The sequence below is a fragment of the Procambarus clarkii genome, chromosome 86 (genome assembly GCF_040958095.1).
Source record: "Procambarus clarkii isolate CNS0578487 chromosome 86, FALCON_Pclarkii_2.0, whole genome shotgun sequence".
NCBI classification, from domain to species: Eukaryota; Metazoa; Arthropoda; class Malacostraca; order Decapoda; family Cambaridae; genus Procambarus; species Procambarus clarkii.
Window position 1 is genome coordinate 14,940,326 of NC_091235.1, and position 56,957 is coordinate 14,997,282.

General features: G+C 39.5%; 2 protein-coding genes across 4 annotated transcripts; one reads left to right on the forward strand and one right to left on the reverse strand.

Annotated features, from left to right (window-relative positions):
- The first annotated feature begins 9,439 nt into the window (after window positions 1-9,439).
- Window positions 9,440-26,985, forward strand: RhoGDI (rho GDP-dissociation inhibitor). The gene is made up of 5 exons (XM_045758936.2): window positions 9,440-9,576; window positions 11,775-11,967; window positions 14,970-15,094; window positions 15,415-15,514; window positions 24,123-26,985. Exons 2-5 carry the CDS (start codon window positions 11,787-11,789, stop codon window positions 24,317-24,319), a joined length of 603 nt encoding a protein of 200 aa, XP_045614892.1. The 5' UTR covers window positions 9,440-9,576; window positions 11,775-11,786; the 3' UTR covers window positions 24,320-26,985.
- Window positions 26,986-30,172: 3,187 nt separating this feature from the next.
- Fs(2)Ket (Importin subunit beta Fs(2)Ket) lies at window positions 30,173-56,661 on the reverse strand. 3 transcript variants are annotated; one of them, XM_045758904.2, is made up of 12 exons: window positions 56,505-56,661; window positions 45,337-45,395; window positions 43,857-44,039; window positions 43,075-43,269; window positions 42,636-42,818; window positions 41,290-41,415; window positions 40,751-40,924; window positions 40,380-40,590; window positions 37,759-39,058; window positions 35,625-35,786; window positions 32,777-32,851; window positions 30,173-32,688 (listed from the first exon to the last, which is right to left on the reverse strand). In XM_045758904.2, the coding sequence occupies exons 1-11, from the start codon at window positions 56,545-56,547 to the stop codon at window positions 32,797-32,799; spliced, it is 2,691 nt and encodes an 896-aa protein (XP_045614860.1). In that variant the 5' UTR covers window positions 56,548-56,661; the 3' UTR covers window positions 30,173-32,688; window positions 32,777-32,796. The 3 variants fall into 3 exon arrangements, with proteins under 3 accessions (XP_045614860.1, XP_045614877.1, XP_045614868.1); XM_045758921.2 differs by lacking the exon at window positions 32,777-32,851; XM_045758912.2 differs by lacking the exon at window positions 32,777-32,851 and having other exon boundaries at window positions 30,173-32,708.
- Between the last annotated feature and the right edge of the window lie 296 nt (window positions 56,662-56,957).

Consider the following 56,957-nt stretch of genomic DNA (forward strand, 5'->3'; position numbering starts at 1 on the left):
TTGTGACGGAGATAGGGGGAACAAGTTAGGGGTATGCTATCCGGGGGATTGGTGACATTGTTAACAACATGAATGATTGTTGGAAGCACGTGGTCACACATGTGGTGACCTCATTCATCGACTGCATATTGCCAGCACTCAACTCAGCTGGAGTTGTCAACACTGCGTGCAGATGGGCATCTTCATCCAAGTGTGACTTCACTCCTACAGCCAGACCATCTCGAGCAGCAGCGCTGCACACACACACACTATAGCTAGTATGTGGCCCAGTAGAGAATATATAAGTTTTATAATAAAGAAGAAAAAGCCACAGGCGTTTGTACTTCGTTCCTTCCCGCTACCAAGAAAGCTAGAACCACAACCAAAACAGCTGTAATTACTGTTGGCAGCTTAAGTGGGATTCACCTGATGTACTCCAGCTCCTGGCCCAGCTATCTGGTACAACCACAACAGCTGCAACACAGCATCCAGCAACAAAACAGCTCGCCGTGTGACATCAGCGTGTCGTGAGTGACATCACTACTCACTGCCTGTGCCTGGGTCTAACCTAGCGTGCCTGCCCTGCTTGCCAGCCTCGCGCCTTGTGTCCAGCTTCCCTGCCTGCCTCACTAAGAGCTAGGCGCGCTCCAGGCTGACTCACCGTGATTCACCGTGCCTCATCGCCTCGCCCGGCCTGACGCCTCCCAACGCCGTCTCCTGACGTCTCCTGCCGCCACCTGACGCCGACGACACCACAGTACGACGCCGGACCTGCGACGACCTGATCATCTGTACCTCGTTGAATGGATTGCAGCCCCAGCGCCCTTCAGCTCTAGTTAAGTACCCATTGTTATTTGTGTAGTAAGAGTTAAACCGTAGACTATTATGGGCACGATATAAACTTTGTGGACTTATGGACAACCGATATCGCCCTAGATCACTTAGGCCTCGCTTGCATAGTTGCCCCTACAGTCTCCGGTCTTGCTCACAGTCTGAGAGTGACTTAGTGTTAGCCCCAGTGAACTACATGAGAATACTCGCTTTCCATCATCTCACGGTATCTTAGATTCTGTTTCCTCTTCAACCAGCAGGTACTCAGTACCAAACATGGTTCACCTCCTAAATGGGTACTCAGTACCAAACATGGTTCACCTCCTAAATGCAGCGGGTCCTAACTCGAGCACCATTACAGTTCTTACCCAGTCTGTTGACATACACCCATTTAGTGGAAGGGATCCAGCCCTCTTGGAATCTTGATTCTCTAGTGTAGAAGCTAGATTACAGGGCAAGGGTACTGCTGTAGTACATGCACTCTCTCATACGACAAATCGAAATCAGTTAGCGATCTCACCTGAGCATCTTAGTCCCACTGACTTCCCAGACGCCCAAGCTCAGTTGCTGACAATCCTCAACAAACATCTCACTGTTGTTGCACTGACAGGAGAACAACTTGGACTGACACACCTCATCACAAAATTCCTCTTGAATCAGGTACTCGACCAATTTATGTACTCACATACAGATTGCCTCATTCTCAACGAGCTGTTGCAGACCGACTTATTAACGAGATGCTACACGGAGGCGTTATTGAAGAAAGTACCTCTCCATGGAATGCTCCATTGATCTTAGTACCCAAGAAGGATGGCTCTTGGCGTCCCGTCGCTGATTTCAGAAAACTTAACCAAGTGACGATACCTGATAGGTTTCCACTTCCCATGCTCACTGACTTATTGCAGAACATAGGCCAGAATAGTTTTTTCTACTCCTAATCTATTGCAAGGTTTTTGGCAAATACCGCTTGATCCAGAAAGCCGAGAACTGACAGCGTTTTCAGTCCCTAACGGTCATTACCAGTACACCCGAATGCCTTTTGGCTTACGCAGCAGCCCTATTACCTTCCTAAGGCTTACCTTGAGGTTACCTTGAGGTGCTTCCGGGGCTTAGCGTCCCCGCGGCCCGGTCGTCGACCAGGCCTCCTGGTTGCTGGACTGATCAACCAGGCTGTTGGACGCGGCTGCTCGCAGCCTGACGTATGAGTCACAGCCTGGTTGATCAGGTATCCTTTGGAGTTGCTTATCCAGTTCTCTCTTGAACACTGTGAGGGGATTGCCAGTTATATAATACCCACTGTCCTATGCTTACAAAACAAGTCACAACCAAAAGGCTTAACAATCCCTGGCTTACAAAGGGAATACTTAAATCTATTAATAAAAAACATGACCTTGAGAAGAAGTATAGGTTAGGAATTGTCTCCAAAGAATTCTCAAAGAATTACTCATTATTGCTGTCTAAGATAATTAGACGAGCCAAAACTAAATACTACGAAGATAAATTTACCCAAATAAAGAGCAACATTAAACAAACTTGGAGAACAATTTCTCAAATATTGGGATCAAAGAAGTCTTTAAATAACAAACCGACTCTCCTGTCTAATAACGATGGTCAGCTTTCAGCCTCTGATTCTGCTACTGAGTTCAATAGGTTCTTCTCTTCCATTGGTTCATCCCTTGCAAATGATATTCCATCTTCCAGTACAGACATTAATGACTATCTTTCAGGTAACTATCCACAGTCTCTGTACCTAAAGCCTATTAATTCCACTGACGTCAATGAGATAATCCTTTCCCTTAAAACCAAGTCTGGTGCCCTTGAGGAGATACCAACTTTAATTTACAAAAAAGCCTCCAGATCTTTAGCCCCTGCTATTGCTTTGCTCTTCAACAAGTCACTTGAACTCCAAACCTTCCCAGATATTCTAAAAAAAGCGAGAGTAACGCCTGTCCACAAATGTGGTAATCTCACAGATGTTAACAACTACAGACCTATATCTATCCTGCCAAACTTGTCAAAATTTTTTGAAAAACTAATCTATAAGCAGCTTTACTCATATCTAGCCAAACTCAATATACTTAGCCCTTGCCAATATGGCTTCAGACCCAAAAAAAGCACTAACGATGCACTTATTAGTATGCTTAACTCGATTCATACAGCTCTTGATAAAAATGAGTTCTCTGTTGGGTTGTTTGTGGACCTGCGTAAAGCTTTTGACACTGTCAACCACCAAAACCTTCTTCTTAAATTACATCATTATGGAGTCAGAGGACACTCCCTACAATACCTCAAATCCTACCTTACTGACAGGCTCCAATATGTTTCTGTGAATAATACAATTTCTCCCACCCTACCCATCAACATTGGTGTTCCCCAGGGCAGCATACTTGGCCCTCTCCTCTTTCTCATCTACATTAATGACCTTCCAAATGCCTCCCAACACCTCAAACCAATTCTATTTGCTGACGACACAACCTTCATTTACTCCAGTCCTGATCCCCTTGCTCTAAATGCCACAGTAAATACTGAGCTAAATAAAGTCCATCTGTGGCTAACTGCCAACAAACTCACCCTTAATATTGACAAAACCTTTTATATTCTGTTTGGCAATAAATCCTCTAATCAAATAAATCTCAAAATAAACAATACCCAAATTTGTAACAAATTAGATGGCAAATTCCTTGGCATTCTCATTGACCACAAGCTTAATTTCCAGGGACACATTCTAAACATATCAAAAAAAGTTTCAAAAAATGTGGGCATTCTTTCTAAGATCAGATATTATGTACCACGCCCTGCCCTGGTGACTCTCTATTACTCCCTTATCTCTCCATATCTCAACTATGGTATTTGTGCTTGGGGCTCTACTACCCAAAATCACTTACGTCCTCTAATTACTCAACACAAAGCTGCTATTAGGACAATATCCAATTCTGGCCCCAGACACCACTCGGTACCCCTACTTAAATCTCTGAATATGTTAGACATTAAGTCACTGCACATTCTCTCATGTGTATTATACATATATAAAACGCTAAACTATAATGCCAATCCTGATCTCAAAAGCTTCATAGAAGGTTGTATCAGAACCCATGAGCATCACACCAGAAATAAATACAGTTTTGATATTCCAAGAGTACGACTTAATCAAACTAGAAATGCTCTACAAATCAAGGGGCCCAGAATGTGGAATGACCTTCCCAACCATGTTAAAGACTGTACCTCTCTCAACCAGTTTAAGTTAAAAGCGAAGCTATACCTAATAAATTCCCTGTAACCTACCTTACCCTTCTATTGTCAACCAATGTCTGTTTTTTTCTTTAAAGAGCGCTGTTTGTCGACATAATTGTATTTGTGCTGCTTTTTCATCTATGTTTTCATTTCTTGTTTTCATTCTACTCATTATGCTCAATTAGTATTAAGCTTGTCATTTAAGTTTATCATGCCCGAAACGCTTTGCGTAATAGTGGCTTTAGGCATTGTATGTACTAGCTATACCTATAAGTTAAACAATCCTTGTAAATATTTATTGTATGTATGTACCTTACCTAAATAAAATTGTATTGTTGTATTATATTGTATTGTTATGCCCCTTATGTGTAGCGGAAGCGTGTTGAACAGTCTCGGGCCTCTGATGTTGATAGAGTTCTCTCACAGAGTACCTGTTGCACCTCCGCTTTTCAACGGGGGTATTCTGCACATCCTGCAAAGATTGATAACCCAAATGAATTTTTCATGGATATGATACCAACATCAAATCATATATCAGACGTCACCCTATCCCCACTAGATTTTGAAGAAGCCATAAACAGTATGCCTATGCACTCTGCACCAGGCCCGGATTCTTGGAACTCCATATTCATCAAGAACTGTAAAAAACCACTATCGCAGGCCCTCCACATTCTGTGGAGACAAAGCCTAGATACTGGCGTTATTCCTGATATACTAAAAACAGCAGAGATAGCACCACTTCATAAAGGAGGAAATAAGGCAGAGGCAAAAAATTACAGACCGATAGCACTATCATCGCACATTATAACAATTTTTGAGAGTGCTAAGAAGTAAGATCACAAAATACATGGAATCACAGCATCTCCATAACCCCGGACAACACGGTTTCAGAACAGGGCGCTCTTGCCTGTCGCAGTTGCTGGACCACTATGATATGGCATTAGATGCTATGGAAGACAAACAAAACGCTGATGTAATTTACACAGATTTCGCAAAAGCTTTTGATAAATGTGATCATGGCGTTATTGCACATAAAATGCGTTCAAAAGGAATTACCGGAAAAATAGGCAGATGGATCTACAATTTCCTGACCAACAGAACCCAATGTGTAATAGTCAACAAAATAAAATCCAGCCCATCAACCGTGAAGAGCTCAGTCCCCCAGGGTACTGTGCTTGCTCCAGTACTTTTTCTCATCCTCATATCGGACATAGACAAGAACACAACCTATAGCACTGTATCATCCTTTGCAGATGACACTAGGATCTTCATGAGAGTAGGCAACATAGAGGACACGGCAAACCTCCAGTCAGATGTAGATCAGGTCTTTCTATGGGCTACAGAAAATAATATGGTGTTTAACGAAGATAAGTTCCAGCTCATGCGCTATGGAAAAAAATGAAAATATAAAAACTGATCAATTATTAATATACCAAACTGATCAATTTTAATATAAAAACTGTAAATTATTATGTATCTCTCCCGCCTGCGCTCAAGGGAGTACAGATTTAGGCTCTTTAGTCGGTCCCAATAGTTTAGATGTTTTACTGAGTGGATTCTAGCAGTAAAGGATCTCTGCACGCTCTCCAGGTCAGCAATTTCTCCAGCTTTGAAAGGGGCTGCCATTGTGCAGCAGTACTCCATTCTAGAGAGCACAAGCGTTTTGAAAAGTGTCATCATCGGTACAGCATCTCTAGTGTGAAAAGTTCTTGTTATCCAACCTGTAATTTTTCTTGCAGTTGTGACGGGTACTTTATTGTGTTCTTGAAAGGTAAGGTCTTCCGACATGAGTACACCAAGATCCTTTACATTGCCTTTTCGTTCTATGTTATGATTTGCCTGAGTTTTGTTTTGGCTCGATCATAGAAACTGAGTAAATTCGATACACAGGATCTTCCAGGTCGAAAACCATATTGACTGTGTGATATTATATCGTTTCTCTCCAGGTGTTCTACCCATTTAGTTTTTATTATTTTTTCCAATATTTTGACTAATACACTTGTCAATGATACAGGTCTATAACTGAGGGTGTCTTCCCTGTTGCCACTTTTGTAGATTGGAACTTTGTTAGCCTTTTTCCACGCATCAGCTACAACTCCTGTAAACAGGGATGCCTGAAAAATCAGCTGAAATGGAATGCTGAGCTCAGGTGCACATTCTCTTAGAACACATGGTGAAACTCCATCCGGGCCAACTGCTTTGTTCTTAGCTCCAAGAGCATTAGTTTCACTTCGTCTCTAGACACCTATATGTGCTCTATGCTGTTCTCTGGTATTCTTATTGTGTCTGGTTCTCTGAAGATCTCATTTTGTACAAACACACTTTGGAACTTTTCATTTAATGTTTCACACATTTCTTTTTCATTTTCCGTGTATCTGTCTCCCATTTTCAACCTCTGAATATTATCCTATACTTGCTGCTTGCTTTTAATGAATTTATAGAAAAGGCCTGGATCTGATTTACAGTTGTCTGCTATACCGTTCTCAAAGTTCCTCTCTGCCTATCTCCTTACTGACGTGTAGTTGTTTATTGAATCTTTGTATCGCTGGTATGTTTGGGGGTTTGGCCTCTTTCTATAATGATTCCATGCTTGTGTCTTTTGATCTCTGACCCTCTCGTAATTTCTGTTGAACCAACCCTGCTTCTTAGGTCTGTTTTGGTATGAATATTTGTGTGCCTTCATCGTATATTTTGCAAAATTTGGCATACTTCTCATTTACTTACTTGCCTACCAACACATCTGTCCAATTAAACCCATGAAAAAAAAATTAAAGTTCCCCATAGCGTCCTCTCTTGAAATCGAGTTTAACAACTGTTTCACTGTCCCCATTCTCTACTAGATTATATCGCATAGCGTATTTAATGTCCAAGAGGACGTGATCACTCTTTCCCAAGGGAGGAATCGAAGGTACTGGATGTCAAATACCTCTTCTTCTTTCTTGGTAAATACTAGATCCAGTACTGACGGAACATCCCCTTCCCTCATTCTTGTGGCCTGCTTGACGTGTTGATACATGAATGTCTCCAAGATGAGGTTTACAAATCTCCCTGCATGACTGTGTGTATGTGTGTGTGTTTGTGTATGTATGTGAGCGTGTGTGTGTGAGCGGTTGCGCGTGTGTACTCACCTAATTGTGCTTGCGGGGGTTGAGCTCTGGCTCTTTGGTCCCGCCTCTCAACTGTCAATCAACAGGTGTACAGGTTATTGAGCCTATTGGACTCTGTCATATCTACATTTGAAACTGTGTATGGAGTCAGCCTCCACCACATCACTTCCTAGTGCATTCCATTTATTAACTATTCTGACACTCAAAAAAATCTTTCTAACGTCTCTGTGGCTCATCTGGGTACTAAGTTTCACCTGTGTCCCCTTGGTCGTGTCCCACCCGTGCTGAAGAGTTTGTCATTGTCCACCCTGTCAATTCCCCTGAGAATTTTGTAGGTGGTTATCATGTCTCCCCTTACTCTTCTGTTTTCCAGGGACATCTCTGGAATGTGAGCTCACACACACACACACATCACATCAAGATGTGTGTGAGTGTGTGTGTGAGCGTGTGCCTGTGAGCGTGTGTGTGTATGAGTGTGTTGGATGTGTGTGTGCGTGTGAGCATGTGCAGGCGAGCGTGTGTGAATGAGTGTGTTGGATGTGTGTGTGTGTGTGCGTGTGAGCGTGTGCAGGCGAGCGTGTGTGAATGAGTGTTGGAGATGTGTGTGGGCGTGTGAGCGTGTGCGTGTCCATGTACTCACTTAGTTGTGCTTGCGGGGGGTTAAGCTCTGTCTCTTTCCGCTTCTCAACCGTCAATCAACTGGTGTATAGATTCCTGAGCCTACTGGGTTCTATCCAATCTACATTTGCAACTGTGTATGGAGTCAGCCTCCACCACATCACTGCCTAATGCATTCCACCTGTTAACTACTCTGACACTGAAAAAGTTATTTCTAATGTCCCCTGTAGCTCATTTGGGTACTCAGTTTCCACCTGTGTCCCCTTGTTTGCGTACCACCCGTGTTAAACAGTTTATCTTTATCTAACCTGTCAATTCCTCTGAGAATTTTGTAGGTAGTGATCGTGTCTTCCCTTACTCTTCTGTCTTCTAGTGTCTTGAGGTGCATTTCTCGCAGCCTTTGTGACACATGCCTCTTAGTTCTGGGACTAGCCTAGTGGCATATCTCTGAACTTTTTCAAGCTTCGCTTTGTGCTTAACAAGGTACGGACTCCATGCTGGGGCCGCATACTCCAGGATTGGTCTTACATATGTGGTATACAAGGTTCTGAATGATTCCTTGCACAGGTTCCTGAAGGCAGTTCTGATGTTAGCCAGCCTAGCATACGCCGCAGATGTTATTCTTTTGATGTGGGCTTCAAGAGACAGGGTTGGTGTCTCCAACATCATTTAGCTAAGCAAGTTACAATCTTGGTGAGCTAGTTACAAAATTCAGTATAAGTCGTCACATCATCAATGGGTTCGAGATCGACCACAAGTACAGTTTCTAAATTTAGCAACTGACATATATGGAGAGCTAGTGTCACAATTGATATGTTTGTCCTGCACACCGCCCCCAATCCAGTGGGCAGCGGTGGATAGGTTACAATCACTTATAGTTACTATCTACAGTTAGCAAACTGGGGATATTTGGCCAAAATTACTGGTAGCAGATCATTTTGTATTAAATATTTACACATTGTTGGAACATTGGTTATAGAATTGTCTCTGAATTCACGTATCTTTTTTCGCACACCATCACATAGTGACGGAGGGTGTGCGAATAATTTTGTTGACACAGTTTACATTTGGTCAGATCTACATCAGCAGATAATGAGAATTCCCAGAGATTCAGAGACTTGAAGTTTTACATTCTTGTAAAGCCACTAGCACGCATAGCGTTTTGGCAGTCCCGTTAACGGCCGCTGGTGGGGGTTGATGGGTGGATTAATGTGGGATTGATGGGTGTGATAAACGTGGGGTTGACGGATGTGATTAACGTGGGGGTTGACGGATGTGATTAACGTGTTTTTTTCAGGGATATTTCTGCGTGGGCGTGATTAACATGGGGTTGATGGATGTGATTAACGTAGCTGTCGCTAGTGGGGTTGATGGATGTGATTAACGTGGTCACCGCTGGTGGGGTTGATGGATGTGATTAACATGGGGTTGATGGAATGTGATTAACGTGAGGTTGATGGATGTGATTAACGTGGGGTTGATGGATGTGATTAACGTGGGGTTGATGGTTGTGATTAAGGTGACTGCCCCTGGTGGGGTTGATGGATGTGATTAAGGTGGTGTTGATGGATGTGATTAAGGTGGGGTTGATGGATGTGAACAACGTGGGGTTGATGGATGCAATTAACGTGGTGTTGATGGATGCAATTAACGTGGTGTTGATGGATGTGATTAAGGTGGCCGGGGCTGGTAAACACAGGCGCACTTGCCGCCTCGCCCGCCAGAGGGACCAGTCTCGCCGCCGCCAACGTGCACCTTCGCCGCCTCCACACACATATACGCCTAGTATCTCCCTCTCCTTCGTGTGTAGGTATGTATATATACAACAGGCAAGTGGAGAGGCATGCACATATCCCCCGGGTATGTCTGCGTGGGTGAGAATTGCGCCAATGTGAGGTAAATGTGGATGTGTGTACAGAAGCCCCACCCATTAATGTCGAGGGAAAATCGTTGTGGGAGCGAGGTGATAAGGGAGTGAGGCGGGGGGCTGGTGGTGTCTGCCAGGGCCTCCTGCACCTCGCCTTCACCGCCCTCGCCTCCTCTAGTGGGGCTGGGCATGGTTATGGTGGTGGCTCTGGCTGCATGCGGCCCCTGCACCCTCAGAAAGGTCTCGCGCAACTTCTTACTGGAGGCTGTGCATTATGCTTGTAGCCCTCGTCTCTCTCTCATGCAGCCCCCTCGTGTCTCTCTTGCAGCTCTCATCTCTCTCGTACAGCTCTCGTGTCTCTTGCAGCTCTCATCTCTCTCGTGCAGCTCTCGTGTCTCTTTTGCAGCTCTCATCTCTCTCGTGCAGCTCTCGTGTCTCTTGCAGCTCTCATCTCTCTCGTGCAGCTCTCGTGTCTCTCTTGCAGCTCTCATCTCTCTCGTGCAGCCCTCATCCCTCTCTCATGCAGCCCTCATCTTTCTCGTGCTGCTCTGATCTCTCTCTCATGTAGCCCTCATCTCTCTCATGCAGCCCTCATCTTTCTCGTGCAGCCCTCATCTTTCTCGTGCAGCTCTGATCTCTCATGCAGCCCTCGTCTCTCGTGCAGCCCTCATCTCTCGCAGCCCTCATATCTCATGCAGCCCTTATCTCTCATGCAGCCCTCATCTTTCTCGTGCAGCTCTGATCTCTCATGCAGCCCTCGTCTCGTGCAGCCCTCATCTCTCTCATGCAGCCCTCATCTCTCATGCTGCCCTCGTGTCTCTCTTGCAGCTCTCATCTCTCGTGCAGCTCTCATCTCTCGTGCAGCTCTCATCTCTCGTGCAGCTCTCATCTCTCGTGCAGCTCTCATCTCTCGTGCAGCTCTCATCTCTCGTGCAGCTCTCATCTCTCATGCAGCCCTCATTTCTTTTGCACAGCCCCTCATTTCTCTCGTGCAGCCCCTCATCTCTCTCGTGCAGCCCCTCATCTCTCTCGTGCAGCCCCTCATCTCTCTCGTGCAGCCCCTCATCTCTCTCGTGCAGCCCCTCATCTCTCTCGTGCAGCCCCTCATCTCTCTCGTGCAGCCCCTCATCTCTCTCGTGCAGCCCCTCATCTCTCGTGCAGCCCTCGTCTCTCTCGTGCAGCCCTCGTCTCTCTCGTGCAGCCCTCGTCTCTCTCGTGCAGCCCTCGTCTCTCGTGCAGCCCTCGTCTCTCGTGCAGCCCTCGTCTCTCGTGCAGCCCTCGTCTCTCGTGCAGCCCTCTTCTCTCTCGTGCAGCCCTCTTCTCTCGCGTGCAGCCCTCATCTCTCTCTCTCTCTCAATGCTCAACATCAGCTGCCTGTATGGGAGTTGCGACAATTCTATTACAGCCTAGAAAAAGGGAAACCGGACAAATGTTGTACTAGTAGTAAGAAATAAAGTACTGTAGAGGGGTTCTGGAATAGACTGAATGTGTGACGCCACATTACAATAAAAAGTTATTGTCCTGGGGGGGAATTATCAGGGGAAAGTGCCAAGCCATTACAAAAATATAACACTGCGAAGGGACCAGGATAATTATTTGGGTTGGGACGGAGAGGAATGAATGGTGCCCAACCACTTGGACGGTCGGGGATTGAACGCCGACCTGCATGAAGCGAGACCATCACTCTACCATCCAGCCGTAGAGCGACGATCTCGATTCATGAAGGTCGGCATTTAATCCCCGCCTGTCCAAGTGGTTGGGCACCATTCCTTCACCCTATCCCAAATCTTTATCCTGAGTCCTTCCCAGTGTTATAGTCATAATGGCTTTGTGCTTTCCCCTGATAATTCCCTTCCCTTCTACCATCCAGCCCAAGTGGGACGGTAGACCATAATGTTGGAAAGTTGGGTGTGCCACATGTGAATGTGGCACTCCCAACTTTCATCATTCATCCATCATTCCCTTGATGGATGAGTGTTTGGAGAGGAGGTTGTCAAATACTTCTTTCGAGAAGAGGTGCCACATGAAGGCAAAGGGAAGGGGACGATATGGAGCAAAATATTTTGATTGGTAGTGGGGAGGAGAGTAAGGGTTCATCTTTATATAACTACATTATATTTAGTGCAATATTTATACTGCAGACTTAACAAAAAATGGCTGAAGATGAAAATGTGGGAATTGAACCTGTGCCAGAGGAAGAGGAACCCACCAACTATAAACCTCCGCCAGAGAAGACGCTGGAGGAGATGCTCAGCAAGGATGCACATGATGAGAGTCTCCGCAAATACAAGGAGACATTGCTTGGCAGTTCAGCAGCCGGAGCAACAGTAATTGGTAAGTTAAATATATATTGCAACCCCAAATAATTGGACCATTGTATACTGCCTGATGTTTGGTGAAGCAAAAATTTAGTTAAACAAAGAGGAAGCTTGGTGATTTTTGCAATGAAATATAGTAGTTTCAGGCATTCCTACTCATCAACATTGCTAAGTATATAATTTTCCCCTGTGCTTTTCTCATTTATGATAAAATAGTGTGGATGGTTTGATTATATGTAAATACTGTATTGTTGGGAGGGAAGGAATTAGACACCTGTGATCCTGAAAGTTAATGACAACCCAAAATCTAGCTTTCTCTACAAGATGAGAAGACCTTGAGGATCCACAGACTTACCTAAAACTGAGAAAAGATCCACCAGGCATAACAAAACCAGCACCCACTTCAAAGAAAGAAATGATGCCCAAGGCAAACGAGGCAAGCGATCGTTGCCGTGCGTGAGCAACACTAACCTTAATGCACTCGATTGCCACTCTCGGGACTGGCCTCTATCTGCCCTGACTACAATCTCTCTCATGACCATTATGAGACCCTCTCGTTTGTCATCCAGTTCCTCCTTTGTCCACGTGTTGCTTTGCTGGCGGTCTATAGGCATTTACGATTATCAGTTTATCCCTAATTCCAGACCTGCAATGCCAATATGTCAACTCGTGAGGGTTTCTGATTATTAACTCTTGCCTTCAGGTGTTCTTTTACCAGCACAGGCACTGTTCTCCCCCTTACTAGTTTTCCTATCCCATCTCCAAATGAGTAGCCCCTTGGGAATATGACTTAATTTAAAATATTTTCAAGTTTCGTCTGTCAGTGCGACAATATCTGGGACCTTAGCTGAGTTTTGTGTGTACTGAATTGTGCGTGTGTATAAAGAGCTGAGTACACAAGTGCAGTTTTTGGGTCACATTAAGTGATTCCTTCCTATCCATGGCTTTGTATGCCTTCACTTTCTGAGTATTGGTCAGGGATAGGTCTGTGACTTCATGACACTTGATTTCCCTCATGCCTGGCACACATGGCCAGTTGTGTAACAGTCCTGGAACAGGTACTAGCATACCTGTTGCCTTCAGAAAGTCTGGTCTCCTCATCTTCTCCGACGGATTCAGTACCAGACTTTGCAGCTTTCCAGGATGCACGAGGTTTTTTTGAACAATGAACATTCCTGTTGTCTGTCATTGGGCCTGTTGAATTAAGAAGTATTTTCACCCTTGGGTGTAATTACCTAATTGTAGTTATAGGATGAGAGCTGTGGGCATGGTGTCCTATCTCCCCGGCACTCTTTATCATATCAAGTTTTGAATCTATTGACGGTTTTGGCCTCTTCCATCTTATTTTAACTTGTTCTAACCATCTACCACTGTTTGCAAAAGTGAACTTTCTAATGTTCTTTCAGCAGCTTGGCTTAATAAGCTTAAATATGTGACCTCTTGTTCTTGAGTTCCAGATTTCAAGAATTCTTCATTATCAGTTTTGTTGATTCTTGTCACTATTTTGTACTTTGTGATCACATTGCCTCTTCTATCTTCTAGCTTTAGCATATTTAACGCCCTTAACCCCTCATCGTAGCTCTTGCCTTTCAGTTCCTGGTAGCCATTTTGTTGAATATCTTTGCATCTTTTCCAGTTTGTTGAAGTCCTTGAGATATGGGCACCATACAACAGCAGCGTATTCCAACTTTGGTCTCATAAAGGTTGCAAATAATTTCTTTAATATTTTGCCATCTATGTATTTAAGAACAATTCTGAAATTGAAAAGCATTGCACAGGCTTCTTGCACAATGTTCTTTATATGGTCCTCAGGTGACAGTTTTCTGTCTACAACCACTCCTAAATCTCTCGTCAGAATTCTATAAAACTTTTTCATATAATTTGTAGGTTGTGTGGCCTATTATCTTCTATTCTATATTCCATAATGTGGCATTTATCAAAGTCAAATTCCATTTGCCAGGTGTTGCTCCATGCACTTTTGCATAGGTCTTGCGGGGCATAATGATCATCAAAGTTTCTTATCTTCCCTAGTATCTTGGCATCATCACCAAACATGTTCATATAATTCTGCATTCCTTCTGGTAGAGCATTTATGTAAACAGTGAACATTACTGTTGCAAGAACTGAATCCATTTTGTACTCCAACTGTACCCGCTAGTACTCAGGTGACATTTCTCCAGTCTGGTACATTACCTCTGATTATTGCCCTCATTTCACTGTCAGTTAGAACATTTTTCATCCATATTGGAAGCCTCCCTGTCACTTCTCCAGGATGTTCCAGTTTCCAGAACAACCTCTTAGTGGGACAGTCGAAAGCTTTTTTGTAGGTCCATATAAATGCGGTCAACCCAACAATCTCTTTCCTGTAAAATTTCTGTGGCTCTGTCATGATGACCTATCAGGCTGAAGCCTTGTTCAGGGATTATGCCTTGCATAATAGGTGATTGGTGCTGCTGATGTGGCTCGATGGCCTTGTGTTACTGCATGGTGGGGTACCAGTGTCTTCCATGTGCCCTCTGTTTCATCCCTATTTTTACTAATCTGCTAAGACTGCTCACCTTTATTATCTTGTGTATCTTCAGCCTCCTCCTTTCTGCTTTGTAAATGGTCATGAGGCTTGGCATTCCTATTTCTTATGCTCAGATCAAATGAGAAATGTTGTCATTAGAATAACTCACGAAATGCAGAAAGACGAATAACATTGTAAGTTTGATTGCAGAATGGCCATGTTCATTAATGATTTAGGATCCCGGTCTTCTATGCTGTTCTAAGCTCTGGCTTGTCAGGTGTCAATGCTCATATAAAAGGTGATAAGGTAAAGCCAGGTTATGTTAGTGGTGGCCGCTAAGCTCTCAAACTACCCGAATAGGATGCATGTAAATATTATCCTACTTTTGGATTAAACAGGATAAAACATTTTCTATGGCTACAAATAATGTATTGCTGGATATGGGCTGTATACCAAAATTGAAGCACCTCTGTCAAATATAATACAGGTACATGTAATTTTTTTTCCAGAACCACATAACGAAAATCGTGTGTTGGTTAGAAAGTTAACGCTGTTGGCAGAAGGTCGTCCTGACATGGAGCTTGACCTTACTGGGGATCTTGAGAAACTTAAAGACACAGTCTTCGTTATAAAGGTCAGTCAGCTCGGTAATTGGTTCATTTTCCAGTATTCAGTGTACGGTAAGACTAAATTTTCAACTAAATTAATGTTTCAAGTGGTAGATTTAAAGTTGTTGAATCAGAAATCTTCATTTTACTGTACTGTATATTGATTGTAAAAGGAAAGACTAAAAACTTTTCTGACCTTCCACTTTCATGCAACTCACACTTGCAGCAGGCAAAACATATGCCTTGAATTCCTTTATATGTTTCTGTTTGATACAATTTTTGCCGGAATTATTAATCGTTATTGTAATTTATAAAGAGATGCAAACATAGTTTTTTTTTTTTCCAGGAGGGTATAAGCTACAAGATTCGCATAGACTTTCACGTTCAACGTGAGATTGTGACAGGTTTGAAGTACATCCAGCGAACCTTTAGGAAGGGCATCCTAGGTTTGTATTTGGTTTATATTTTTATCAATACATGTAAAGCTTGAATTTTCCAGTAGAAATGCAAATATTCCAGTAGATACACATTGCATAAAAAGTAAAGGTAATTGATGAAGAACTGAGAATGGCACAAGGTGCATTTCATTGTTATATAGTTATCAAAAATTCTTTTAGGATATTTGCTGATTTTTTCTCTTTGTACATAAGTAATTATATTTAATAACATTTTTCTTGTCATTTTGCTTCTGGTTGATAATTAAGAATACTTCATAGGAGTAGTACTAGCTTGTAACACCTGGTGTATTGGCACACATGGTATACTGTACCCAATTATTATTGTCTAGTATATCCCACTGTTGGTCACTAACCTTTTGGGTATGATATTCAGCATTATTCCAACAGCAAAAAATCTTCTTTATTGCAACATTCGACTTTATATATCTTTCATAGATAAATGTGTCCATATTGTAGTACTGTGATTTTGTTTATAGTATAGGTACTCTGAAACCTTTAAAAATGCTTCCAAACTTCACTATGTGCTCCTGTCTGGTGATTAACAGTGCTAAACCCAACCATAAAGCTTGCTGTAAATCATGGCTTATAAGTTGTCAAATGGTGCTTCATTTTATATTAAAACTATGGATCATACTACAGTATATGCCAGTAAAATGGCAAGCAGCAGAGCAGCAGTTTGTAAATGACAACAAAGGCTAAGGACAAGTCAAAGCTGTTCCATATAAGGAAGAACTCAATAGTAAGAGATCACTGTTTGATTTTCATGTTCCCAGCCATGTGATCAGGCTGGGAAGTATCCTCATGGAGAGTGACAAAGTGGTTTGCAAGGGCCTTGGCAGGGTAATTCCAAGAGGTCTACAAAACATTCATGAGTCCAAAGATAGGAGACAATTGATGGCCAGAAAAAGCACTAGACAATATAATAGTGAAGAAAAGGTAAGAAAGACACCTAGAGGAATTAGATGTAACCAAACCAAATGTTCATGGTTTTCCATGGATACTGAATGACGCTGCAAGCATTCTGGGCTATCCATTAACTATGGCTTTCAGTATAACGTTTGGAGACTGAGAGCTTCAGTGTAGTATATGAAAAAAGGCAAACATCCCAATATTCAAGAAAGGGGGATCATCCAAAAAGCACTAAACCATAGACCAGTGTTATTAAATTAATCCCTCTACACACAAGGGGCATAACTGGCTGACCTCTCAGCAGTGTTCAAAAGTGGACTTTGATAAATGCCTTCAAAAGATGCCTGATCAAGCAGGCTGCGATTCATTCGTCAAACTGCAAGCAGCCGCATTAAACAGCCTGGATGACAAGACCACCAACCAAAAATTTTGGAAAAGTAATCTGGAAGAGACTAGGGAGCACCATGAGAGAAAAAACCTCAAACATCTTCATTTCTATAGGTCATAACAAATAAAATGGATTTGATGTGGAAGTTGTCAATACTAATTCAATGCATTCATTTAAATGTATATCAAAAGTGAAAAAAAAATAGTTGAACTACTGATTGTTGAAAGTGAGATTTAAGATTCAGATTCTTGACCCTGCAAGCACATGAAGACAAGTATTACCCCCCCCCTCCCCTCCTCTTCCCCTCCTCCCTCATCATGTAATTACCTAAGTAAGTTACAGGATGAGAGCTACGCTCATGATGTCCCATCTCCCCTAACACTCCTTGTCATATAACGCTTTGAAATTACTGACGGTTTTGGCCTCCACCACCTTCTCACCTAACTTGTTCCAACTGTGTACCACTCTGTTTACAAAAGTGAATTTTTCTTATATTTCTCCGACAGTTTTGTTTCATTAGTTTAAATCTATGACCTCTTGTTCTTGAAGTTCCAGGTCTCTGGAATTCTTCCCTATCCATTTTATCGATTCCTGTTACTATTTTGTGTGTAGTGATCATATCACCTCTTTTTCTTCTATCTTCTAGTTTTGGCATATTTAGTGCCTCCAACCTCTTCTGTCCAACCTCATATTTAGTGCCTCCTGTCCTTCAGTTCTGGGAGCCATTTAGTGGTATGTCTTTGCACTTTTCCAAGTTTGTTGATGTGCTTCTTAAGATATGGGCACCATACAACTGCTGCATATTCCAGCTTTGGTTTTACAAAATCGTGAACAATTTCTTTAGTATTTCTCTATCCATGTATTTAAAAGCAATTCTGAAGTTAGAAAGTATAGCATAGGCTCCTCGCACAATGTTCTTAATGTGGTCCTCAGGTGACGGTTTATTTTTTATCTAGAACTACTCCTAGATCTCTCTCTCTATCAGAAGTCTTTAAAGATTTCTCACATAATTTATAGGTTGTATGGGGTTTATGTTCTCCTATTCCACATTCCATAACATGGCATTTATTCACATTAAATTCCATTTGCCAAGTGGTGCTCCATATACTTATTTTGTCCAGGTCTTCTTGAAGGGCATGACAATCATCTAAGTTTCTTATCATCCCTATTATCTTAGCATCATCAGCAAACATGTTCATATAATTCTGTATTTATCTGGTAGATCAGTTTATGTAGACAATGAACATTACCAGTGCAAGAACTGAACCCTATGGTACTCCACTTGTGATATTTCTCCAGTCTGATACATTGCCTCTGATTACTGCCCTCATTTTTCTATCAGTTAGAAAATTTTTCATCCATGTTAGAAGCTTACCTGTCACCCCTTCTATATGTTCCAGTTTCCAGAATAACCTCTTATGTGGAACTCTGTCAAAAGCCTTTTTTAGATCCACATAGATGCAGTTAACCCAACCATCTCTTTCCTGTAAAATCCCTGTGGCTCGATCATAGAAACTGAGTAAATTCGATACACAGGATCTTCCAGATCGAAAACCATACTGTCTGTCTGATATTATATAATTTCTCTCCAGGTGTTTTACCCATTTAGTTTTAATTATTTTTCCAATATTTTTACTATTTCACTTGTCAATGATACAGGTCTATAATTGATGGGGTCTTCCCTGCTGCCACTTTTGTAGAATGGAACTATGTTAGCCTTTTTCCACACATCAGTTACAACTCCTGTGTACAGGGATGCCTGAAAAATCAGTTGAAGTGGAATGCTGAGCTGAGGTGCACATTCTCTCAGAACCCATGGTGAAACTCCATCTGGACCAACTGCTTTGTTCTTATTTAGTTCCCTGAGCATTTTTTTCCACTACGTCTCTAGATACCTATGTGCTCGATGTTCTCTGGAATTCTTATTGTATCTGGTTCCCTGAAGATTTCATTTTGTACAAACACACTAACTTTTCTTTTAATGTTTCACACATTTCCTTTTCATTTTCCCTGAATCTGTTTCCCATTTTCAACCTCTGAATATTAACCTTTACCTGCAATTTGTTGTTTATGAATTTATAGAATAGGCCTGGTTCTGTTTTACATTTGTCCGCAGTCCTTTTTAAATTGCTAATGTGCACATGTGTATGTACTTGCCAAAAAATATCCTCCTCAAAAGTCTTCCCTTGCAGTGAGGGAGGCTCGGGTATGATTCCTTAGGGCTGGTGCAGGGATGCCTCCGCCCCCCCCCCCCTCTTGCCCTCTTCTGAGCATTGTGTATGAAAAGATTAATATAAGGTACCTATTTGGGTCACCACTACTACCTGAAGGAGTCACCTATGAGGGGCCACCCTTGGACATTGGTTGGGTATCTGGGCTGGGACGAGAGAGAGAAAGGTCTTTTGACCAGTGTGGGAGAATGTACAATGCAGTTGGGCTCAGAAACCCTTTCTATGATGAACCCAGACTTGGCTTTTATTTTGTCTTTCCTCTTCATTCCCCTCCCACTTCCTTGGCAGGGTTGAACCCTGAAGTCTCCTGTGATATTTTGATGTTAATCACAATGACCATTCCTGCCTTTATTTATACTGTACATATATAAATACCTTATCGACTCTGTGGATACCTATGGTACCTTTAACCTCACCTGGATTGGTACACACATCATTACAGCCCCTTCTTAAGAGGCAGCAGCTGATCACTTAGCAGCTTTGTCTTGCATTTAATATACAACCTTGCATACACTTTTCCTGGGATACTAAGTAATCTAATTCCCTTATGGTTCCCACATCTGTCAATACTATCCTTTTTCAGATTCAGATTCTTTATTTAGGACACGTACATACATTTCAGATGAGTTACAAACATAATGTGGATTGAAAGAAAAAGCTGGTACATACAATACCTAAAGCCACTAGTACGCGTAGCGTTTCAGGCAATTTTTCCTTTGTGTGAGAACCACAAAGGCCTTTGTCCAATCATGCAGTAGTACCCCCTTACCACACTATCTAGTATACATCTAATACTATGTCCGTCATCACCTCGCCTCCCAAAACTCAACGTGGCTGCAATTATTCCATCTGCACAAGGAGCCTTTCCCATTTTTAAGATTCATAACTTCTATATTATTTCCCTGTCCGCAGGGAAAGTGATACTCCTTTTACTTTGGTCTTGCTTCTTCAGCAATTGTAGCCTTTAGACTTAAAATATTCACTTCACCTATTGATAACATCATGCACCTCTGTCAATAAAGTCTCTTGTGCATCTTTCACTCTATGCACCTCCCAATGTTGCCTAAAACAATTGTTTAACCTTTCCACAAAATAACTTTTATTGCAAGAGTCCTCGCTCAACTTTTTCCCAAAACCACACAGCCTTTACATTTCTTCATCCTTAACCATTTTACTTTTAATTTTGTTATAACTATTCTATCTTTCTTGCATCACTAGGTGCAACATCTTACAGCAGTCACTCGTGCACTTCTTTTCTTTATAACAGTCTGTGACAGTTTCATTGAACCATGCAATATCTCTGTTCCGTTCATTTTCCCCAGCTTTATAACCATATACAGTACATCATATATACAGCTTTTTATCTCATCCCTAATACATTCGCATTTTAAATTCATATTCTTCGTGTCATTTTCCTCATTCATTCTAATATTTTATCTAAGCTTTCTTTATTTTAGCATTTCATCCATCTATAAATTCCTTGCCTTTAGATACTACACTCTCTAGTTGGAAACTCCACCTCCCACTTACCCTAATTTTCCACAATTGATAATGGTCATACCCCACAAGCATATCAGCTACCTTCATATTATTCACACTATTATATCTTTATCGACACATATACTAAGTATTAAATGTTTATGCTTTATTTCATCCCCTTTAATCTTTATCTCTATGTAATCCTATTAATAAACCTACGTTCAAAGAAAAAATGATAAACAAACCCCTCTCCAACACATCTACTGAGAACTCCACATTCCCATTCACACTGGGCATACCTCACTTTCCAACAACTTCTCTGCATTCATTTCCTACTCTTAACATTCCTTTTGTACCGTCTTGTAGTTACTCCACACTATGTTGACCAAACCACACACTAGAAATTGAAGGGACGACAACGATGTTTCGGTCCGTCCTGCACCATTATCAGGTCGATAGTGCTCACTATCAACTTGATAATGGTGCCGGACGGACCGATACGTCGTTGTCTCTTCAATTTCTAGTGTGGTTTGGTCAACATTTTTCAGCCACGTTATTGTGACTCATCTGCATACTCCACACTATCATTCAGTTGATTCCAGAACACCTACATCTCATTCTTTCCAATAACATTCCAAGTCCACAGAACATTTAAGTTTTTTAAATGTCACATTTTAGGAGGATTGCATTACATTTCAGCATTATATTTCAACCATTGGTTCATAATAAAATTTAGGTCACTTTAATTTTTCATGCTGCTGACAAAACTGGTTGTCAGTTCCTTTGGCCAGCTGTCCATCACCTGGTTGAACCTGTACATGCTGATTATTCCTTCAAGTTGGAACCTTTAATGGATATAAGCAGCAAGGAGATTCTCCATCTTGATAAACAAAGTATGGTGAAATTGTAAAATATGATCATAATTCAAATAAAGGGGAATAAAAGCTAAGTTATTTCAAAATTAGCATGCTTGTATGATCAGAGAAACCCCTTACTTAAACCAGGACATCCATTGAACAATAAATGAACCATTTCAGTAATGGTGTTCAGTGACCATATTAGTCACATGAATTACACCTGACCAGATAATTTCCTTGTAATCCATCCCTGATAATTATGTTTACTATATTTTTAATGTTAACAAATATTCTATGGCATATGTTTTCCACAGTTTGATGTTTGAAACCTCTCTAGTTCTTTTGAAATTAAGTTATTAATTGCTCAGCGGAGATTTGCACCGTATATACCTTATAGACTAATCAAAAGGTCTTCAGAGAACTTCTTGAGGACACTAAACCATTTTTTTGTTTTCAAATTTTTCAATATTTGTTTGATTTGCACTAAAAAGCTTAAATTATTAACCATAGTTTGAGCTTTATTTGAAAGAAATAGATCAAGTCGAGTATTTTTGTCACCTTAAAAATAACAATTATAAAAGAGAGTCACCAACTTGATTCCTTGTGTGGGGTCTGAAGCTATCACTTTCACTGATAGTGTACCATCTACTAGGTTGCATCAGTCACAGAGTTCTGTAGGAGCTTCATTTGAATTCTGATATTTGAGTTACATGGTTTATATGTTCCCATGTTCCATTTTAACTTACACAGTGTGGAATAACTATACAATACTACTCTTCACTATCTTGCACGGTCCTTACAGCATCCTGACTCTCGCCTCTGTCGTGCCTTGACTTTTACCCCTCCTCTAGTTCCTGTTCCTCTTCACCACCTTCCTCTCTCTGTCCGTTTGTCTTGCTTACAAGATTCTCTTTCGGTTCGTATTACCAATGTTTCTCCTCGTATTGTTCCGTCCTTGCCCCCGTGGAGGGTCCCCCTTCCCAAATTTTGTACTTCCCTGACCCGCATCACTAAAGCTTTTACCCCTCCTACAGTTCTGAAACTTTTTTTTCCTTGCGCACTTTTCTTTACATTCCCACTCTGTTTCCATCTTCACTGATGGGTCTAAGTCTGCTGACGATGTGGGTTACTCTGTTGTTTTTCCTGACCACCTAATATGTGTCACCTTCCTCCGGAGACTAGCATCTTCACAGCAGAACTTTATGCTATTCTCTATGCTCTTCGTCTCCTGCTTTCTCATTGTCGATTCTTCTTTGTGGTGGTTGTTGTTGGTCTTTTGTTATTGGTAACAAACTATGTACTCCTAAGAGTCGTGTGTCCCTGTGGCCTTCCTCTTACCACTGTAACCAGCGATGGGAAACAGCTCTGGCTGGGTTATGTATTGGCCATGCACGTTTAACACACGGTCACTTAATGGAGCGCCACCCTGCTCCTTATTGTCCAAATTGCATTGTTCCTCTTACGGTCATGCACATTCTTGTTGAATGTCCGACTTCCAGGACGAGCGTGTCTTGCTTTCTGACCGTCCCTCGCGGTCAATTGTCCCTCGATAGAATTCTTGGTGAATCGGAGACTTTTGATATTGTTCGCCTTATGCGTTTCTGTTCTCGTATTGGCATCCTTGGTGATATTTAGCGCCCTCTGATTACTCTGCACATTTGGTGGTGCTACATAGCCTTCCCGGATTGGTGCCTTCTTTTGATAATTACTTACTATATATTTACACATAATTGACAAAAATGGTGATTAAGTACTGTGCTGTATATTGGCCTACAATGTAATATGAATTCCTGTGATGCATGTAAATTTGTTGCTGGGACAATTTAAAGTGTCTTGCAACCTACTCTTTTGATGCTATTCTGTTTGGTAATGTCCAGAAATATTCAAATGCAAGCAGAAAAGCCAAACTGATTGTACTATATTCACAGACCACTAGTACAGTACTGTATATGATTACTTCTTTTTGTAAGAAAATTAAATATAACAGAATTATTTCTGTGGTCTAGGTTACCTCCATTACATCCGTATAGATTTATTATAACCATATTTATATCATTTGTATGAAACAGGTCAATTATGAGTAAAATTAACATGGATGATAATCACATTACCCTGGGGATTGATATATGATGATGACCGCACTTTAAGGGTTAATAACTTTTCACTACATGTAGACCTAAATAAGATGGAATTTTTGTTTAAGTTTTCCCATAATAATGATTCTTGTATTATCAAATCTGACTGTATACCACATTAAATTTTGCATGTTAAAGTTTCTATTTGGATGTGTGTGTGTGTTATGTGCTCGCATGCAGTCAATTGATGCCTGCCACTGTCTTAATTATGATTTATTTTTTACCATGGTCACACTTTTAATTCACAGGTTCTGATCTTTAATTGGATTTTTTGGCTTTACCTAGCTAAAGAAAATGTGGTTATTTTTTGGCTAAAGCAGGGTCATGATATTGTTTTAAAATATTCAGATTTTGGGGGATGATGCTGAAGCTAATGACAGTTTTGAAGTAAATGTAGACTTTTTGTGCTGGAGAAAATTTAGACATTTTTGTGTTGGAGGCTGTCTGTCCTTTGGAACACATTTGGGCTTACTTTTTGAAGTATTATATGGCAGTGTAAAGTGTAAGAAATATTATTTGATAATTTGTCTTTAGTTGATGCCATTCATTAAGTGACGGTATGTATGGAAGCCTTCTGATCTATGTTTGTCTTGACAGTTGACAAGATGACACACATGGTCGGCTCTTACGCACCAAAGGAGGAAATTCAGTCATACACAACACCTATGGAAGATGCCCCATCAGGACTAATTGCCCGTGGACACTACACAGTTAAGTCGCTCTTCACTGATGATGATGGCAATGAACATCTCAAGTGGAAATGGGCTTTTAACATCAAGGAAAATTGGAACTGAAAACATGCCTGAAATATAGAGGCACATCAGTACAGAATTTATGAGGGCTGTTTATGTTTGTAGAGTAGCAAGTGAAGTTCAGTCAGGGAATTCAAGAAGAAAATTAGACTTTTTATAACAAAGGTACAGTAGTGTCAGGCATAGTACACGAGCATAGGAAGAGAGATGACTTTCAAACTCATTCATTGACTGATATGGTGCTTCAATTGCCTGTGCTTATAAATTATTAGCTGTTTGTTAATTTGGCCAATTTTGACAAATGGAGTGTGTTGGTATAGTGTGTTTAGTTATCTTTGTAGCATATCTACAGATCAATACGTAAATGCTGAGGCATTCACACAATAGGGTGTTAACTTTTAAGTTCTTCATTGGTTGTTTTGCATATTCATTATATAATTGTCAGTTGTAGGCCTGCTGGGCAACTCAGTGCCTAATGACTTGCTTTATGTTCCAGCAGATGATGCACATTTACATTACTTACGTACCTAGTAGGCAGTTTTTCTGCTGCGTTAGAATTACAAGTCCAACTTCTTTGGTTTTGTATGATTTTCCAATGATTCAACTGTGCCCCTATGATGGTTTGTTGCCCATAACCTTACTGTGAGGCTGCCATGCTGCAGGTGATTATTGGTGGATGAAGTGCACAATTTTTGTGACCATTATTAGAGCTTCAATTTGTGTCCAATGTAACAATTTAGACCACTGTGTTCCCAGCCCCTATGTTCAGAAATATTTTGCGTATTATTTTGACCATTAGCTTAGCATACGATAGCATTCCTTACTGCTGCGATGTCTTCAGGTTGTAATTTCTTTTTATTTGAATGTATACTAGTAATCTAATGTAAAAATATTATTAATATTATAAATAGTGGCCTCCATTTGTGTCCTTGTGCCCAGGCATATTGAAACCCAGGTGAGTGTTTATAATGACTTGCAACACAACTATATCATTAGTGATTGCTAATGAGAAAAGCTGCCTTTTTTCAATTCTGTAAACCAGAGTATAAACTCTTTGAGTGTTGTTCCCTTCAGTAACAGATAAAAAGTGTGTTTATGGTAATCTTGGTTTACTTGCCATGAGGAAGCTGTGCCATTGATATAGTATGTAAGGAGACTGAAAGCAATCAGTGCACAAATATAGAAGTACGAGTTAATGTGTGCAAAGCTAGTACAGTAGTATTGTGGAAACAGCATACATCTTCCATTGTGTGATGTTAATGAAGTTTGCCTAGTCATTATAACAGTGTGAATGGTGAACAGGAATTATTTTATATAGACACTTTAAAAAGCATTGTTAACATCTGATAATGCCATCTCTTGCTATTGCAGGTAGGCTGTGTGTACTTAAGGTAGCCATGGTAATCCAAATATATCGTGGAATAAATTAGATAAAGCCACTGTGATGAAAATTGTTGTTTTAAAAATTTTATTTAAAAATGTTAAATAATGCATGCAGCAGGATATTGCCAGTTCATTATTTGTGGTAATGGAATGATAGAAAGTTGTATTGAGCATTATACAGTGGAAGCAGTAGGCTAGGATGTCAGCAATGTACTAATTTGGGGTGAAATGGAGCGTTTTAATTTGTCAGCGTACACTTGTGTGAACCATGGTGTACACAAGGTCAAGACTTGTCTACATAAGACTTTCACAGCAGATTTGAAGTCGAACAATAATTCCTGATTCTGTGATAAACTTTGGGTACGAACTTTCTTACTTGCTTTTCCACTTTTTTAATGGCAACAGCTTGGGATGAGTGTTTAGCCTGGTGAAGTTAGTGCTTTTTTGTTAGTTGTGTGTATATTTAGGTTTTCATGTATAATATTTGGTTCTCAATTTGATCATTCTAAACAAAACAAAAGAAAAGATTATTTCTTCCCTCCTGAATTTGGAATTCTATATGTAGTTGTCATGTTCACTTGCTATAAGAATATAATCTATCAAAACCATTCATAATAAACTTTAACTTGCTATAATTTAATTCTAAAGTTTTTTGTATAGTAATTTTAAAGCCTAAAAAAGTGAGAATGTAAAATATTGATAGGCTTCTATTATTCCTTGCGATTGATTAGTGTTAAGAGTATTCACCACACTGGAATAGGCTTCACAACTCAATTTATATGCTATTTATTTAGTGTGTTTTTTATAATACCAATTGCATTCTTAACAAAAAATAAGTTTTGCATTTATAATAATTGTGTGTTTCAGTGCTCTTTTTGTTTTCCAAGAAAGCCTTGCTGTAGGAATACTTAGACATCTCATCAAAGAACAACATTGCCTTGATTTCCAAAGTTTAGTGTATTGTAAGAATTTTTGTTAAAAATATATTTCGTAAAATTATTCTCAGCTTCAAAGCCACTTGAAACATTGCCATGAAAAATCTGAGGGTAATTGATATAACTAAAACTAGGAGTAAAGAAACAAATTGGGCATTGATTTATAAATTTTAATCTAGTATTTTCAGTGGTCAAATAAGTACTGTACAAGTTGGATGCCGTTAGTTTTAATTGACCGAGTTCTAGATGATACTTGTGTAAAGTGTTCATAAACTTGTGGTTATTGTTGGCAGTCATCATGATGGTTATTACAAGAGAACCACTATTTAAATACCACTACTCAAATAAGCTAGAAACATGTTATGGGGCAATAAACATTTATAATTTGTACTGGGCTTCTTTATGTATAATCCTTTGAAAAATGTGTATTGAGCAATTGATTGTTAAATCTTGCATTAATAGCTCGATTGATTTCTATTGTACTGTATTGCTGTAAAATTGGCTTATTCAATATAAGGGATGAGCACTCATTGGGTAGTGTCTTGACATGGTGAGGGGACTCTTGTGCACATTACCTTGGGTTCATGGTTTCCCTGTCTCCATGGGAAAGATTCATAGGGTGGGGACCAGACCCCACCCTACATGGGGGCATCAAGTGCCATAGTGAAGTGTCTTTTTGTCCCATATGTGGTTCTTCTAACCATAAGCTGGACTGTTCTTCTCAGTGCTCACTGCATTAACTGCGAAGAGGTCCACCATGTTATTTCATGCTCATGTACTGTATTCGTTGTAAGTTTGTGCAGGCTGTTCTTTGACATCGGGAGGGCCACCGATCATGGCTTCAAGTTCTCTTCTACTAAGACTTGTGCCATGACTTTTACTCGGAAATGGGTCGTTGTTGTTCGTCCCTCTTTGTCACTTTATGGTCATCCCCTTGAGTACAAAGATTCTGCAAAGCTTTTGGGGTTATTCTTTGACACTCGTTTTTCTTGGTCTCCCCATATCTCTTACCTCCATGTTGAGGGCTCTAAGGCCCTTACCCTCCTTCGGGTATTGTCCCATACTTCTTGGGGAGCGGATAGGCGCACTCTCCTTGCTTTACATTCCTCTCTCGTCCTGTCTAAGCTCGATTATGGTTGCCCTGCTTACTCGTCTGTGTCTCCTACTCTTCGCCGTCTTGATGCTTTTCATACATACTGGGTTGCGCCTCAGTTCTGGTGCCTTTTGTTCGACTACTGTCCTCAGCTTGTATGTTGACACTGGCTTCCTATCTCTCCAGGACCGCCGTGATCGCTACTGTCTTCGGTATTTTGCGCGATCCTTGCAACATCCTTCCTCTTGCCTCTGTCGTGCTTTAACTTTTACCCCTCCTGCAGGTTCCTGTTCCTCTTCACCACCTCCCTCTTTCTGTCCGGTTATCTCGCTTACAGGATTCTCTTTCCGTTCGTATGTTTAATATTTCTCCTCGTGTTGTTCCTTCTTTGCCCCCGTGGAGAGTCCCCCTTCTGCAATTTTGTACATCCTTGACCCGCATTCCCAAATTACGCTCGGTTGAATGCCAGTGTTGGCACTATTCTCCTCCCACACCATGTTGCAACTGGTGTTTGGAGTAATGATACCAAACTGAAAGACCTAGGTCGAGAATTGAGATGTCCAAAGTGAAGTGTGTGTACACATTTTATTGCACTTGCGCACTCCCGGGTAACACGCTCTCACTTTCTCGCTGGGCTTTTGGGCTTCATATGCATTTAGTTCTGTAGAGAATTCTATTGCGAACACATTGATATCAATTTGAAAAACCTAGGACGAGAATTGAGATGACAAAGTAGAAGAGAGTATACACTTTTCAGTATTACCGCGCGCTCTAATGTAAAGAGAGCCTTGGAGTTTGCGCGCTCTTTCTGATAACCTTGGCCCACTTATCTTGTCGGCGGGGCATTATATGCATATACTCCTGTAGAGAATTTCATTGCGAACACAATACCAAAATGAAAGACAGGACCAGAATTGAGGTAACAAAGTTGAAAGGAGTATACCATTTTATTGCTTTTGATAGCCCTCATGGGGGTAACGCGCTGTCACTTTCTCTGTTTGCTGTGGGTGGTACGCCAGGCTTTTGGAGTGTAGATGCATTTACGTCTCTAGATAATTCTATTGCGAGCACATTGATACCAAATTGATAAAGCTATGACGAGAATTGAGGTGACAACGTTGAAAAAGAGTATACACTTCTCAGTATTAACGCACTCTTCTGGGTAACCACGGCCCGCTTTCATCACGTCGGCGGGTGGAGTGCTCTACGGTTTTTGACATGATATGCATATACTGTTGGGAATTCTATTGCGAATACATTGATATCAAAATGAAAGACTTGGGACCAGAATTGAGGTGACCAAAGTTAAAAGAATGTACACATTTTATTGCTCTTGTGCGATCCCCGGTAACTCGCTCTCACTTTCTCTGTTTGCTGCGGGTGGTAAGCCGGGCTTTTGGAGTTTATATGCATTTACAACTCTAGATAATTCTATTGCGAACACATTGATACCAAATTTAATGTCTTAGGACGAGAATTGAGGTGACAAAGTTGAAAAAAGTATACTCTTCAGAATTACCGCGCTCTCTCTCGCTCTCCCTGGGAACGCGAATCCCCACCTGGGGTAATGCGGCGCTCGCAGGCCCGAAGCAACAAAGTGTTAAGTAACACAATCAAGGTGGTGACAGTGTATACAGTTAATAATACTGATCACTAGATACTGTGCAAGTCAACACATAAAATCACAGCTAAAGTACTCATTTAAAATTAAGGTTAAAATATTACAAGGATAGGTGTCACAGTACTGCGATGTTTAGCCAATGTAACTACATTGCACTTTGTTGTTCAGTTCAATTATATGAATGAAACATTATTCAAGTGTCTTGCTCTTATGTTGAAATCTTACCTGAAAGGATACGTAATTGAAACGAATTAAGTGGCAACTATTCACTGTAAATGGATAGTTGAAGCAGATTCCTTTGCTGAAAAGTTAGTTAACAGTGGTGGGGTAGCCTAAGCTACTCTATCCCTTTGAGATGTATTTTTTTTGTCTCAATAAACTTACTTGAACTTGTTAACAGGTCAAAAAATTAGTAAGCACTACAGCAGGCTTGTTGACCCATACCAAGCGAGTTCCTTATAAATTCACCACCTACCCCATGTACCTATACAATCTATTTTTGAAACCTGTTAAATCGTCATAGCACCACTAGCTGGTCTGCCATTCTTTTTCAGAACCCTATCTTCCTTGAGGTTATCTTGAGATGATTTCGGGGCTTTAGTGTCTCCGCGGCCCGGTCCTCGACCCCCAGGAAGCAGCCCGTGACAGCTAACTCCCAGGTACCTATTTACTGCTAGGTAACAGGGGCATTCAGGGTGAAAGAAACTTTGCCCATTTGTTTCTGCCTCGTGCGGGAATCGAACCCGCGCCACAGAATTACGAATCCTGCGCACTATCCACCAGGCTCCGTATACAGTGTAGGGCACGAGTTAAACATTATTATTATTATCGTCCCAAAACAAGAAAAGGGTTAAATTAATAGATTTTCTTTTCAAACTTATTTATTCAAATTTCTGCATTCGTAAATATGGTACAGGGTTTGTTAAAGAAAAACTTATTAGCCTTACAGTACCAAATGGCTTAATCAAATTATAAATGAACATATATCAACAGGGATTGTGAAAAAATATACACTAGGTTTGTCCACACTTACTGAAAGTAGATCACGTGTCATGAATAACTTTTAGTGAATAAATTTCAGACACAAAGCTCATCTATTTTGAGGCAATAACAGTTACATTACTACATCAGCTAACCTCTGAACATCTGCAGCAGGTTCATCTGTAAAGCTTGTGTTGTTGTTGTTGTTCTGTACACTACAAAATACTACACCGCTTGGTGGAATGTACACACACGCACAGTAACATTTGCACTAGAGGAACACAGTATCACAGTCACACGTCCTTCAAGAACGACTAATTTGCACTCACACCCTCAGTCACTGAGTCATGTTACTGGAGGGAGGGGGGGGAGGATAGAAGGGAAGGGCATGACAGACCACAGAGACTGGTATGGCTTTACCACCACCACTCCTCAAAGTTTCTGACATGTGGGAAATGTGCTAACATGGCAAGGAGAAAAAGCACTGGATGCACACCTTCCATTTACAGTCCAAATATGCTAAATCACATTCTGGGAACCCTATTACCCATATGTCTCCTCTATTCACCATTTTTTCCAGCTCTTGTGAAAGCAATAGGATACCCCATACAACTTTATGTTACAAACAATACTGGACTGCACTCAGCTTGCACCACATGCTTACAGAGCGCCATATCACACTGCCTTTTATCACAGTCAAACATTCACCAGTCACAAGACTGCAATTAACTTATTCCTTCTGTGGTCATCTTTTATGGCATTTTTAAAATCAGTTCCTTCTTGAGCAGTGTTTTATATTACAACATTCCATTCAAATCTTTGCATTCATTTAATACACAGCTAATATTTAATATTCAATCAACAATATGCTGAAAACAAATGTTATGCTGTTTAACACTGACTTCAAGATAGATCTAGATTTATAATGCCTAGCGCTGGCCGAGCTGTGCTTTTTATGGCTATCACTTAAGCCATTTAGTGGGGAATTTGGCACTAAACCTAAAACCCCTGTAAGTTAATGGAAGAAAAGCTTAACCCAAATACATGTCATTCATTCACACAAGTTTTCAACAGTCAAAAACACTGCTGACCAAGGGTTAAAATAATTATCTTCCAAAAACTTGCAGACTTCTTGCCTCATCACACTGCACATTTAGGGCTTTTCAACATACAACTGTAACAATCAGCAAACATGAATATCTGCAGGCCGATTGGGCCACATTAGATTTTCACGTTTAGATAGGACACCCTCATATGATATACCGGTAATAAGACCAAAAATGGCTGATACTGTTACAAACACTGTAGTTCAGACCACTATAGTCAGGCACAGCAGCACACAGTTTTACACATCATTCATGAGAAGCTTTACGGGGAATATTTACCTTTTCAATCTGAAAACTATGTATCCCCTGAAGTTAACAGTAACCTATTTAAAGTTATTATTGCTAACTCCGACAGCTACTTGGGGATACTATCAATTTTTCATGAGACTTGGGAAAAAAATTATGGCCTAATGCATTTGAAGTTTCAATCCCATTTGCCTCAAAATGCCATCAACAGAACCACTACAGCCTTATCCCATTCTAGTGCCCTAAACACACAAGTGCTGTCACCAAAGAATTTAAGAGTATAACCAAAGAGGTACAATAATGGGAAAAACTGCTAATCCCATGCTGATGTTTACAAGCATCTGTACTCCCCCACCCCCTTTTTCTGTTTACAATGTTAGGAACTTACCAGGTTCCTTTACACATTTAACAACAATACACAACTCATGCAAAAAGCTCAAGAGCATGCCTTGTAAACATCTAAAATGGAATGCAGCAGAGCTGCCCCTGCCTATAAAATAGATTTCTTACTGACAGAGTGGAAGGGGTAGTTAAAAAATCCTTGTACCCTTGACTAGAAACCAGAGAAAACATTATTCTGCCATTTCTTCATAGATGGAGTGTTACCAGAAGGGTACATGTTTCAAGGCTACAGCACCATTCATTCCCACATAAAGGCACTTGAAAGGACTGGCTTTCTAATAAAACCATAGTTAAGAAACAGGACTTACTTTGGAAATGCTAGTTCTTTATAGATCAATTGAGGCAGATCTTTTCCTGGAAGTTGGAATGATTCACTGTAACTAATTCTCTGAAAGTCGCCTAGAAAAGATATTCCCTTCATTTATTAAAAGTCTTCCATGTATTTTCACACATATGAGGCCATCCGGTTGTCATCGCACATTTGGCCAAACTGCCGCACTTGCGATTGTCCACGTTCGTCTGTTCACTCACCACACAACCCATGCGCTGAACGGTCACCACTCACCACAGGCGGGCAACGCTCTTCCCTCACTCCATGCAGACACACCGCATCTGACTCACCACAGACTATACTCCGCACTCATCTGAAAAGCCAAGTTAGGGGCTACTACCAGTTAGATGACACTTGTGGACGTATGCCAGCCACTCACTACACTACTTCACTTTTCTTACTTGGTGTCATAACTGCTTGATCAGGTACACAAAGCAACACGAGATTCCCGACTGCCAAAGGCACACGTTGACACACTGAAGTAAGAAATATGCATTTCTCACACACAGTTAAGAGTAAGAAAGACTCTCGTATCACCAGAAAATACCATGCAATCAAACAGCTCATTCATTAATTTATCACATTCTTGTGTAGTTTCAATGAATATTAAGTCAAATTAAAATCCCTAAATATCCAAAATTTGTATCAAATTATATGCATCATTAAATCAAATTATATGGGTCTGTGATACACAACATTGGTGATAATTTATAATAACTTCAACCATCCTATAACATGCCCCCTATCAGTGCACTATTAGATAAACTAGGAATTACAGTAATGCAAATCTCCAACAACTACTTCCATCAACTTCCCTTGAATTTATTCTCCAAAACAAGAAAGTCAATTCAACTTGGAATGTCAATACTGAACATTGCAACATAACTAAAGGAAAGGCAGAAATATGACAGAACAACACGCGCCAAGTCACAAAAATGGCCAAAATTTACATATCCTGTGTTATAGTGATGAGGCAATTTGACTTTTGGATCCTTCCAACAAATTTCCTCCACCACTATAGGTTAAAATACTCTAAATTTGGGGACGGCACCTACCAGACTCTGGAATGCTGGAAAGAAAAGGCAGGTTTATCAGTCCCCATAGCGCAGTGGTAAGACACTCGCCTGGCACTTCACGAGCACTTTGGCCGGGGAGGATTGACCGGGCACCAGTCCTTAACTGTAGCCTCTGTTCACACCGCAGTGAATGGGTACCTGGCTGTTAAACGATTTGGCGGGTCGTATTCCGGGGAAAATATGGATTAAGGACCTCCCTGAAATGCTATGCATGCTAGTGGCTTTACAAGAATGAAGTAACTCTTGTACATATAAATAAAAAATAAAAAATGGCTGTCTAGAATGTGTGAGGAATAAATCAGTGACAAAAGGTTTAAAGGCTGTGTGTTTGAATGCCTTCCAACGTGGTAGGCAGGCAGGCGTGGCAGGCACCTCGTCAACCACAAAAGGAAAGTTGAGAAAATTTGGGGCTAAACTAGCACCAGCATTGTGAAGCAAAGTTATGAGGGCAGATTAAAAAAAAAAAAATAATAATAATGCCAGGAAATGTAATAAATCAAATATTAAATGCCTAGAGATAGATCGTTACCAGTCACTGACAATTAGTCATTTTAGTTTTGTAAAAGTTATTTCTGTATATTAAGCAAAACTTAAAACTTTTATCAATACATTATACAAATCATTTAACCCTAAATAGAAAGTTGGTCCTTTCTAATAAGAGAAAACATACTAGCTTTATAACATACATTTTCTATACAGGCATTTATATATAGTGTGATTGTGTACTCTGTATAAATGCAGACTGCAGCAAAATTTCCTTCATGAGCATGGATCTGCAAATTCACCAAAAACCCCCCACCTCCCCCACCAAACACTAAGCTTCAAAATAAACACATTTGTATATCAAGAGAAGACAAAATCTAATGTAGATGCAAAGCGGCCAGAAGGAAGGTTTGATGTGCTTGTTTTATAACAGATTAAAAGAAGCTATTGTTAGTGGGGGAATGGATTAAACATTATAAATAAGAGGAGTGAAAGAAAACGAGAGAAATGAGGGAAGAATGCCTTAACACTATAGTTTCAATGATGCTAAATTTTGTTGTCCATCTTGAAATTACCAAAAATCTCCCCCCCCCCATTTTGGAGCATGGTGTAAGTATAGCTTATCAGGGGGCCAACCAAAGCACGGGGGAAACCATCCAGAGATTACTTCAGCCAATTATCCCTCAAGACTTTAGAGAACTGTTACAGTTTTGCAAATTACCTGCATGGAAAGTTGAAAGTTGCTCATTTTCTTTATAAAGTAACAGACTGATGGTGTACATGTTTCCATGTTTTATTTTTATTTAAGTAGAAAAATTAGGGAGGAATTTTAGAATGTTTAATATTTGTATATTCAGATATCGTAAATTATATTTTATTTTGCATCTATACTCTTGCAAATTAAATTAAATTCTGAACCTTTCGACACCAAATTTATAGTAATACTGTACTCAAAAAACAAAAACAAATTAAAAGAATTCAAATTTTATAGCTTACAATGCGCGACAGACACACCTGGAATGTTTACAGTTGGGAACATACCGATTGATCAGTACGTTAATGGCTAACAAATACCTTCATTGCTGTAATACAAGATATTCTTGTATGAAGCTACTCAAGATTTTACAAACTAAAAAATCTAATGTAAAAACATTTGCTACCCAGGGAGCCGGTCGGCCGAGCGGACAGCACGCTGGACTTGTGATCCTGTGGTCCTGGGTTCGATCCCAGGCGCCGGCGAGAAACAATGGGCAGAGTTTCTTTCACCCTATGCTCCTGTTACCTAGCAGTAAAATAGGTACCTGGGTGTTAGTCAGCTGTCACGGGCTGCTTCCCGGGGGGTGGAGGTCTGGTCGAGGACCGGGCCGCGGGGACACTAAAGCCCCGAAATCATCTCAAGACAACCTCAAGATAACCTATACCCTACCCGTAGTGTGGAGTGCGTACCTTCTCATATCTGCAACCTTAAGTGAAGACACTAACTGATCATACTGAATTCAGATATTATTCTGAATATTAGTTTTTATCAATTAACGGTTTCTCGATACCAAACAAACATTTTAGCAGAAATTATAAATTACAGAACTAACACCCGTTTAAAATAATGCTGTAAACATCGCCAAATGTCTATCACAGACCCACAAGATGATAATCAACATGCCATTAATACTTTACCTGACTATTTACTTACCAACTGCTGTTGTTTTTAAGGCGTCGAATCTCTTTCGTTGCCCACATGGCCAATGTCTTTGTCTTTGAAGTTTTAGAACGTCGGCCTTGTGAAAGAAGACTGGTGATGGGATCCGTCTCGACCAACTGTAGCATGTCGGCCCCAAACACGGAACAAAGGTCTCTGGAAGAAACATACAAAATTATCAAGTAAATCTTTTGAGAAAGTATTGTGGACAAGTGTGATGGGATGAGTGAATGTTCTCCAGGCAACTCAAGTCATTCATAAACATTCAATTAGTAAAATATATTAGTGTGAAGACCAATTTATCTTTGCTTTGGCCAATTAAAAAAAACTTATATGCCGAGGCATGCCTGCACGTTTCGCATACTTACACCAGTCTTCAATATCATGGTTAATGCCACTAACTGATAGACAGCGGTTATTGTCGCTTGTTGAATCACATGGCAATGCAGTTATTATCATATGAAGATTTAACAAATTATTGTCTACGTTTCACATGTATGATACAAATATGGATATAATAGGTCTATGTGGATGTAATGGAGTTTACCTTGACCCATGAAAAAATCCTGTTGCCATTTCAGGGTATAATTGCTGTTATCGTGAATGTTATCAGGGGAATGTCGTCATTATGATGGTTTAAAAAATTACAGTACTGCGATCTGTGTGTGTATTGAAGAAAAGGGTGTAGAACATCTGGTTGACAAAACCCGGGTGCATGGGGGGAATTTATGATACAAAGGAATTTTTCAAATATCGGGAAAAAATTCTAATCATTTAACCCTTAAGCTGCGCAAAACGTCATATGAAGTCAGACAGAGCTCAGTTTTTAAAATTTGCCGAAATGCTTTCAAATGTTTTGTGCATAATCTACTAGGCAAATGTTCCGACTCTGTCTAAATGATAAAGTAACTTGAAAAACAAGACTATAAAAAATATTTATAAAATTGAATATTGAGAACTTCAGGAACTGAAATCAGCTTCAAAAATATTAAATGTCACCAATTGTTCATTTGGTGTTACGTATTATGCTCTCAGGATAGCATATGATCTTCATTTTCATATATTTAGAATATAAGTTTTCAGTATAGTTCATTATCTTGAGATGATTTCGAGGCTTAGTGTCCCCGTGGCCTTGTCCTCGACCAGGCCTCCACCCCCAGGAAGCAGCCCGTGACAGCTAACTCCCAGGTACCTATTTACTGCTAGGTAACAGGAGCATCGGGGTGAAAGAAACTGCCCATTGATTTCTCGCCAGCGCCCGGGATCGAACCTGGGACCACAGGATCACGTGTCCAGTGTTCTGTCCACTCAACCACCAGCTCCATATTTTTTCCCCTTAAAGGAAACTCTACAGTTTACTATAAAAAAAATCGTCCATATGGCATTTGAAATATGCGCAAATTTATATCTCCAAAAGTTCAGGGTTTATGAAAAATCAATTTTAGAGAGATTGTAGAACAGACAACTGTGCATACTATATGTAAAAATGGTGGTGAGAATTTGTCAAACTAGATTTTTGGATACTGAAGTTGAAATTCTAATTATTCTAATGTTGCATCTATAAAAAAAAATATTAAAAATAAAAGCTACTATATATTAATTTAAAACATGTTCTCATACCTCAACTGAACCCATGTACTAGGCAAATTTCAGATTTTTTTTTAATTTAAACCTATTATAAGATTGACACTTGTGAGGAGAACCTGTCCTAAAGAAATGTCTCGTCTACATCATTTCAAGATATTGGCAGGCAGATATACCTGGGTGAAACAAAAAACAATGCAAACTTAAAAAAAAAATTGTTTTAAATATGCTAGTTTTCCCAAAGCATCAACTATTTCTCCTAGTGTTTGATTTTTAAGAAAATTAAAAAAAAAAAAAGGTATCTGAGCAATATTAGTCATCAGCCTTTGGCTATTAAGTCATCATTATTTGTAAAAAAAAAAAAAAAAATTCTTATTGAAGTATACATTTACATGACAAGAGCCTGAACTATCTACTCTAGTTCTGCAAGGTGTACATAGTAGCCATTGAGGGGGGGGGGGGGTCATTTCATAAAATATGGTCATATGAATTGTAAACTTTTAAACCTTCTTAACACAACTCTTAAAACCTTAAATTATCTTACCCTATCAGTCCAACAGAACTTGCAACAACAGGATCCGACTTCTCATCATCTGCTGCAACCGATGTTATGAATGTTATCATGTGGGGCACATGTGTACGTAGTAGTTGCACTTCTTGCTTGGGTGCTGGACCGTCTCCTTTCAATCCCTGGACAATGCCAGTGTAAGCTTCTAAGCAGGTTTCACGCAGTTCATTAAGGTAGTCTAGCATATCGAAGTCAGAGCGGTCAACCTGGGCCTGTGATGCCTGATGAAGCATTTGAAGAACAACATCTAAATATTTGGTAAATTTAGGTCCCAGTGCCAGAGCCATATCTCCAAATACCGACAAGATTGTGGGTTTAACATTTCGGTGAACGTTATTGTTGCCAAGATTTTCGACCAGCATGGACATTAGTTCATCACAGAACGGCTCTACTTTATCTCCAAGAGCACGGCATATATCTCCTGTGACGCCAACAGCTGCAGAGCACACTGGAAAGTCATCAACATTCCTCAAACCCAAAGCCAAGAAAGGTTTGAATGCATCCATATATTTCAAAAAATTGTGCCCAAGTACTTCAATGAGTGTAGAAACGGCAAGAAGTGCATCCTCCTGAACACCTCCAGACTTGCCCTGTGATGTTTGGAACATCTGTAGCAAAGCAGCCATAATAGGGTCACTGATCTTTGGAGCATCTTCAGGGGTTACTTTACGAAGTACAGACTGCAGCGTGGCACACAACAAGGACTGGATATCATTAACTTGAACACGATCACTGTGGGATTGAACTTGTGACTCCATGTGAAGAACTTGCTGCAACCTTTCCAAAATTATCATTGTGGTCTTTTGAACAGTGGGATAGCAATCGTGTGGCGAGTTTTTCATAAGTTCCATAAGAGCCTCATATGCTGCATTGCGGAGATTGCACTGATTACCATCTGCTCTATCAGTTGTCTGCAACAGCACATCTACTAAGGGGTCAAAGAAAGCAGAAAGACAATAAGTGGGAGGCTCGCCATCCACTTCACCCGTGTCAGCTTGTTCATATGCAGCTTCTGCCAAGGAACTGAGTGCCCAACAAACATTCGACGCAACACGAGGCTCTCCTTTGAGGCTGTGCACAAGTGCTTCCAACAACAATTTGAGATATGTATCATTGCATGCAGCATCAGGAATCAGTTCGCAGACACGACCCAAGGTCCAGGCAGTAGTGTCCCGCACAACTACCGAGGTATCACTAAGGGCCTCTATCAAAGTTGGCATTGCCTGCTCAACCATAGGTTTCAGATTAGTAGGATCTGGACCTTCCAAGATGGAACCTGCAGAAACATTAAATTTACATTACTAATAATTTCATACAACTAGATGGCCAAACTTTTTACTAATAATAATAATCCTACACATATCTGGAAACAAACGCAGAACACAAAAGCAACCAATCCTCTTCACATGACAGTACTTACAGTAACTATTTGGTAGAATTTATAAAAAAATGAAGCTAGCCAACAATGTTCAAACTTTGTATCATAAATTTTGTAGAGGCCATGAAAAAATAAGTAAAAGAAATTAACCTTAAACATTCCTAAGCTGTTTATAGCACACACATGTACTACGTTGGGAGTAAGTACATGTGTGTGCTATTACAGTTTCCCCAATTATTTATCGTGTCATTTGGATTAATATTGCAATGCAAAATGTGAACGTTTCTGGGTCTAACAGTCCATTTTTATACATTAGTACCTATTACATTTTATACATTATTATTTTAGGAGGATAGGCTGCACATTAGACAAAGTCAACTAATTCTTTGCCCAAAACGCTATGCGTACTAGTGGCTATAGGTATTATATGTACTAGCTCTATCTATAAATCCAACATTAGGTTTGTAATTCTTCATGTATGTATGTACTTTTACCGACAAAAAAATTTAATTTAATTTAAGCAATTTCAACAAACCCAATAAAATATTTAAATTTATAGAAATCAATTACTGTTATAATCATACCCTTAAAGAAATGACACCTTATAATTTAAAAGAAAAAAGTAGGGATATATTTCCATTTACAAAATGTGAGCACAACTGTAAAAACATCTGCTTTACGTCATCAAAGAACTATCACGTTCATAAGGCATGTTCAATATTTTTGTATGGGCATTCAAGAGTAAACAGTGGGGTAGCCTTTTTTATGGATTTATACACATTTTTTAATGCCAGAGAAGGAAAGTTTTTCTATATAATAATGTTATATATACATATTTTTAGTCACATTTTAACCCAAGAAAGGAACAGGGGTCAAGACCAATGTGTCACTGAAACAAATGATATCATTTATTTACAAAAGTGTTAATGCTTTAATTATGCTATTTACAGTACAGTAATGTATAAGGTACAGTGTATGAACAGATGCAATTTTTGTTTTATCTTTATACCATCTTTTGATGTACTGATCCTCATCTTCACTAGGTTTAAGCCTACCTACCCTCTGGGGTGAAATAGGTAAATAATTACGTTTCCTTCAAATCCTAAATCAATTCCAATCCAAAGACGTGTAAATATGCAATATCAAAACCTAATTACAAATGAATTAAATACAGCACCCTGCAGACATCAAACCAATATTTACTAAACTACACACTAACCAAATGCCATAATAGCAGCATCCCGCAGTCTCCAGTTGGAGTGCTTGATGTTTTCCTTGACAAACGGAAGAACGTGTGGAACAATATCATCTTCCGTGCAGGTAGCCAACAGCATCACACACACACCAGCTGCTTTACATGGGTTCCACTCATCATCATCATCTGCCTCTTCCTGCTTGCTTAATGTCATCATCAACACTGGTACAAGGTACTAGGGATGGGAAGAGGCAGGGGGAAAAAAAAAGTGATTCCTTCAAATGGTGTACAAAGCAAACAAAATTCAAACTAAAAATGGTATTTTAAACAGTAAACTGGCAAATATCAATGAAGAACATGGTATATATATTTTCAAGAAAGTTTTATTCCCTTACCTGTAGAGCACCTTTAGCATAAAACCTGGAGGTCCTCTCTGGTGGACGGCCAAGTTCAGCAGCCTCAGAAGCCTCAATAGCCAGGTCCACTTCTTCATCACAAACATTGGACCAAAACTCAATGCCCTGCAGTGCCACTTCATCAATATCACTCTTCATTGCTTCTAGTGTAATCTGAAGGAACAACAAAAATGGTGAAAGGTAAGTAAAAAAAAAAAAAAGATGGGGGGGGGGTCCTCAAATAGTAACCGAGATGGTAGAAATGGGATGACACGTGAGGATAGAAAAAAAAAATAGAGTTAGGGAAGGGCAACCAAAAGATGGGACAATGGAATTATAAGAGAAGCAGAGTACAAAGAGAGAAAGTGGAACAAATGGGGTTGGGATGAGAGATTGTAAAATGGACGAGGGAGAGAGATGTTCAAAATTACACACAAATCACAATAGCGTGATGCATCAAATGAACAAATCCACAAGAGCTGTGACGAGGGCCATGGCCCTTGTGGATTTGTTCATGTTCAAAATCAAGTCATACTTACTGCAAATAAAGCAGGACCCATGTAGTGTTCCATATACTGGTAGTATAGCGACATGATCTTCACCAGACATTGTAATGCCGCCACTTTAATTTGGGTGTTAGTTGATTGTGTAGCTTCACACACCACCTAATGAAGAACATACATGGAATTATATTCAAATTATAACACTATTTTAACTCTTATCAGCCACAAGTTATTCAAGATTTCAGTCTAGCTTGACTTCCTTTAGGATTGAAAGAAATTTCAACTAATGACATTTCCCATCTATCTCTATATTATCACCTACAAAAAAAATTGTAGTCATACTGGATTAACCTGCATTTGAGCTATGCATACCTTCTGTTCCGAGCTGTAAAACTGTGCCAACCCCAACAAATATGAAATGTAAGCATCCAGCAAATGTTACAGTTGCCTCAAAACCAAAATGTAATGATTTAGGAGGTGAAAACAGTGTTAAAGCCATTCATTGCATCAGATTGGCTTTGCACACTGCCTCTGTTCTTAGCCTATCACATGTAAAATGTGAAAACACTTCAAACAAATGATCCAAGTATAAGTGCTGCATGTAAACATAAGAATTAAGGAAGCTGGAGAAGGCCTATTGGTCTATACGAGGCAATTCTTATTTGTACCTAACCCAAGGAAGAAAGTGCCATCAAAACAAGGTAGCAAGCTGGGAAGACTATAACATATATCCTCCCCTAATCCCTCAAATACATGCCTAACCCAAGTTACAAACAATCCATCAATCCCAAATCCATTACGTTACCCAGTAATTTGTTCCATAAAACAACACCCATTTAAAAATCAGCAAGTAACCACATAGCTCACTTCAGTATTCAATCAACAAGACATTAAACCCTATCATGTTAACCAGTGACCCCATAGAATGTCATTAAGATAAACAATGTTTCAAGGTTATCAATATAATAAATTAAATCAATACCTTTATGTTAACAAACTTACACAGAATGTACTGTACTTGTTGCACCATGCTGTGGGAGGATGGAGCCTAGCTACATAAAAATACCACAATCTAAAATTTTGTAGAAGGGCAAGAAGCGAGATATAAAATTACGAAAATCCTAATTATTCAACATCACTAAAGGCCACTGCTAAGGGTTACCGATCAGAATATTATTTATTTTATGAAAAAAGTTATTTATTTTATCTCTAGGGAAAAATAAGTAATATCAAGCTGCATAACCCACCAAAAATATCATGACTAAATATAATCAACTTCAGATAGAAACAAAATCCAAACATAATATTATGTAACAGTTGATGCAAGCTTGTCTTTAAGGTATAATTCACTATAACAACTAGTACACTAGATAAATATGCACCTGCATGATGAAATGCCGTTCCGCATCTCTTTCAAAGTTTTGTCTAGTAAATTCCAGAGAATTGAGAAGGGCTGTTGTGGCTGCTAGTCTAACGTGATCATTTGGTTCGTCTCGTTTCATTCCATGGACAATAGCAGTAAGTATGTTGTTACTCTGGGCTGCTATTGCTTCGGGTTCAATATCCTGTAGAGTATTTCAAATTATATATTGTATTAGCATTTATATAAATACTGGAATTTAATCAATCTTTAATGAATGCATAACTCATTGTGTAAAAATACTTTGATAAAAGAAGACAAATGCTATCTTCATTTTACAAGCTTCAAACAGTCTTAAAACTACATTCTTACTGCAAAACATCTACACGATTAACAAAGTGTCAAATGAAAAATGTACTGTATTGAACATTTAAAATGTGGTTAAAAAAAATATTTCTCACCTGACATATATATCCAATAGCTTCTAATGTAGATTCTTTGGTCATATCTGTTGCCCCGGGTGCGGTCACATTGGCCACTAACCTATCAATAAGGTCTGGCCATTGCCCCACAGGAATTTCTGTAAGGGCAATGTAGGCCACACACTGAGCTGCAGAACTTGGCCGATTCTGTTCTGTGCCCAGTGCCCCAACAACCTGAAAGTGGTGATAATATATTTAGTAAAACAACAATGCACCATTGCAGATGAAGTACCAAACTACAAAAATTATATAGCACTATATGCAACACAAGAATGGAGATAACTGCTAGGTAAAAAAAAACCTCCATATATGTCCCAAAACAAATTCCCCCATCACAACTGGGTAAATGAGAAAGGTATCTACAGGAAAGGGCACATGATATATGCAGTGCAGTAATAGTACAGGGTGTATTAGAGTAAAGGAATAACTGTGTAAAAAAGTGCAAAAAACAACATGTACAGGAAGAACAGTATCCTCAGCAAACTTGCTATATTGGTTGTTATAACTGGTTAGGTGTTTAAACTTGTTCGAACGTTGTACCAACGTCGTAGTTTCAGTGTGTGTTTGGCAGGATGATGATGTGTACTAATTAATGTACATGCTACTATTTTAGGAAGTTTTTTCTATTGAAGAAACATTTCATGCAATTTATTTTACACGTATAGAGCAGCAATTAATGATCAATGGTATTCAGAATACTCATTCAGCCCATCACAAAATGGTATACAATATTTAAATTTAAAACATGAAATTTAACTTACATTACTCTTAACATAGTCCCTGACATCTGGCAAAAACGCCAACCAGCGCTGTTGGTACTGTATTTTAACTTTGGCATCATTAGAGGCTAAAGTATTCTTCAGCTGAATACCAGCAGCCATACGAGCCACAGTAGAATTGCCCCCATGGTGGAGGACATCGCTGAGTACTTTCACATATTCTGGCTGGAAAACAAATATACAAAATTAACTTTCATACACAAACTAAAACTTTTGTACAAAATCCTAAAAATTCTAAAGAATCTGTACAACTCTATTAAGAACACGTTTGCCGACACTTGCAACAATTTACCTATCCAGATGACTACAGTTTGTACCCTAACAATCCTCGTCTGAGTATCAAAGCCATTTCTTTCTACTCAAAATCATGATCCACTTTACAAGTCCATCATTCACTTGAGGCGGAGCAAAATATTTTACTTATGTGGCATGGAATTTTTGTTCTATGACAACCTTCTGTTAAGCAAACTTAACCCTTGAAATATGCATACAAGATGATCAACCCATAGTGCACGGATCACCCTAAGAAGTTTTAGGTACTTTTTAACACTCAATTTTAACTGGTACACCAGGGGGGGGTCCCCAAACAGTACTTGAGGCCTCCATAAACACCGAGGGTTAATGTTGTATAGTACGGAGGAAAATAGTTTGCTTAAAAATAAACTTTTTACTCACAGTATCTCAAACTGTCTATAGATATTATTTAGTACACTAAACTTTCCCGGCCACAAACATTCAGCATGAAGTAGCTTGCGTACAGTCGCCACTATAACAGTAGGGGATGTGTAAATATTTGCAGTATTACTACAAAGTGTAAAAGCCTAATTATTAGGTGCCATTCTTTACGAATGCAATTCACAGCACGTGTGGTCACTTCAGGGTCAAACTGGCACTAAGAACTCTTTCAAATTTCTTGCTTTCGTTCATCTCTAAATTACTATCATGGCTCACTCAATCGATCATCTTTCTTTTCCTCCTGTAACAATTTCTCATTCGCTATTCTAACTTCTTATGCCAGTTTTGTTTACAAACCCTTTTTCAATCCATGCCACACAGCAGTAAAAAAAAAAAAAAAAAAAAAAAAAAAAAAAAAAAAAACTCTTTGAATAGTCACTTACACCTCTCATGAACCTTTCAAATTAGTAAATCACTTGCATGATTAAAATTAAAGTTTTAAATAATTTAAAGGTGGTGAAAACATGGCAGAGAAAACCTAATGAGAAAAACTAAAGATGACATTTTACCTGCAAGGGCTTAAAGAGCTCTTGCAAATAGATGTCCACATCGTTGTCACCACTTTCTTCTCTTATTCAACTAGTGATCTTCAGCCAATTAAAAATACACAAGCCTATATAGTACTTAACCCCTATTAAACAATAACATCTCTACTGCATTAAAATACTGTACACATGAAAATATTACATCAACTTGTTTGTACTTTCATTTAGAACAGTTTACTCACCAAATTCGCCTGAGCAGCCTGTTCCAGGTATTTTAGGGCAGTTTCCAGCTCATTTTTATCTGCAAGAAAACATATATGCATTTCAGTAAATAAAGTGCAAACAGGTTACAGTATCCATGCACAAAATTACAAAATTATGAGCCTATAGAAACCGACCAAAACAATAACGCTCAATACAAAGACCTGCATCAATAGATGAACAGTGCTATCCCAAACTACACCTAAATATGCCAGATTTCACCAAATGGTGTTAATGTAATGTGATGTTCCTACTTGTACTCTGGGGGAACAAAGATTTAAAAATTTAAGCAGTCTCAATAATTTAGACATTTCATTGAGTTGACTATGGCAGCACAAGATCTTTGCATATTCTCCAACCGCTTGGGCTGGACAATAGAGCGACGGTCTCGCTTCAAGCAGGTTGGCGTTCAATCCCCGACCGTTCAAGTATTTGGCCACCATTCCTTACCCCAGCCCCATCCCAAATCCTAATCCTGATCCTCTCCTAGTGCTATTTAGTCCTAATGGCTTGGCAATTTCTCCAGATAGTTCCATTCCATTCCAGGTCGGCAATTTCTCCAGCTTTGAATAGAGCTGTATTGTACAACAATATTTCACCAGAGAAAGCAAGTCTTAAAAGTATCATTGGTCTGGCATCTCGTTTGAAAGGTTGTTATTAAACCTGTCATTTTTCTTGCAGTTGCAACAGCTACTTTGTATTCTTTAAAAGTAAGGTCTTCCAACATTATGACCCCAAATCTTTTATATTAACATTTTGTTCTATAGTGTGATTTGACTGCATTTTATATTCTATGTGGTTTCCATTTTGGTATTTAAATTTTTTTACATAATGCAGGAGCTGGAGATTATCTTCATTAAACATTTTCTGTGACTATGAAAACAAAATTGTATCACCACAAGACCATAGATAATGGATATAGAAAAGTGAGCAAGGTAATGTACTCAAACATTGATGGGATTACAAATAAAGCAAGTGAACTGGCCAAAAGGGCACAGGAAGAAAACCTAGATGTAATAAGACAACCAAAATTGTCAGGCACCATAATATATGCAGTGTTTCCACAGGACTACTTTATAGTAAGGAAAAAGAGGGAACAGATGAGGAGGAGTGCCCTGCTAATAAGGAAAGACTGGAGTTTCGAAGAGATGGATATCACAGGCTGTGAAGGATTCATCGAGTACTTAAATTAACAGGAACTATGACAATGGGTGGACCCAAGATAATAGTAGCAGTCATTTACAACACACCATTAAATGGCAGAAGATCCAGATTGGAGTCAATAGAAAAAATATAGCAACCATTAACACATGCGCGCCTCAGGCGTGTGCTCCGCACATATGCACGAACTAGTCCTGGCGGTGCGGGCGAGCGCTTGGCAACACAATGTGTATACTCGTTTCAGTTTTCTCGCCTTAATTCTCATGCTACGTTGTTCATTTTGGTATTGTATTCTCAATAGAATTCCCTACAGGTGTATATGAATATAAGGTCCTAAAGTCAAGCATGATTCCCCACAGCAAAGCCTAAAGTCAGCAAAAACTACCCGTGAGCACACAAAATCAGTCAAATGTGTGTACTCATTTCAGTTTTCTCACCTTAATTCTCGTGCTACGTGGCTCATTTTGATGTGTTCGCAAGTAAATTCCCTGCAGGTGTTGTATATGCATATATTGTCCAAAAGCCAAGCATGACTCCCTTCAGCAAAGCCTAAAGTTACCCGTGAACGAGCACCAATTTGCACATCGCAGCCAAATGTGTATACTCGTTCAGTTTAATAACATCAATTTTCGTGTTACGTCTTTCATTTTGGTATTAAAACTAGTCTCATAATAATAGAGCAATAAATAGAATTGTAACATTTTAATTTTGGACACATCACAAATTTATATATATATCTTATGAGAAGCATCAAGACAGTTGAAGATAAGACACTGGAAGAATGGTCTAGAAAATGGCTAAGTTTAACTCAGCATAGTGTGAAGTAATGAAATTAGGGGAAGGGAGCAGGAGGCCAAACAAGTACTGTACCATCTGGGAGGTGAAATCCTGCAAGTCAAATAAGAGAGATCTGGGGGTCAATATCACACACAACCTGTCCTCAGAAGCCATCATTAACAGGATATCTACAGTGGCATATGCTAGATTTGCCAACATAAGAACTGCCTTTTTAAACTTGTGTAATGAATCATTCAAAACAGCCAATCCTGGAGTCCATACCTAGTTAAATACAAGACAAAGTTAGAAAAGATTTAGAGGTATACCACCACACAGTGGTCTTTGGAGGCCTGGTCGAGGACCGGGCCATGTGGACATTGAGCCCCAAAATCATTGCAAGGCAAGGTATGCCACCAGACTAGTCCCACAACTGAAGAGGTCCAAGTTACGAGGAAAGGCTCCAGGAGCCCCTCATGTCCCTGAAAGACTAGAGTAAAGGGGGGAGATAATCACCACCTATGGGTCCCATGGCAACTGCACGAGGTCGTATCCCTCTATATATACTGTACACTGAACTTTTTCAGTGTCCATAGTTAACAAATGAAATGCATTAGGCAGTGATGTGGATTCAAGACTCCATACACAGTTTCAAATGTAGATATGATAAAGCCCAATAGGCTCAGGAATCTGTATTCCAGTTGACTGACAATTAAGAGGCAGAACCAAGAGCTGAAGCTCAACAGACCAAATGACCCCCCCCCATCACTGAGCTTCCTACTCTCATACATGAAACCAGGAAAGAAATCACAGGAATGATAATTCTGAGAGAATATACCAAGGTCATTTGATGGAACCAAAATCATCATACAGCCTCAACACTTTATCCTAAGCTGCACAGAGGCAGTTTTACAGTTTGTTTAGGATTGGTTTGACATTACCTAATTGTGCTTGCATTACAGTGATTCTGGACCCTCTCAAAACGGTAATCACCTGTCTTCACACTTAGGAAATTTATTGATGTTCCTAGTAGTTGCCATTTTCAAAAATTCATCTTTGTATTTTACTGATTCCTGATACTATTTTGTATCTGATAGTTGTGATCATATCTTTTTCACCTATGTTCTAGCTTTGGTATACAGTATTTAATACCTTAACTTCTCCTTGTAGCCCTTATTTTTCGTTCTGGAAGCCATTTAGTTGCATGTCATTGCACCTTTTCTAGTGATGTGCTTGTTAAGATATGGGCACCATACAACAACTGATGCCTATTCCAACTCTGATCTAACAAAGGTCATGAATAATTTCTTTAACATCACCCTTTATGTATTTAAGCCATTCTTAAGTTGGAAAGTAATTACCCAAGTGTAGTTACAGGATGAGAGCTACTACGCTCGTGATGTCCCGTCTTTCCAGCATTTTTTGTCATAATGCTTTGAAGCTTAGTGTAGCATTTGATCCTTGCACAATGTTCATGTGATCCTAAGGTGACAGTTTTTTTCCAGAACCACCCTAGATCTCTATCAGAATTCTTTATATTAATAAAATGGTTATTGTTATTTATTATTAAACTTATAATAATTTTAAGTTTTCAATCATGTGGATCATCGGAGACTCAAACTTGGGCCTCGAAAGTACCATACCGTTGTTTCGTCCCTGTATGTGTGTGTGGTGCTGCAGCTGCGGAATATTTTATGACAGCCACATGCCAAGAGTTAAGGAGTTTCACCAGTATATAAATACAGTACTATAATGTTTAACAAAGATTATGAGGAACTGAAATTTAATAAACAATTTTCAAATCAATGATAATATTCACCCATACAATTATACAATACTATAATCTGGCATCTGCGATGTTGGCAGGTGGCCATTTTCCTTGTGCAAGATACTGTACATGAATGAATGAATGAATGAACGTGTGTTTTACCTTAACATGCGGTATTGAGGTGCTGGCATAGGTAACATTCAGGTCTTATCCCCTCTTATTTCATATACACCTACAGTATTCTTAAGAGAAGACTAGGCTATGTCTACCATACTATATACCTTTGTTTATAAAGTACTGAATAGAGGTTATCTCCATACTCTAGTAATTTTAAGACAAACTTAAATTCCTTCAGATATTTCCCATCATTCTGTGAACTCGTTAAAATATTATTTCTTAATACTGTACGTACTTCCTTTATAGCCTCTTCAGACTATGTTCACTATTTTTCTGAAGCCTAGGCTAATCCTTTCCTTCAATTAAATAATTTTCTCCTCCATTATGCATTTAATCCTCTATTATCTCATTGTTCTCAGTTTCAGGGTACAGCCCACTTATTCTTTTTGATATTATTTAACATATATACAGTACTTGCTTTTCCCTTGTTGCTAGTTTTCACCTGAACTAAATTCAAAGTTTCCACTTTTAAATTATTGATCATTTGTTAATCAAAAATCAGTTCTGTTTTTCATGTAATTTAATTAATTACATTTTTTGCTTTGTATTGAAGCCACATTAATTAAAATTTGTATTTCTTACTTTTCCCACCATCCCAACTTTACACTTTGCCCTCAAGGATACTAGCTCATGCCCTGCTTGTCTTTAAAATTTGGAACTTGCTTTTTGGCAATATCCCTTATTTGCTCTACAAAGCCATTCCTTTCATAATCTGTTTACAAAAATAATTTATTGTAACCAGAATGTGTTGCACAAGAAGTGGACAACACGAGCTCGACCCCAAAAGTTGCTGGCAAGTGGAAATTCATTAAAAATAAGAACCTCAAGTTTACTCTGAAAAAATCTACTGTCCCTGTTAGGATTTCAAATGCTTACACTTAGTTGGAGGACTAGTGCTGTGAAGAGGTGACTACCCAGTCTCCAGGTAGGGCAAAGACAGGAATAAGACAAGCAGAGAATGCTCAGGCGAGGTATTTGGACAGCACTTTGCGCTAGAGATAAGGCAAACAGGTTACAGGTTTGCTATCCGGGAGTTGGCATTGAGGATATTGGGATATATTGATATTGACATACTAAGGCTGGTAATGGAAACAAACCTGTTATTTGTTCTAAGCACTAGAGGAAATGAAATAGGAAGAATTAAGAGTGAGGCACTAATAAAGACATTTAAAACAATCCTTGAAATACAAAAAAGGGAGGGATCCTGATCGTATCAGGATCGTATAAGACTTTCTTCCAAGAAAGAGAATTTGAAATGAATGGCTTTCTAGGGCAAATGGAGATTTGCAAATTGGCCTTGCCAACAGGCTAATACTGCAAATCAAATACAGCACATTCACTGATAACTAGAGTAAACACTTATGGAAAAAATAATTTGGGCTCAGGAAGGGATTCATTTACCTAGTCACTGAGTTTACTGCCTTTGTCAATTTGTTAGAATCTGTGGTTGGAAGGGTTTGTTTGGGTTTAAACTGTTTGATGATAGAAGTATGGGAATGGATTTAGGAAAAGGAGTCAGCAAATGCATGTTGGAAGGGAAAACAGTTTTGGAAAAAAGGAACAGGGATGAAGAGGGTCTCAACATCAGAATACCCTTAGGTGTACTACACAAATAGCAGGAGTCTTAGAAACAAAATAGACAATTTAAACACACTTGTATATTGAGAAACGCCAGATATTAACACTTTCGCGCTTTAGATTAGAGATAACTCGTCGCCGTTTTTTCTTACGATTACGCATAACAGCCTACTTTTCTCGTCCATCGAAAAAATATTTCTATAAATTCCATTTTTTAACCGAAATGGATGGGGATACTCTCAGATTATATACGTTTTGTAGAGAATTTATTTGCGAATTTTTTGGTACCAGAATGAATATTATATCACAAACTTCTATGAGTAAAAAAAAAAAAAAACACAAAGTATGTTTGGGGGTGTGGCGGGCGTGTGGCAGTGGGTTCCCTTTAGCCGTTGATATATCCAACACGTGGGAAATATTTGTATGTGTTATGTATATGTCTGTGTAGGGAATTTTACTGCGATCACTGTCATACAAATTTATAAAATGTTTCAACAAGTATAAACATGACAAACATCAAACGAACGAAAACAATGCGTTCGTTTCTGCCGCGAACACATACTGAGCGACGTGGTTCTATATTTGGCGCTTCTCTTACACATGCTTTGTACAAATGTTATACATTTCATCTTGTAGAAAATTTTATTGCGAACACATTGGTATAAAAAAGAAATACGTACATAGAAAAGTAGGGTCAGGAAACGTATAAATGTATAAACTTTCCAAGCATGATTTCCCCCCTGTGTTTTCGCCAGTGCGCTCGCGGCTAACTACTCTCCACTTCACACACTCTTGCGGGTGGGCAATTACCTATATTAAACATTCATATGCATATGTCCGTGTAGAGAGTTTTATTGCGATTCCAATGATACCAAAATTAGCGATGTAGGACAACTGTAGGTTTCGCAACCATTAAGAGAGTGGAAACATGTTGCTGTTTGGCACTCTCGGCGAGTGATCTGCATAGTTTATTTGGTGTTGATACTCCTTATGCTTGGGCGGCATTTTATAGGTATGCTCTTATAGACAATTTCATTGCAAACACAGTGATACCAAATTTAAATACTGTACGTGCGCCTTCAATTATTGTCAGGACAGTCAAAAGAGTGTACACTTTTTCGGTCTTACCGCGTAGGCGCACGAAGTGCCGAAAGCATCTGGGGTATTGATTTTTTTTGAGCGCCGAGAGCGCGAAAGTGTTAATAAACAAAACATGGACAAAATTAGAAACATAACTATTAGCTATACATGAAATTAAGGGATTCAAATTATTTCATGTGGATGATGGATTAGACAAGGAGAGGGAGTAGCAATGTGCCTTGGGAAAAATTTTAAGTAGTGTCATCAAAGAGGGTATCAAAGAGAGCCATATACATAATCTATATGGTTTGGATTGAATTAAAATACTGTACTACTAATCTAATAATCGGAGTTATATACAGGCTATCAAAATTCATCAGAATGCAAGCAAAGAATATATGGGATGAAATATCAAGGACATGTAGGTCAACCAGTTTGTGTTATTGACTTTAAATTTTAATTAAATAAACTTTACTACCAAAATGGGGAACACCATAATAGAAGATTAGGAAACTATTTTAGGCCTTGTGTTAACTAATGGACATAAATAAAGGGAATAGAGCTCACAAGGCAATTTGATTTAATGTAGAATTGAATGCATGTGCAAGAAATTTCAGTTAAGATGCCGACTGCCAAAGTATTAAGATGCCAGATTTCCAAAAATCAGATTTTAAAGGATTAAGAGTTTCTTGGTTAAGACATTAAACAGATCTAAACATAAGAGGTGGACAGTCTTGAGAAGTAAACGGGGAGGAGGGGGGGTGTTGATAAAGAATTATGATGTCATTAAATCATTTAAAAAAAAAATATTGGTAAAGCTCAGGAGCATAGTGTACCTAACAAATTTACTTAATAAAAGAACAGTGATCCCCAAATGGATAACTATAGGTCTAAAGAACCTTACATGCAAGAAGAAGGAGTTTATACAAAAGGATTAAGAATGGGGTTACTCAATTAAGATTAAAAATTTATCAAAATAGTTAGAAATGATAAAAAGAAAAAAAGGAAAATAGCTCTGAAGAACATACAGCAGGACATCAAAATCCTGAAGGATTTTTTCAGTTTTATCAAATAGGAAAAAAAAGACTGGGTCATTAACACAGCTCAAATAACTGATTATATTGATAGTAGTAGTAGTTTAAATATGTGGTCTACTAGAGAACTTAACATTCTGCCTTCAGCTGAACAAATCAATATTGATGGTGACGAGGACAAGTGGACTAGTTTAGTGATTAGCAGGGAGAAGTTTTTAAACAAAGAAAAAATATGCCAAATTAGCCCCTGGGGCCTTGCTAGATTGCCTAAAGAATGTTTTGCACATTTAATCATTAGTCAAGCAGAGTACCAGAATTGCGGAGGGTCGCTAATGTACCAATTTTAAAAAGGGAAGATGGATAACTTGCATCGAACAATTTGTTAATTTATACTGTGGAAACATTGCTCGAATCGATACTCCCAAAAACCATTCATCCTGAAAAACAGATTAAGACCGATTCATAACATGATCATACTTACTGATGAATTATTTAATTAACTTTGACAAACTTAATTCCATTCTATTCCAACATATTTGAGGCAGTTGAGTTAAAATGATTGTGACTGTACCTCAACTTTAGCAAAGCTTTTGATACTGTGCCTCATGAAAGACTGATTAGAAAGGTAGAGGTCCATGGTATTGGGGTGCTATTTCAAATTAGATGAAAGCTAATTTGTATATACCATGTCTATTGGTCCATATGAGGCAGCTACTATTTATATCCACCCAATCCCAATTATATACATGTTTAACCTATGCTTGAAACAATCAAGGGATCCTATTTCTATTATGTTATGCAGTAATTGGTTCCACAAAACAACCCTGTTACCGAACCAGTATTTACCCAAGTCTTTCCTCAATCTAAAATTATCCAATTTATAACAATTGTTTCGTGTTGATACTTTTAATACCCTATCAATATCCCCTTTGCTATACCCATCCATCCACTTGTACAATTTTCATGTCACCCCTAAGTCTTTGCCTTTCTAAAGAACTCCAAATAAAGAAGAGACATCTCCAAATTTGGACTTGCAGGGCGCACATGGCTAAGCCCGTCGCTGCCCTTCATTCCAAAAATAAGGGCATAGTTATAGCCAAGAAACAATGTTTGAATATACATAATTATGTCAGTGGGAAACCACTAAGTTGAGTGCCCCAAGGCTGTCCTGGGACCTCTGTTGCTCATATGTATAAACCATTTAGTCAGGATTGGGTGGGAATCCAGACTCAAAGTCAAAATTACTTTAAAACAATTTAGATAAGCTTTTGAAATAGCCAAACGTGTCAGATGTGATTTAATACCGATAAATGTAGGGTTCTGAAAGTAGGTAATGATGTTGGATACTAAATATCAGCTGCATATAGTACTGTTGAAAATGTGAAGTCTTTATTGCAGAAAACATGAGGGAGGGGGGATGGGGGGGGCAGAAATGAGGGAACAGACAGGATTAGTAAGAATTTAAGGGCAAAAAATAAATGCACAAATGTTTGTTAAGAGGGCAAATAGGAGAGACAGGATAACAGTCCTGATAGGGCTCATTTAGATTATGCAATTTATTTTTGGTCATCATACTAAAAAATGGACAAAATGCACTCGGTAAAGGATGACAAAGTTAATCCATGGAATTGGAAACCTTCCATTTTAAGACACTGATGAAGCTTAGGCGGCAAATAGATAGAAGTGACATAACTAAAGTAGACATTAGTGTATTAAATGCATCAACACAAAATAGATCACAAATCGAATACAATTTAGATGTGTAGATTTATGAATGACCTGAGTAAATACAGGATAGGAGACAGGTTTGTCGATTTGTGTTAGTGATCCAGCGTAACACAAACGCCACAGTCCCAGTGGCGTGGTGGTAAAGCACTCGCCCGGCACTTCACAAGCACTTGGCCTGGGTCATGTCTTGGCCGGGGAGGATTGACTGGGCGCCAATCCTTAACTGTAGCCTCTGTTCACCCAGTAGTCAACGGGTACCCGATTGTTAAACAATTTGGCAAGTCATTCTGGGGAAAATTAAGACAAAGGAGTTGCCTGAAATGCTGTATGCGCTAGTGGCTGTACAGTACAAGAATGTAAGAAGTCTTGTATATATGAATAAAATAAAACAGACGGGATCAATTTATTGTTTCATAGGTAGGTTAGACATGCAGGATATAAATTATGAATGAGATAGGTTGCTATAAATAGGCAGATTGCTGTCAATATGTCTTCTGCAAATACCTTAATTTTTATGTAATATTGTGGAGTACTGTAAGAAAGTGGTCATTGCCATACATTGACCCATAGGGTAATGCAATTTTTATACATTTTAGTAATCAATTTTTATACAAAATTATGAAATTGTATTGAAATAGATTGAAATGAATGCATTTACAGATACTGTATAGTGTATGTACATGCATGGGGAGTGTAACAGACATGCTTGCCCAACACACACACACACATTTTATTGAGTTCACAACTAAAGTACTTTGGAATTCCTAAAAGGTATAACGTCTAGGATATTATTGTATTGAACTATCAGGGGAAAGCGCCAAGCCATAACGACTATACAACACTGGGAATGGGTCAGAATAAGGATTTGGAATGGGACGGGAGGGAAGAAATGGTGCCCAACCACATGTGGACGGTCGGAGATTGAACGCCGACCTGCATGAAGCGAGATCATCGCTCTACCGTCTAGGATATAGCTTGGCTTCCTTTTAAAATGTCAAAATTATAAGCTATTCGACACACACAAGCAATTTCCACTTTCAAACCTAACTCCATGCTATGATATATACATTAAAATGTAAAGCATGTTGTAATATGATTACTGTAAAAATGTTGAAAATTGTATATTTTATTAGTTTTATAGAGTGCAATGGAGGAGGAGGAGTTTAGGGAAGGGAAGTATAAGGAGAAAGTGCCAAACTATTAAGACAATATAGCCCTGGGAAGGGATCAGGATAAGGATTTGGGATGGGACAAGGGGGGAAAGTAGTGATGGAAGGGAAAGATGGGACAGGGAAGGGGGGGGGAAGCAATAATGGGACGGGAGGTGGGAAAGGAATGGTATAACGCGTGTGGTGTAGCAGGCAGAGGCTGGCCAGGCCCCACCAACCCAACTCCCCACCACCACCACCACCACCACCACCATGCTGCTCCCCCACACACAGCCCGCCATCAGAGAGCGCCCCCGGGCGTGCCCTGGCCGCCATGCCCACCCGGGTGCCAGCCTGGTGTCAGCCGCCACAACACTCATTTGTTGTCATCCCGGGCCAAACATGGCCGCCAGACCTGCCTCCTCCGACCCCCCCACCATTCCCACTTAAAATCCCTCTCCTGCCTCGACCCCACACCTATTACCACCCGTCCATTACCCCTTAAACCCGCCGCAACTAGCAGCTAGCGAGCCACGCCGCCACCATTACCCACAAGCCAGAGAAAGCAAAAATAATCAGCTTGAAAATCGTTTAATTGCACCACTAGCAGGAGTGGTGGCGGGAACCACCTCCGCCGCCACTATTTCCCTCATCTCTCCCTCCCCAGTCGGGCTTGCTCGCCCTAATAACTCTACACTCACCAGGAGATGTGGTCTTCTCGAGGATTTGTATGACCTGTTCCATAATCTCGGGGAGGGTGTTTAAGCGAGAGGAGCGACGTTAAGAGAGGAGCGGAGCGGCCTGGCCCACACACACACCGGTAGGTCTACCACATGTGCGGCGGACCAATACACTCTCGCCCTCATCAATCACCACTAATATAACCTCATTTCTTCTAACTCATTTTAACCTAACTCTTATTTTTTTTACGTATAATTCCACGCGGGAATTGCTGCTTATGGGTCAATTAAAGGGTGTGTTTTCTTTAATGGTGAGCGTGAAACATAGGTACTACTTTTCTCTAAGTTACCGCGCAAATACAACAGATGGGTCAGAGGAGGAATTCAAATATGCCCAAAGCAATTTCAAGTGTTTCTGTATACTCTAATGTACTCATACAATTATGCATATACAAAATATACATATATACTACG

Coding starts and splice junctions, on each gene's coding strand:
- RhoGDI (XM_045758936.2), top strand. CDS start 11,787: ATGGCTGAAGATGAAAATGTGGGAATTGAACCTGTGCCAGAGGAAGAG. Junction 15,095..15,414: donor ACACAGTCTTCGTTATAAAG/GTCAGTCAGCTC, acceptor TTTTTTTTCCAG/GAGGGTATAAGCTACAAGAT. Junction 15,515..24,122: donor CTTTAGGAAGGGCATCCTAG/GTTTGTATTTGG, acceptor TTGTCTTGACAG/TTGACAAGATGACACACATG.